The sequence below is a fragment of the Panthera tigris genome, chromosome B2 (genome assembly GCF_018350195.1).
Source record: "Panthera tigris isolate Pti1 chromosome B2, P.tigris_Pti1_mat1.1, whole genome shotgun sequence".
Lineage (NCBI taxonomy): Eukaryota > Metazoa > Chordata > Mammalia > Carnivora > Felidae > Panthera > Panthera tigris.
Window position 1 is genome coordinate 118,959,587 of NC_056664.1, and position 72,089 is coordinate 119,031,675.

Genomic DNA, 72,089 nt, shown 5'->3' on the forward strand with positions numbered 1-72,089 from the left:
GATTCTTTTCTTTTTTCCCTTCCTTTCTGTTTTACTTGGATACATAGCTTCTAAGCCAAGGAGTGGATTGGTTTCTTCCTCACCACTCTTTCGTAAAAGGTAAAGAATATGAGTGAATTATGTGAAAGGAATGCAAAGTATGTCTGACAGACAATGTTAAGCAGAAGAGAAATTCATTCTGTTTGCCATCGGTTGTAATAATTAGTTATAAAGTGAAAGGAAAGGAGGCCCACTGTGCCCCTTCAAAAGATAATCACGGAGAATAGAGTGGAAAAGTCATAGCTTTTAAAAATAAAACTGTTGGGGAGCCTGGGTGGCTCAGTTGGCTAAGGATCCAACTTCAGCTCAGGTCATGATCTCATGGTTCGTGGGTTTGCGCCCCACATTGGGCTCTGTGCTAATAGCTCAGAGCCTGGAGCCTGCTTCCGATTCTGTGTCTCCCTCTCTCTCTGCCCCTTCCCCACTTGCACTCTGTCTCTCTCTCAAAGATATATAACAAACATTAAAAAAATTCTTTTAATAAAGCTGCAATCACTGGTGAACAGAACCAGGGAGAAGCAGAAGTTACACAAGCTTAGATAAGGAATTTCTCAGCACTCCCAAACACTACAGGAAAAAGTCACCTGATTCCAAGGCACATTTAGAGAGATATCAAGACCTTTTGCCCCAAGGGAACTGGCAGCTATTCAAGGAAACAATAGTAAAATGAATGGCCTGGAGTTACAACAGTGCAGAATCTTCTGGTATGTCCTTAGCAAAATGCACAAATGTAGAAATGTACAAAATGTAGAAATACAAAAGCAGTTTCCAAGGAGGAAATGTAGAGCAGTTAAATTACCAGGGAGTTCAAGGCAAGGACTGCTTGATACCTTAAAGGAAACTAAGAATAAATAGCTGTCCTTGGCCTAGATAGAAGCCAGTCTCAATGCTTTGTTGGCTTCTTTGGATTCATTTAAGTGACTTTCCATTTCTTCTAGATGGTGACTTTGTAGTTAATACATAATGCAAAATTCGGAATAGAGATATAAAACCTTGTAACCCAGGATTTCATTTTTTGTTCTAGAACTATCCATGGCTATTTATAAGAGAAACTTTGAGGTATATAGTACTCTGACTGATGTGAGGGAGGGAATTTTTAAAAAGTAATACGGACCTGGGGCATCTGGGTGGATCAGTAGGTTAAGCATCCGACTCTTGATTTTGGCTCAGATCCTGATCTCATAGTTTGTGAGTTTGAGCCCCACGTTGGGCTGCATGCTGACAGTGCAGAGCCTGCTTGGGATCCTCTTTCTCCCTCTCTCTCTGTCCCTCTCACGCTTGCTCTCTCTCTCTCTCTCTCTCTCTTTCTCCATAAATAAATAAACATTTGAATTAAAAAAGAAAAGAAAAGAAAAAAACTACTCTAGAGGCAGAAAAAGGAGAGCTTTAAACAAAATTTAGCAAAAGCACCCAAGAAGATCAAATTAGAGCACGGAAAAAGGTTCTGAAAGCAAAAGAAATTATCTCGGGTATTTTTAAAATCCGTAAAGAAGTTATAAAAGAGAATAGTCACAACTGAAGACCAAATCACTGACCTTGTGAATCAAGTGGAAGAACATGACATACATTAAGCTAAAATACAAAGAAATAGAAATTCACACATCCTTTTTCATAAATATTGGGTAAATGCCTTCCCTCTGTCAGATACCAGGTACTGGGGTGAAAAGACATAACAAAACTTCCTGCCCTTCAGGAGCTTACATTCAGGTGTGGGTTGGGGGACACTTCATGTTCTCAATAAACATGAAATTAGATTGCAATAGTTACTAAGGAGAAAAAATAAAGCAAAGAAGAGAGAGCTGCAAGGTTTGGGGAGAGGATTGAGCTTCAGGATAAGGTAGCCATGGAAAACTTAAATAAAAAGCTGACTGAATAATATATATATATCTGAAGGAACCGAGAAGCTAACCACATGGATATGTAGGGGAAGCACAATCCAGGGAGGGGATGTAGCAGACTCCAAAGTCTTGAGATGGGAACATGCTCAGTGTGTTTGCAAAATTAGCAGATGTCAATGGGGATAGCACAAAGCCAGCAACACAGAGAAAAAATAGACGGGGAAGCCACGGAAGCTGTACAGAGCTACACTGAATAGGGCCTTTCGGGTCACAGTAAGAATTTTAGCTTTGTTTGCCCTTGAGTGAAAAAAGGAAGTCACTGGAGGGTTTTGAACCCAGCAACATGAGTTGACAGGTTCTGACAGATCCACCCTGGCTACTGTGCTGAGAACAGAGGCAGAGGGTAAGGACAAAGATGAGATGATTAGGACATTGTCACTATAACCTGGTGAGGGAAGATGATGGTTTGGACATAGCAGGGGCAGTGAGTGTGGAGAGTAGTGGTCAAGTTTGGAAATGTTCTAAAGATACAGCAGGCAGAACTTGCACATCGACTGAGTGTGGGCTGGGAGGAAGTTATCAAGGGAAATAGCAAGGCTTTTGTTTTGAGCAGCTTGAAGGTGGAGGGTCCCGTTTAAGGAGATGAAAAAGACGGTGATTGGAGAAGGGCAAGAAACAGGAAGAAATCAGGAGTTGGGTTTTGAATTTATGAGGTTGGAGCTGTGTGCTGAAGAGTGTGGCCTTTCAAGTCCAGGCAGGTCTGGCCATTCACCTATTCTGTGCCCTTGGACAGGCTACCCAAACTCTTGGGCCTATAGTTTTCTTATGCAATAAATAAATAAATTAATTAATAAATTAAAAATCTATTTCTTGAGGTTTTATGAGGCTGGAATGAGTTAACATTTGTAAAGTGTTTACTTACAATAGTATCCTGTGCATAGTTTATCAAATAAGTAAACATCCAAGAAGAATGTTATAGACATGTTAAGGGAATATATAAAAAAGCATCAGGAAGCTCTTACAAGAATACACATATATTTAAATCAACATTAAAAAGGTACATTCTAAAAGGTCACTATAGGGGCGCCTGGGTGGCTCAGTCCGTTAAGCGGCCGACTTCAGCTCAGGTCACGATCTCACGGTCCGTGAGTTCGAGTCCCGCGTCAGGGTCTGGGCTGACAGCTCAGAGCCTGGAGCCTGCTTCAGATTCTGTGTCTCCCTCTCTCTCTGCTCCTCCCCTGTTCATGCTCTGTCTCTCTCTGTCTCAAAAATAAATAAAACGTTAAAAAAAAAATTTTTAAGGTCACTATAGGCAGAGGGAAAGCAATGAGAAAAGGGGGATGAACAGGGAAAAATCAAGATGAAATGAATCAAAGAAGGGAGTATGTCATAAGGGAATGGACTGTTTTATTCATTGCTATAGCCCCAGGGCCTGGGAAATGTCTAGAACATTGAGCACAAAAATGAATAAAGGATTGAATGAATGAACAAATGAACTAAGGAGTTCATTAGTTCATTTCTGTGCCCCCTGGGGCCATTATAAAGTAGGGCACATACACTTAGCTTGGTTCTGATTTCAAAGATAAAGAAGAAAATCTTCTAGCCATCCAGTTAGAAATTCCTTCATTGTACATGTTAAATGTGTATGGTTCTTTGCATATCAATTATATCTCAACAATGCTGCTTAAACACACACACACACACACACACACACACACACACATTTGTATAGGCATGGAAAATAGGTATGGAATGGTATAATCTAAATGCTTAATATCATTAACTCAGAGGTGGTAAGATTGAAACTCAAAAAAAAAAAAATTAAACAACAGCAAATAAGAAAAATAATACCAAATTTTACCAACAAAATTTCCTGGGTGGTGAAAGAATACGAAGGTTTTACTTTCTTCTCTATGTTTTCTACATATTCCAAGTTTTCTACTATAAGAATGTTTTACTTTCATAACCAGAAAAAAGTATTTAATAAAATTAAATGTATTGTCTATGAATTGCTTCAAACAAAACTTTAACCATACTTTAAAAAAAAAAAACTTCTTGGTGAGTAATTATTAAGAAATTATACAATTTGTGCTTTTTGTGCTTATATAATTCTTTACATGAGTTATTTATCCACATTAGTCTTATATTAAAATTAAAGTTTTGCTAAATGCCCTAAAGTTTCTGAAATGCCCTCATATCCTGTTTTTGTTCTATACAGATTTAGAAATAAAACTAGAAATAAACTTGATAATAATTTTATTCTAAAAATAGGTTTGCAGCTCTCTAATTTATCCACTATTCTTTATTACAATACCAAAAGTGTTTTGTAAAACACTTATTTTATTTTTATTTTTTTCAATATATGAAGTTTATTGTCAAATTGGTTTCCATACAACACCCAGTGCTCATCCCAAAAGGTGCCCTCCTCAATACCTATCACCCACCCTCCCCTCCCTCCCACCCCCATCAACCCTCAGTTTGTTCTCAGTTTTTAAGAGTCTCTTATGCTTTGGCTCTCTTCCACTCTAACCTCTTTTTTTTTTCCTTCCCCTCCCCCATGGATTTCTGTTAAGTTTCTCAGGATCCACATAAGAGTGAAACCATATGGTATCTGTCTTTCTCTGTATGGCTTATTTCACTTAGCATCACACTCTCCAGTTCCATCCATGTTGCTACAAAGGGCCATATTTCATTCTTTCTCATTGCCACGTAGTACTCCATTGTGTATATAAACCACAATTTCTTTTTTTTTTTTTTTTTAATTTTTACTGTTTATTTGTTTTTGACAGAGAGAGGCAGAGCATGAGCGGGGGAGGGGCAGAGAGAGAGGGAGACACAGAATCCGAAACAGGCTCCATTCTTTATCCATTCGTCAGTTGATGGACATTTAGGCTCTTTCCATAATTTGGTTATTGTTGAGAGTGCTGCTATAAACATTGGGGTACAAGTGCCCCTATGCATCAGTACTCCTGTATCCCTTGGGTAAATTCCTAGCAGTGCTATTGCTGGGTCGTAGGGTAGGTCTATTTTTAATTTTTTGAGGAACCTCCACACTTTTCCAGAGTGGCTGCACCAGTTTGCATTCCCACCAACAGTGCGAGAGGGTTCCCATTTCTCCACATCCTCTCCAGCATCTATAGTCTCCTGATTTGTTCATTTTGGCCACTCTGACTGGCGTGAGGTGATACCTGAGTGTGGTTTTGATTTGTATTTCCCTGATAAGGAGCGACATTGAACATCTTTTCATGTGCCTGTTGGCCATCCGGATGTCTTCTTTAGAGAAATGTCTATTCATGTTTTCTGCCCATTTCTTCACTGGGTTATTTGCTTTTTGGGTGTGGAGTTTGGTGAGCTCTTTATAGATTTTGGATACTAGCCCTTTGTCCGATATGTCATTTGCAAAGATCTTTTCCCATTCATTGGTTGCCTTTTAGTTTTGTTGGTTGTTTCCTTTGCTGTGCAGAAGCTTTTTATCTTAAGGTCCCAGTAGTTCATTTTTGCTTTTAATTCCCTTGCCTTTGGGGATGTGTCAAGTAAGAAATTGCTACAGCTGAGGTCAGAGAGGTCTTTTCCTGCTTTCTCCTCTAGGGTAAAACACTTATTTTAAAAAAGAGAAAGAAAGAAGGGGTAGGAGAAACAACTTTTTCAAATACTTAAGTCATGAGTCTTGAGAAGGTGATATCACTGGAAGCAATCTTTTCCATCTTAAAGAAACAGGAAGCATGGCAAATTCCATTCGTTTGCTTATCCATCAACCCATTCCAATTGAAAAGAGAAAAAAGAATCTTCAGCAATATTATGAGCAGGTAAATCAACTATACTGGAAAATTTTTCTGGTATGTAGACTTGCATAAGATGATATGTATCAAATTTAGGTCATCATAACTAAAAACTTCCTAATCTAATCAATCTAATATACGGCACGTAAACAGACACACACACACACACACACACACACACACACGCTAAAGAGTGAAGTCATTTGGCAAAGGGCCAGGATTTTTCCCACTAAATAATACTTGTGCAAATAAGATTTTAGTTTTGTAATTGAGCAAATAGTAACAATAACATGCGATTTAATTTTAAAATGTATAAAAATCTCTGTGGGGATCGTTTTTATAATGCTAACACTAGCCAACATACACAGAAGGAATTTCCTTCATTTACGAGAAATGGAGATAAAAAATCATGTTTCAACTTTTCAGGTTTCCTAGGTCCTCATAGGTGAATTTTTAATAAACGTGAAACATTTTAAAAGCACAGGTAAAGCATGCTATTTAAAAATATGTCACTATTTTTTACCTTCTCTTACTAACTCAGGTTTTATGAAACTAAATTACAGAAACCTTGTTAACTTTTCTATTAAATAATTCTAAATTTTAATGTATTAGTAAGTACCAAACCATTGATAACTTTCCTGGCTGTCAGCATTTTCTCAGTGAAAGATTACCTAGGCCCTCGGGCTAGTCCCTATGAGCATTCAGACCTACCTTCTCAGGTAAGAGTGACCAGAGAGGGGACAAGCCGGCTGCAGAAACACTGCCTTTGGGGAGGAAGCCCCCTCCGCATGTGTCCCCTGGACAGCTACTGACTAGAGCCACTGCTGTGTTACCATAGGCCACAGTTCACCTAGACAGATGACGCAAATATTGAAATCTGGAAAAGATAAGCTGATAATAAATCTTTCTGAAGCAAGGTAACAGTATTATTATTGATACATATAACTGGGAAGTGCTTTTATTCTAAACCAGCATCAGGAAGCTGGCAATGAGCAAGCTAAATAGAGAAGGTAAATACTACCATTACTTTTAAAATAATCTCAAACATGGGCCACCAGTAACCACAGTCATGGGTGTTACCAGCATATATATAAAAACACGTGTCCATTAAAAAGGCCTTAATTGTTGATTGATTTGAAAGAAAAGTACTCCTGTATTAGATATCTTTACAAAGGAAAAAACGAGCACTGAAAAAACGGTTCAATTTCAAAACAGATGACACGCCTGCCCAAGGACTATTTTGAAAAATTAGAATGTACTTAAACCCAATAACATCTTACAGATAGAAAATAAGTTAGAACAACGGCTTTCCCAAGCTTTGTTTTAACCACAATAGGAAGAAACGTATTTTGTATCATGACTCAGTACACATGTAAGTATGCCTCCATAACAGAAGCAAACGTTTTCATTAAACAAAATGCTTACTTCATTCAACCCACTCTGATATTTTCTATTTTATCTCTTTGTTTAATTAGTGGGATTTATCCCCCCAATAATGTTACTAATCGCAATTACAGAAACACCGGTTTTGAGGGTAGGTGGTCACATACGTTCGGTCCATCAATTTTTTAATTCCTCTGTATAAAACTCCCAAAATGGAGCCAGATCCTTCAGTAGAGCAAAATGACTATCTTAAGTACAATTTCTCATCCATTTCTGTTTGTTACTCAGCCATAGTAAATCATAGGATTATTGTGATAGGCTACTGTTGGTCCCAGTTCTCCACTCTCCTGGCATCTACACTTGTGTCTTTTCTTCTCTGAGAATGGAAACTACTACCCTGTCCTTAGAACTTGAGCTTTGCTACTTTACTTGTTTTAGCCAAAAAAATATGGACAGAAATAAAAGTGTGCCAGTTCTAAGCCGTGTCATTAGGAGAACTCTATATTTATGAATGTCCTCCATGCTTTCCCATGAGAAGACCAAGCCCCAGTGAAGCCCATTGGTCCAATGAGTTTCAGGGTGGTTTGCTACACAGAATTTTCATGGCAATAAATCACTGTGCTAATTGTTTTTCTGAAAGAAGCCACTGAGATCTATTACCCCAATCCCCCACCTTGCAGAAACACTGACACAGAGAAACACTGATACCACATGATGGGTCACTTGTGATCTAAATAGTCACTAACAAAAACTGTGATAGCAAAAACAGAAACAGCATAAAATGAAAATTATGTTTTACATAAGTGAAGTTGACATTTTACTAGGCGATTATAACTCCTGCTTCAGAAATTTCTAGATATTAAAGGATGGTTCAAGAAATAACACCCAAGTTCACGGCTTATAACAGTGAATAGAAAATATCATCCATCTTTCCAAACATGAGTTCAGAGTTTGCCTCAATAACACATACATCTGTCATTTTGTGAGTGAGTTTTCTTTGCAAGCAAGCACAATGCCTCATGTATGGGAGTTTATGATGCTCTAGGAAATCAGAGATCTTATCTGCTTTGTTCATTACTGTCTCCCCATCACCTAAAATAGTGCCTGTAAATCATTTGCTCAATAAATATTTGTTGGTTGAATGATGTTAAATTACTAATTGACTTCATTTTTCATTTTTAAAGGTTTTTAAATCAGAATATTGCATGAATATGGGATTCTCATAATTTCACTTGTGTTAATTATAAAACTGCACTGAAAAGCCTTCTTTCCATTTTATGTATGTCACATTCTTTCTTTTAACCTGAACATTTATTTAACTGACTGACAATCACTGGTGGTAAGTGTGCAGGATAAAATATAATTACGATTCTTCTTTCCAGGAATATGTAGCCAATGGTGAGTTAGACATGCAAACAGATAAAGTACAATATAGAAAGTGCTGAAGAAAAACAGAAAGGTTGAGTTATGGGAGCACATAAGACAGATCTGGAACCCACACACGGTAGCTAGGAAAGGATTGCCTGCAGGTCGCATATAAACTGAAACAGAAAAGAAGGACTCAGAGCACTTCACAAACAGGCTAAATTTAGAATAGGGAAACATATGCAAAAACTTCATATTTAATCCTAAGAAAATAATTTCATAGCAGACAATTAAAATCTGTTAATCAGTAACAATCATGTTTTACATTTTTATTATCTTATTCCAGCACCTTTTTTTTTTATCAACAGAAGTGTTTTGACTGTGTACTATAGGCATTCAAGTTAGTTTCTAATTCCTTCTTGTTACACACACACACACACACACACACTTAAAAAATAGAAATTAGCAAATGTCTTCATTCTCACTATCAAAGCTCAATGAACTCCAAGTTAATGATTAGCTTTATCCCTCTTGTTTTATTTGCAAAGAACAAAACTAAGGTATCTTTGTTTGTATTGGGAATTACTTAGTATCATTTTTATAAATGGCATGTTTCTGTGGGTATGTTGATATTTTCAAAATATGTTTTTAAAGTTACTTCTATTATATGTAAATAAAACGCATTGAGCACTCATTATGAGTGGAATTATGCTAAGTGCTAAAGTAATATTTTCACTTAACCCTCACAGTAACCAAATGGAGTAGATCTCATTATTCCACTTTACAGGTTATGATGAGTCTGGGAGAACTTAAGTAGCTTTTCCAATGTCATATTACTAGCAAATGGCAAAGCCAGAAATCAAACTAATATTTCTTTTTTCATCAGGGAAGAATGTAGTTGGCGCAAATACTCTTTTCCAATATGATGGAAAAAGATGAGTACTAAGGCCAGCTAGCACCATAAATGAATCAAATTTTTAGAAAAGATGATAAGTCATGAAATGTATAGGCAAGGAGTAAAGTGTCTGCTTTTAGATTCATAGAGGTTTTCCTTACCATGTAGGTGAGGAATCAGCAAATTGTTTCTGTAAAAGGCTAGATAGTAAATGCTATACGCTTTGAAGGCCATAGGTACGTGGCAACTATTCAATTCTGTCATTGTAACATGAAAGTAGTCATAGATGATACATAAATGAATGGGTGTATCAGTGTCCAATAAAATTATATTTACAGGAAATAGTTTACTGACCCCTGATATGGACTATAGAAGAGATATTATGGGGGTTCATATCATCAATCAAAGCAAAATAATGGGAATTCAAATCCATTTTACTGGTAAGATCCTTTTCTCCATTCTGCTAAAAATACAGAAGATAACTAGGGTAGAGATATCACTTGCAATGGGGAAAAAATCAGTCTATGGAGGCAAAAATAAGGAAAAGGAAAGACTTTATAATTCCATTTGAGTTTTACATTTGGGGATGTTTTCTACTGACATAAAAAGAAAGCAAGGTTGTTACAGCAAGAAACTGTAATATAAGCCTCTTTACAAAGTTACCATAGGCATGATTGGTTATTACTTGGAAACTATTCCAGAATGGCCTAGACTTAAGGAGAAATCTCTGATATGCAGAGCCTTCCCCTTTCCTAAGCACCCCTAAATTTTTTACTGTAAATGTAGCAAAGATTTTTTTCTGATGGTTTCATTATTCTCAGATGCCCTCCCTCTTCTTTCCATTTTAGAACCCATCTTTCCAGTGAATGGTCATCAATGACCCCAACTTTTCAACAGCAAAACAAATATGGCTATGCCCAGAGATGCTTCCATTGAAAGAACTTAAACAAACCAGGTCTTCAATGCATAAAAGAATGTCTCAACTTATGGAATTTGGGGCAGATGGGACAAAGATCTTGGTATAAAGAATGTGGCTTCAAGCCCCTGAAATCACAGGATAGCCCTGGCATTGTCTAGGACGAAGCCTTTCCTTACATGGGACATGTATATGGTCAGGTAGGCAGTACTCCTTCTATTGTGAAAGAAAACTGACCCAGCAAACTATCATGGCCTCCTGAAAAATATTCCACATGAATATAAATGTCTTTTACTATAATTTTTAATTGATTTTTAGCAAGCAAACTTATATGTATTACAGTTGACTCTTGAACAATGCAGGTGTTACGGGTGCTGACCTCTCATACAGTTGAAAATCTGTGTATAACTTTTGAGTCTCCAGAAACTTAACTATTAATAGCCTATGTTGACTGGAAGCCTTATTGATAACACAATTAACATATATTTTGCATGTTACATGTATTACATATTGTGTTCTCAAGCTAGAGAAAAGAAAATCTTATTAAGAAAATTTTGGAGAATAGAAAATACATTTACAGTTCTGTACTGTATTTATTTTAAAAATATGAGTGTAAGTGGACCCACACACTTCAAACTTGTGTTGTTCAACGATCAACTGTATTTGGGTTTCCCAAGCAAGCTTTATATCATGAAAGATGCTGCTGTTCTGACATGAGTATCCAACTGGTTTGGTAAGACGCAGTCAATGATTTATGGAGTGCTTCCTGGATGCCAGACACGTACTGTCCTATTGCCTTTAAAAAGACTGATGCTCAAGGCAACTAAGGAATTTGGTCTCATAGCAGAAAGTGGTAAAGCCAGGAATCAAACGAAGGTCTAATTCTGAAGTTCCATTTCTCTCTGCTGTCATTTTATTTCTCCCGTTTTACAGACAACTAGACACACTCCGATTTATAAATTGTCTTTGGTGAGTTTAGTTAAAGTGGCTCAGTTTCCCAGAGGCTGATCATTTCTGGTGACACTGAGACTGAGTTTTAGAGCTTACAGTATAGAGAACAGACAGGGAAAAGAACCGTCTCCCTTCCAAAAAAGGCAACTTTGTACAATATCAATCTCTTGACTATATTTTCAGACAGTGTATAAGTACAGGATATGACCATGATACCTTGTGAAAGCATGAGGCCATCCAAGGGCATGGAATCCAGTAGCTACTGAAGCAAGTGACTCTACAGAAAATTCCATGCAAATCTCTACATTAGGGCTGAATATTCTATCTGAGGCCACTTCTATCTAAATACCTTAGTGTATCTGCATCATTTATATATTTTTTTAATGTTTATTTTTGAGTGAGAGAGAGAAAGAGAAGGAGAGGATGTGAGTGGGGGAGGGGCAGAGAGAGAAAGGGAGACACACAATAGAAAGCAGGCTCCAGACTCTGAGCTGTCAGCACAGAGCCCCACGTGTGACTCGAACTCGTGAACCACTTGTGAACTGGGAGATCATGACCTGAGCCGAAGTCCCACATTTAACCTACTGAGCCACCCAGGTGCCCCTGAAGCATTTATATCTTAAGGGCCTAGTACAGCCTCTGGGGTCTAGAAACCCAGTAAGTAATAGTTCTGGAAACTAATAATAATAGGGGGGCTAAATAGCAAGTGATGCTTCAAAAACTGTGTTCAGTTCGGAGTCCTGAGGATAGACCAAATGCTAGCAAGTCTCATAAATCTCTTAAAATCGCTTTCAGAAAATAGGTTGACAGATAAATAAAATCATCCTGATGCCATAAACCCTGAATATTTTCATGAGTTTTAGAGGATTGTCTGTGTATCTATTCTTTGGCCACTACAAAGAGAAGAATGGAATGTAAGGGGCATTCAGCTTATATATTTGAGGAAGGATATTTTCTCTTTTTGAACCTATCCTAAGACATGTCACCTTGAATGTTAGTTTCTTATTTATATATTTGAGGAAGGATATTTTCTCTTTTTGAACCTATCCTAAGACATGTCACCTTGAATGTTAGTTTCTTATTGAACTTGAATCTCTGAGCCAGATATTATATTCACTTGAACCTATAGAAGGCAGCCTTTGGGTTTTTATACCAGATCTCTACTCCTCAGGGCCCCAGAATGGAGAGACCCGGTATAAAGTAACTTCATCTCTTTCACCTTTTTTGTTTGTTTTCCCCATTGGAGGCGAGAGGAGGAATAAACCAGGGCAGCAATTTAAAATAGCGAATTCCCCCACAGTGTGCTGCTCAGAACCTTTTCTCACATTTTAGGATCTTGAAGACAGAACCTGAACATACTGCTCGTGTGGGCACAGCCAATGCTTGGTTCATGTCAATAGTAATAAAGAGAAATTATAAGGAGGATGAGAAGGGTAAAGAGCAGTGGTGAAGGAGGAAGAGAAAGAAGAGGAGGGAACATAGGAGGAGGAGGAAAAAAAGAGAAAGAGGAAGAGAAGAGAAAGGGAGGGGGAAAAACTTACTGAACTTAGACCAGTCACTGGGCAAAAGGCATTACATGAAATCTCTCTGGTTTATTCCCAATACCCTCCAAATAGCTGGATAGGGAAAACTGAGATAATTACTACCCTAATGAAAATTTCAGCTAACATCCCTCTATGGATCGGTGGGTTGGGGAATCTTATTAATTACAAGCTAAGCAAGGTGAAGTTATAACAAACTAAATAGTAGTATCAGAACATTTTCAAAATAGTATTTGTAATTGTCTTAATAACATCATTGTAATATATTTTTATCAACAGTCTCTGAAGATAATGCTCACATCTTTATTTCAGTTAAAATTAAATTATATATGTACGTAAGGAATAATTTCAGTGTTTAGATTTTATTTTATTTTTTTGCCATAGTGCTTTCATAATCTACCTCTAGAACAACTACTTTCCTATAACTAGGTACACAGTGGCAGGCAGGCTTTTCAATCAATTTTTATTCATATTGCAACAGCAAATAAACCCTCAGTAATTGTCTTTGATAGAACAAGATGAAATTTTATCATAGACAGAAAGAAAAAAATCAGCTGGTTCACAATGAATTTCAGTTAAGTCAACATTGCAATCTGTTAAAAGAGTATTTTGTTTTACTAATATTTTCACAACTCAATTCAAAGTTTATCCAATAAACATGTCTACAAAGCACATTGCCCAAACATTAACTTTTTATTAGGTAATCTACCACCATACTGACAGGTGGGCCTTATTTGCCTTGGCAGGAGTTCAAAGTTTCTAGAAGGTATTGATAGCTGAATAGCTGCTAACACTGATAAGAGCTCTTGCCATATTTCTGTGGCTAGACCACCATATGCAACTAATTTCAAAATAGAAAGATTAAAAGAGCTCACTCTACTGTTAACACGTAGTCATTGATGCTTCTAAACTTACCTCTCAAGACTGAAAAATTCCCACTCTTCATTTTGATAATCTTCTCCTAATTTTTCAAGGCAAATTTTTATTCTCCATGTCACGTCAACAAATATGACCAACTAAGTTCAATCTTTGTTCCAGGAGATATATATGCTTTAATATTAATCGTGTACTTTCACCTTAGCTCTCATCCTGCATTCTGTCAAAGTCTGAGCTATTAAAGCTATGAGACTATGTAGAATGTGGCATATCTTTCCTGTAAAGGTAAGGATGCAATTAAAATCTGGCTTTAATAATCACTAAGCAAAGGGGTGCCTGGGTGGCTTAGTTGGTTAAGCTTCCAACTCTTGATTTTGACTCAGGTCATGATCTCACAATTCGTGAATTTGAACCCACATCAGGCTCTATGCTGACAGCATGGAACCTGCTTGGGATTCTCTCTCTCCCTCTCTCCTTGTCCCTCTCCTGCTCTCTCTCTCTCTCTCTCTCTCTCTCTCTCTCTCAAAAGTAAGTAAACATTAAAAAATTTAAAAAAATATTCTTAAAAATATAATAATAATCCTAAGCAAATAATCAGTGTCCAGCTCACTAAGCAAATAATCAGTATCCAGCATTTGAATCAACAAGATTAACACTGAGTCTTTCAGAAAGCCACAGTCTAGTGTGTAAGAAACCATTAGTAACCTGTAATACTAGAAAAAGCATTGGACATAAAATTAAAAGATTCCCCTTTGAGGATCTGATACACCTAAGTAAGAAGAGCAGAAAACAACACTTTGCTCTCTAAGGTAAAAAATGGAAGAAGAAAAAAAAAGTACCTACTTTGTGAAATAATAGAAAATGTATCTGAAAATGTTTTGTAAACTATGAAACACCATATGTAAGACATTAGTGATGTCTTTGCATACTCTGGGTAAGAAGACACAGGCGAAGTTGCCTTCAGATTAATGGGAAGGGCAAGTAAAGTCTGAAGGAAGTGGTCATCTTGGTTTGCAACTTGCAGGCACATGGGGCTGTCAACAAAGTATGGGGTAGGAGGCAAGGATTATAGTCTCACTATACATTGGAAAATAAATGAGAAATAGCAGTGCTGGTGACTCATGGCAGACATTTATTGGGTGGAAATAAATGGAAGTGGAAAAAGAACGTAAGATGCATGCCTTTGAAGACTTTCATTAAATGATAGATATTACTAGTGCTAACCAATATTTATGAATCCCTTCCCTTTCCTGGACACACAGGGAAATTATGCGTTCTGTGCATTTCAATTTGGCAAGTCCATAGGACTTGCTTTGGCCAAGAAAATACGAATGGGAATGACAAGTATCACTAGATGAAAGCCTTTTTTAAAAATGTTTATTCATTTTTGAGAGAGAGAAAGAGCACACATAGCAGGGGAAGGGCAGGGTAGGGGGGACAGAAGATCTGAAGTGGACTCCACACTGACAGCACAGAGCCCAATGTGGGGCTCAAACTCACAGAGCACAAGATCATGACCTGAGCTGGGTTCAGATGCCCAACCAACTGAGCCACCCGGTAGCTCCTAGATGAAAGCATTTAAAAGACAGTGTGCAATTTCTCCATATTCTTCTGTCATGCTCCAGAAATTATGGGAGCATTGGTAATAAGGAAACAACACATAATGAAAAAGCCTGAGGTTCTGAGCTTTGACACAGAGGCTAGCTGCCCTGGAGTAGCCTTTGAGTGAGAAATGAATTTTCATCTTATTTAGCCAGGAGATTTTTGGTTTTATTTGTTACTACGCCACAAGCTAGCCTATCCTAATACACACGATAAAGAAAAAGTATAGCAGAGTGAAAGAAATTTGGTTTTGTAGTGTCTGTACTTAAAACACTAAACCTTGCGATTATGGCAGCATGCTACAGTATTACTCGTGGATATAGGTATTTTCCCCATCCAAGACTCGGTGATTACAAAAGCAAAATTAAGGTAATGCATTTGGAATACACTCAAGACATCCAGAATAGAGAATTGGAAGAATGTGGGGAATGCAAGGTTAATTTTTGATGTAAGAGCCAAGTGATAGATTTCAGTGCAGCTTTTGACATTGATAATGACTTTCTAGTTGATTGTTGCCATATTCAGAACACTTCAATTGTTATTTTCCATTTGTTTTATATTTTTATAGATTAGTAGAAAAAAATCCTTGCTGATTCAAAAAGAAAAAAAAAACAGTTAATATGTTGATGTTCTTAAGACCCTTTTTCCTAGTAGTGTCATTTCATGAATTAATGATTCTGGAACTTATGCTGTTTATTCTATGTTACTTGTTTATTAAGCTTTGTTTATTTTTGAGAGACAGAGAGAGAGACAGAGAGAGAGAGAGAGACAGAGAGAGAGAGAGAGAGAGAGAGCATGAGCGGGGGAGGAGCAGAGAGAGGGAGACAGAATCCAAAGCAGGCTCCAGGCTCTGAGCTGTCAGCACAGAGCCCAATTTGGGGCTCGAACTCATGAACCGCGTGATCATGACCTGAGCCGAAGTCAGACGCCCAACCGACTGAGCCACCCAGGCACCCCTATTCTATGTTACTTTTTAATGTGTATTCTTTTATAAAGTAGACTTCTAAGAAGTGAATGTAAAAGTCACAGGTGTGTATCAGGAGAAGATGATGTCACCACAAATGAGTTAATCCAACCAATTTAAATTTTACCAAGAGCAGAAATCATTAAATTATTTAATCTTTAGCATAGAAAATAATTGTAGAAAGTCCTTTGGCACAATACTTTTCATATGTAAATATTGGGAGTATATTTTGAAAGACATATTACATATATAGCAAAAAGAAAAGGAAACGGTCCTATGTTTTAAAATTATATAGAAATACATATAAATATAAATACATACTTATCATAATAGCCAGCATCCCAATTGATCTGCAAAGATCCTTATCTCTTGATATTCTTACCTTTGTGTGATTCTCTCCCACATTGTACCACTGTTGGTCTGTGTGACAAATAGCGTATGGCAGAAGTGACGTCACTTCCAAAATTAGGCTATAAAAGACTGAAATATCCACACCCTTCTATATATAGATATAGATATAGATGATATAGATATCAATGATATAGATAGATATAGATATAGATGTAGATATAGATATAGATACAGATAGAGATAGATATATTTGTCTATCTCATCACTCACTCTTGGAGACGCCAGTTGCTTTTTTGTGAAAAATTTCAGGTAGCCCATGCATAAGGAAAAAGGCCACAGCCAGCTTCCAGCAAGGAGCTGAGGACCATCAACAACCATGTGAGTGATCTTAACAGTGGAGTCTTCAGGCCCAGAGGAACTTAAGATGATTGTAACCCTGGGGACAGGTTTATTACAACGTTAAGGGAGACCTTAAGCCAGAAAACCCATTTAAGCCATTCCCAGATCCTGACTCCTAGAAACTGTGTCAGATAATAAATGTTTGCCGTTTTAAGCTGTTACATTACCAGTAATTTGCTGTGCTACAATGGATATGTGATATATTTGCCAAAATAGAATAGCAAAGAAGCCCTTAGGGTTTATTGAAGGCTTTAATATTTTAAACTTAACACTGTTACAACAATTTTCTTCTTTAAATTAAAATCGTATGAAGTATTGAGGCTTGCCATGATGATTGCAGTCCCTAAATACATAGGGGGTTATTTTCTAATGGGCCCTTTTTAAAAGGTAGTTAATATCACCCAAAAGTATAAGATGAATTTTACTCAAATATTATTGGATGAGATAGTATTTTTTTTAAAGTATCTACCACAAAAATGTTTATTTCAAAATGATATATTACTGGTATGGATCATGCTCTCCTTTGCAGAAGGGCATGCTTCGTATAGTGTGGGGCTGATCTCAGGGCTATGTGGATAGTCTACCGGTTGAGAGATGTTTTTGACTTAAACGATGTCCTTTGTTTCGCTAAGTTGTATCAACAGATTCTTTTGTTACTAAAAAAGAATATTTAAGGACAGATCAATTACATGATTTCATCCGTGTGACTTTCTGCTTTCCCAGCATCCAGATGGCCTGATGGTTTCAGCATCAATTCATCAGCAATGCTTCTTTGAGAGTATCTAGTTGAGTCTCACGGAACCAGGCTAGCTGGATCTTCTTAACTAGGTAACCATTCTGTTTAAGCTTTAATTTATGGTAGAAATGGAGAGGAGAGGGGATTAGAATTTGTACCGGTTTTCTAGGGCTGCCATTATAAAGTACCACGGATTAGTTTAAACAACAGAAATTTATTTTCTCAAGATTCGGGAGGCCAGAAATCCAAATCAAACTGTCAACAGGGTTGATTTCTTCTGAGGGCCTTTCTCCTTGGCTTGTAGATGGCCATCTTCCTTTGTGTCTTCACATAGTTTCACATAGTTTCCATAGTGTCTATGTCCTAATCTTCTCTTCTTATAAGAATACCAGTCATATTGGATTAGGGCCCACCCTAATGCCATCATTTTACCTCTTAAAAGACTTTATCTTCAAATGCAATCACATTCTGAGGTATGGAATTCAGACTTCAATATGTGAATTTGAGGGGGGACATAATTCAACCTATAGGAGACCTGAAATAGATTGTTTCGATAAAAAAACTAAAAGACCAAATAAGTAAAATCAATAGAACACTTAAGCAGAGCTGAATAACAGATATGTTATAACACAAGTAAGAATGAATTCATATTTATTATAAGTGACAAGGCTCAGAAGCCATATGAAAATTAATATAAGAATCAGTAACAACAAAACAATTAATCGTGGAGAATTTCTCCATGGAGCCTGGGTGGGAATCACTGGGGACCAGCTTGGAAAAAGGCTACTACAGTGAGAGAGGAAGTGGTTACATCATCATCATGAAGTTGATAACAAATGATATTTTTAAATGAGGAAGTATCAAAAATTGCTCTCTGGACCATTCAGAGGAGATCGGGTGCGTTCAGGGTGGTATGGCCATAGACAGGACCATTCAAATTGATCCAGGTATAAAGAGATTAAGGAACATATATTTGAGCATTGGTCTTTTTTGGAATTGGGTTGTTTGTATTAAAAGAGTATTACAAACGTTTTACGCAGAAGAAAAAAAAATCACAGTTAAAAAGCACATCAAAACTATTGTAAAATACGTACGTATGTGTTAAAGAAATGCAGAGCGAAAAAGTAATCAGATCTGGGTATGGATGTTGTAAATACCATTTTTAAAAAAGTAAATTCATTGCCTGTAATGTTTAATTTTAAGAAAAATCATTCTAAGACAAGCTGGTGGGTTTGCTGAAGTTAAAATACCAGATAGTGTATTCATATGAATAGTTCTTAGTTGATCTCCAGGAAAAATTTGAAAATAAAAACTAATGTGCTTTCTCCCAGGAATTTGAGAACATACCAAATCCATCAAAAGGCTTTGTGATGTGGTATCTTACAGTGAATGGACATCAACCATGTTTATAAAAATGATCTTATTTGGGGTATTAATCTACTTAGCACATTTGGCCATACGTTAATCAAGGTAATCTTTGCACATGTGTGTGTGTGATGGTATGTAATACAAAGCAAATAAAGATATTCTATTTCTCTTTTTATGAAAGACACAGGCAATTTGCCCACTGAATTTCTTTAAAGGCTTTTAATACTAACATCTGTAGTTATTTAATACTTCAGAGCAGGAGTTAACAAACTTTTTGTGGAAAGGGCCAAGCAGTAAATATTTGCAGCTTTTCTGGCCATAACTGGCCATAACTGGCCATAACAGCTTTTCTGTGTCATAACTACCCAACTTTGTCACCATAGCATATAAAAACAGTCATCAGCAGGGGCGCCTGGGTGGCTCAGTTGGTTAAGCGTCCGACTTCAGCTCAGGTCACGATCTTGCGGTCCGTGAGTTCGAGCCCCGCGTCGGGCTCTGGGCTGATGGCTCAGAGCCTGGAGCCTGCTTCCGATTCTGTGTCTCCCTCTCTCTCTGCCCCTCCCCCATTCATGCTCTGTCTCTGTCTGTCTCAAAAATAAATAAATGTTAAAAAAAAATTTTTTTTAAATTAAAAACAGTCATCAGCAATACTTAAACAAACGTGGCTGTGTTCAATAAAACTTTAGGTATTAAGACTAAAATTTGAACTTCAGATCGTTTTCATGTATCACAAAATATTCTTCTTCTTGGGATTCTTCCTCTTTTTCAACCATTTAGAAACATAAAACCCTTTCTTAGCTAACGGGCTATGCAAAAATAGATCACAGGCCAGATGTGGTAAATGTCTTAGAGCCTCCTTATTACTATACTTATAGGCTGACAAGGTAGACAAAACACTAAAGAGACGCTGAAAACCACAAAAAACATGAAGGCCTTCTAACAAGTTCCTAGGTGGAAGCCCAGCTGCCTTCTAGAATACCTCATTGCTAGGTACCAAGCCAAAACCAATTAGCTGATGTTGAATTCATTGAGAGACACGCTCTGAGAGACAGAGCATGAGTGGGGAAGGGGCAGAGAGAGAGAGGGAGACACAGAATCTGAAGCAGGCTCGAGGCTCTGAGCTGTCAGCACAGAGTGCAGTAACGGGGCTTGAACTCATGGACTTTGAGATCATGACCTGAGCTCAAGTCAGATGCTTAACCGACTAAGCCACCCAGGCACCCCGAATTCACTGATTTTCTAACTGAAATATGCAGGGTGACTGAACCATTGGAAAATGTTTGCACTTTAGACAATTAGAGTGATACAGTTTTAGCAGTCAATGTATCGTGCATGGTTTTCCTGTGACAGCCATTCACAGTTGTGATAGTTAGCACACGTGCAGTCCTTTCCATGATCCAGTAACTGGTCTAAGGACTTTAAGTGTATTTTTTTTTTCCTCACCAAAAATCCCTAAAATGTAGGTATAATTGTTATTTTCATATTATGGATTTTTACCTTTCAAAATTATGTCACTGTGTATCTGGCTTCTATTATCTGGTGTCTGTGTGTGTGTGTGTGTGTGTGTGTGTGTATGCGTCTAAAAACAGAGAAATATATGTGTATAAATAATTGTATTCACTTGTACAAAAGACCATGACCACTCTTATCAAAAGCCCACATCCATGCTTCTGTTGTCACCCATCATTTTTTAAATCATGCAAAATAAAAAGGGAAATAGAACTATTTTACCAACTGAATGAGCACACAGTCAGTGCTATAACTACGAGCATTACTCCCGGTGCTTGTGCCCTGAGGTCGGATGAAGCCTTTAATATCCAGTCCTTCTCATACAACCTCCCAAACAGAGTTACGGTCAAGACAGGTCCAGATGGCGGCTTCACGCTAAACAAGCGTCCATCACTTAACACCTAATGAAAGCACAGAGAAGTTAACCGGGTCTCCCCTGGAAGTTCTACAACCCCACCACACACTTTTAAAATTCAGTGCAACTGGATGAAGAAACAGGAAAAATAATGGCTACCTTCTGTCAGAAATTTTGAAATGGTACAGATCACGGGAAAAATTGGAGGTGTGGAATTGGCATGGATTCATTTATTATTGAATGGCTATAATCAATATCTTATAATTGACTTATTTGAGGAAGCATTCCATGAGGAAACAAGCATAAAGCAATGGGTTTGGGAAATCTAATGCTCTCAGACAAAATAGGCTCTTCCAAGTGGACAGAAGGGACTGACTGAGGGGGTTGAGCTGAGCCTCCGTCAACCCTGTCACTCGCTCACCACAGCCCCCCAACATGTTCATTGACCCAATGCCCCACGGTAGCTGTTCCTACAAGGAATACAGAGTAAGAGCAGAACCAGGGGAAGAATGTGGCTGGGCAGAGCTTATACAGTAAGGAACTATTTCCGGCCTTTAAAAAAAAAAAGTGTTTTGTTTCTTGACAATTTCAGCTACCATCAGATTCTCTCTCCTTAGCTTTTCCTTCCTTCTTTTTCCTCCTGTGATCACAGAAGGTCTTTACACAACAATGAAAGGAATTCCCTTTAATTTTGCTAGGCTATCACTGCTCTTGATGTGAAGGGGTTCCCTCTGGTGGGACTGGTCCTAAAACCCTTCTGGAGTCTTCTTCCTACTCAGGGGATCCGAAACAGCCAGCCTCCTCCCAGTAGTCTCCATAATATATACATGTATATATGCATACATAATATATATACATATATATATTATTCTCAAGGACACTAATTATTATAGTAAGAATTTCCAGACAAAAAATTCAACCTGCTCAGTGCGCTTCCTGATTCCTAAGAACAATTTTATCCTTTCCAAATGGAGATTTTTGTGATATTTGTAAACACTTGAGTCGGTTTCATACTCAAAAAGTGCTCCCTCTTACATGAAATGAATTGTCAATATTCAGCAAAGATTCTTACCTGAAATTCCCCAGGTGCAACCTGACTGTCACTCAGCAACACCTCAGGGAAGACATATTGGGTTCCAAAAGTGCCACTGAGGGAAAACATTTCAAACCTGGTGGAAGCAGATTCAACCGCATCACCACAAGTGCGTAAGTCTGGTGTTTTACACTTCAGCAGAGTACAAATCTAGGAAAGTAAATGCAAACCAGTGAGTCCTAAGAAAGCCAACTGATGCACCCTTCTGACCTACAAATATTGCCTCTGCTATGCCTAGTCTCTTTTGTTTGATAAAATAATGTTATTTTTCCATTCGATTAATTCAATTCATTGATGGATAGCTAATTCAACTAGTAATAAAAATAAACGACTTCAGACCCTAATGCTTTCTGCCATTCACGGTCAAACAGATTAAATCTCATGAAGAAACAATCAGACCCTTGGTCTATAGCGATGAACAACTATACCCTCATTGTTCTCAAGCTGGCAATGCTTTTAATCATTGACTTCCATTTTTTTTCCAAAAGGTTAAATCTAGTTTCATCTCTGCATTTTTGCCTATTTCCCGCAATAAAAGAAATTTAAAGTTGTAATGAACCCCAGAGTTGATCTAGAGGCAATCCCTGTGAATGGGAAAAGTCACACACTTTATATCTGAGCAAGAACTGAAATAGTTCTCACTGTACTACACAGTTATATTCTACTCTACTCTGCTACATAATAATGTAAATGTAATGTACATGTAAATGTAAATGTAAAATCTAAGTATAGGAATCATCTCACTATGCAGATGCAAAGTCCCCAAAAGGAAGATCCATATTCATTGAACCTGTACTGCATCTTCCAAGCCTTATTTCGAGCCACCTTACCTCCTGCCTGACTAAAACAACAGCTTTAACTGGTCTCCCTGTTTCTACTTTTGAAGTCAGAGAGTAAGAGCTTTAGAGCAAGTATGTTAAGATGGGATACAAATAGCTTTCAGATAAAGGAACAACGAATACATGCGTCTGTTTTATTCCCTATATCTTACCTAAGCCAAACTTAGTTTGTTTGTTTAAGACATGAACCCATAAGGATAGGAAAACAGGAGGCTAGAGCATGGCTTAACGCTGGAAGTTGGGACGGTTGATGCAAAAGTAGTGACTGATTTCCCAAGCCTAAGGAAAGCCAAGTCCTAATCTGGCAATAAGAGAGCCACAAATCAACCCTATCTACACGGCAGAATACTCAGAAGATTCCACCCTTGGGAGCACCAGGTACCTCAGGAACTGGTAAAGTTGTGGTGGCTAATGTAAGGAAAATTGGTAGGAATTTGTTAAGGATGCCTCAGATTCTGAGCCCCCCACCACAGATGGGCAAGTCTCTTCCTCTATTCCAGTAAAAGATGGGGCATTTATTCCCAGAGAGGGTAAAGCAGATGATTTTTAGTAGAGGTTTTGAAAAACCTGGTTGAAGGGGATTACATGAATGAAATTTTGTTGAGATCATCCCCCTCCACCATGGATGCATCCAGCAAGGTCATTGCTCCCACCTGGTTCTCTAAATGCTGTCAGCAATGAATTTGCCCTTCAGAAATAAAATTCCCAGATAAATACAGGACAGGAGCCCAATTTAAGTTTGAAGTTTAAATATACTAACAGTATCAAAAATGGTTTTTAGTGTGTAAGTATGTCTCAAATATTGAATGGGACAATCTTATGTTTTTTAAATATTTGTTGTTTATCCAAACTTTGAATTTACTAGGGCACCCTGTATTTCAATTTGCTAAATTAGATAACATTATTCAGGAAGAGAATTAGAAGAATTTTAAAGACTGAGAAACCTGACCCATCCCAAGAGGAAGTCTCCAAATATACTTACTCAGGGTTTCCCCTAACAAAACGCTTGGTTAGATCACCCTACTTTGGAGTTTAAATGGGCAAATATCACTCATGCTCAGCCTTTCACTTAGTTTTTGGTAAGGTTAAAGGGTTGCTGTATTTATGAGCAAAGCTTCTAACATGAAAGAGAGAGCAGAACAGGGAGATAAAAGAAACTTTAGGGAAAAAGAGACTATTTAAGGAGAAGAAGCTTCAAGAAAAAATTTTCTGTGGGGCACCTGGGTGACTCAGTCAGTTAAGTCTCTAAATCTTGATTTTGACTCAAGTTGTGATCTCACAGCTCTGGAGATTGAGCCCCCTTTCAAACTCTGCACTGACAGTGCAGCGTCCGCTTGGAATTCTCTCTTTCCCATCTCTCTGTGCCTCCCCCACTCATCCTTATTGTCTCTCTCTCTCTCTCTCTCTCAAAATAAATTAATAAACATTTAAAAGAAAGAAAAAAAGAAAAAAATTCCTTATTAGTCTCAGAGAGATAAAATACTGGATCCACAAAACAACATCAACAGAAAAAAATTCATAAAGCAAAAAAAAATAGTTCTTGAAAAATAAAAACATGTCAACAAAAATAAGTGACTCAATGTAAGGCTTGAAAGATCAAGAGGAGTAAATGAAAAAAGAGAGAAAGAAAAAAAGAAAGAAAGAAAGAAAGAGAAAGCAAGAAAGAAAGAAAGAAAAGAAGAAAAGAGAGAAAGAAAGAAAGAAAGAAAGAAAGAAAGAAAGAAAACAAAGAAAAGATACAAAAATATTAGAGGACAAACCCAAAAAACACATGATTCCAAAAATAAGAGTTCCAAAAGAGGAAACCATGGAGGGGAGGAAATTCTATAAGGTTTCTGAGCAAACAGTAGGAAGAGGGATACACATACAAAGCAGAAGGAATCAAAATAACTCAAGAATTCTCAGTAGCAATACAATGACCTTGAATTTTATACCTAGGGAAATCCTCCATCAAATATGAAAGGAAAGGCATTTTCAGACTTTATATATATATAAGAAATATATCTATATCTGTATCTATATATATATATATATATGAAATATATATTTGGTCTTTTTCTAGTGCCTGGCAAGAAGAGCTCTAAAATCCTTGGAATTTCCTTAGTGATGAGAGGTGAAATGTGAAAAGAGGGGCTTTTGTTACTAATAACAAGCCTCTTTCAACCACGACTGAGTTCATGTTAATGAGGAGATTTTTGGAGAGCCTTAAATAACCACAGGATGGAAACTGGTGACCAGGGAAACCAACCACCTGGTTAGAGAGTTGGAATTTTCAGCCTCGCCATCCCCACCCCTGTATCTGCGGAGGGAAGAGGAGCTGGAGGCTAAATTAAGCACCAATGGTCAATAACTTGAATCAATCATGTCCATGAAATTAAGCCTCCATGAAAATCCCTAAAGTATGGAGTTCAGAGAGAATCCAGGTCGGTGAACAAGAATGCCATATCTACATGATGGGAAGGCGGCATACCCCAAACTCCATGGGACAGAAACTCCTATGCTTGGGATACTCCCAGACCTTGCCGTGTGTGTCTCTTCATCTGGCTGTTCATTTGTATTCTGTGAAACGTCCTCTGTAATAAATTGTTACTAGTACATAAAGCACTTTCCTAGGTTCTATGAGCCATTCCAGAAAATTAGCAAACCCAAGGCAGAGATCGCGGGAGCCCCTGATTTACAGTCAGTCAGGTCAGAAGCGTGGGTGACAACCTGGACTTGTGATTGGAGTCTCAAATGGGGAGGGGACCAGTCTTGTGGGACTGAGCCCTGAGTCTGTGGACTCCGCATTAGCTCCTGGTAGATGATGTCAGACGAGTAAATTTCAGAAGAAACAGTTAAAAGATTCAAAAGTGTTTGCCTTCAGAAAGAAGGACAAGATGGATTAGGGAAGAAACCGGTGTTTCACAAGATTTTAGTGCTGTCTTCTTAGGTGTGCCCATGCATTACTTTTATTAAAATGAAGAAAGACGTGATAGAGGCAATCCAGGTGGTAGGAAGGGAGAGAACATCTGGCATATGACAAGGACTCAAGAAACAAAGGAGTTGACTCAGGAGCTGCTTGCAATGCAGCCAGTGTTCACGTGAGCAAACCTGGTCGTATAGGTCTGACAGTTAAAAGTTTATGTTACTTTTTTTAGCAGCAACAACAACAACAATAATAAAAGTTAACATTCATTAAGGACTTTTTATGTGTAGGCACGGTGCCGAATTCTTTACATTTATTTGTTAGTTTATATATTTACTTATTTTTAATGTTTATTTCTTTACTTTGATCGGGGGGGGGGGGGCAGGGAGAGAGAGAGATTGAGCACGAGCAGGGGAGAGGTAGAGAGAAAGGAAGGCAGTGCGGAGCCAGACGTGGGGCTCAAATTCACAAACTATGAAAGCATGACCTGAGCCAAAATGAAGAGTTAGATGCTTAACTGACTGAGCCACCCGGGTGTCCCTGTTTACATTTATTTATGAAATCAATGTTCCCACAAATGCCATAAATAATAATAATAGCTATTATTATTATTATTGTCATCATTCTTACTTCTCTCCTAGGATTAAGTTAGGTCCTCCAGTTGTATGGTTTAATTGTCCGTGGTACTTTCCTTTGGTAACATTTGTCCCAGCTAAAATCAACTAGTGATTTCCTTAGTTTTCTCTTCAATGCCTGTGTCCCCACCAGCATTAAGCTCTATGAAGACAGTGACAGTATCTGTCTTGCTCATCTTAATATCCTCAGGCTGTACCAAGTGCTTGCACACAGAAAGCATTACATAAATATTTGGTGAATGAAAATGAATCCACATGTTACAGATGAGGAACGAGGGATTTAAAGAGGTTGGCCCAGGGCCAGGTGGTCACTATGCAGTTAAGAAGCGATTTACCCAGAATTTCTGACTCCAGAATCTATGTTCTCACCATGTCATATCCCTAATTTCTTACCCTGTTGGGAAATAGTTTTACATTCTAGAAGAGACAGGCTGGTGATTTGGATGACTCTTACCTTGGTGGGAGGAAATGGAGAGGACAAAGGGTACAGAAAATAATCTCAAGAGGAAGATCTCCCAGGTTATATGGGGTAAAGGGAATGAACTTTTGTTTAGTTTATTCCTTCTTTATTAATTGATTTACTCAATGATTCTTTAAAATATGTAGGCTGCTTCTCCCACTCTCCTATAACCACTGCTATAAATTTTTACCCAATCTTTTACCATCCTCTACTCTAGAAAATGCTACAAGCACCTTCTTTCCCTACGTCCTTAAAATTCACTATAGAACATTTGGAAAATCTCCGTGGCAAGATGCAGAGTTATTGTACCCTTATTTCCTTTTTTTTTTTTTTTTTTTTTTTTTTTGTCTTCTCTTCTTAGTTAAGAACTAGATGTTGGTGTTATAGAGATTTTTCTGGCATTAATTATCGTCACAGACTATGAAAGATTATGAATATAATCCAATTCCCAAATCCCTCATTCTTAATTCCAAGGTCAAACTTCTCTGAAAATAAAGGCTTTTGTAGCACATTGGACATTGAAACCTAACTTGAACTAACATAAGGCTATCCTGTTTTTATTTAAGTTATTTAGGGTGCATAATCCCACGTTTTCCAGCAGACACATGAACACGTTTTATCTGGGGTGCTGCTCCAGACTCTGCTGGTGATGTCAGGTACCAGGGCTCCAGGTGAATGTCCCATAAATACTTTGAAACCAGAATATCCAAAGCTGAACTGAGCATCTCTCCACCGCCAGCCTGCTCCCCTCCTAACATCCTGAAACATACATTCACCCAGCTACTCTTGTCGGAAACCTGGCATTCTAGCCCCTTCATTCTGCTTTCCTGTTCTGTATCCAATTAGCTACTAAGTTTAGTCTTCTACATATTGCCAGGCTCCACACCCTGCTCTTACTCCTACTGACATAATCTTGATACAGGTTTTAATAGGACTATTTTTAAAATCTAACCAGTCTTTGTGCCCTCGCTCCCCCCCTCCACAGTGCTGCCACAGCGATCTAACTCAACAGCAGATCTGATCACATCATTCCCTGGCTGAACACCTTCCCACGGAAGACTGGCACCCAGAGAATAAAGCCCAAACCTTAGGAATGACGGGTAAGATCCTGCCAAACGTGATCCTGCCTCTAAGCCCATCTTCCACCAATCCTTGCTTCTTACGTTATGCCTTAGTGACACTGACCCGTATACCCTACTTCTTGACATGTCCTCACCCTTGCTCACACTCTCCACTCCACCTAGAATTTCCTCCCACTCTTTTTCATCTGGAGAATAGCATAAGCATTAGCCCATACATCATGTCTCCAGAAACCTCCCTGAATCCCCAAATCAGGCTAGGTATAGCTCCTTAGTATTTCCTACAACAAAACGTGCACTCTATGTTCTATCACATGCCGATTTGTACTGACATTACCTGGTCCTATGTCTTTCCCCCCTGCTAAATTCTTCAAGAGGAGGGGCTTGGCTTATTCGTCTTCATATCATTAGCACTGAATATATACACCTACTATGCAGTAGGCACTCAACAAGTGTCCAGGTAAAGATGCATTAAGACGGTGCTTATCACACAGCAAACAACATTTTGCACATTGGGTACAGTTCCAGCACTTATGCACAAGTATGTGCATCATTTCACATAATATGTCCTTAATAAAGCTGAGCGTAGGATGCCTGAGGTACCTAGCTCGGGTGGGGAGGTGGGCTTGGTGCTACAGGAAGTGTCAGGGCAGCCCTCGGGGTGAAGATAACACCCGAAAAGCACCATGAATGGTGAGGAGGTGGGGCCATCATAGATAAAGGAGACAACCTGTGCAAACATCCAGAGGTTCTGCAGATGCCGGCACATTGGGGATGAAGAAATGCCTCAACATGAGAGGAGCCCAGGGCACATGTGGGTAGAAGTGAGAGAAGAGAACAGAGAGTAGGAAGAGGTACATGTCAAGCATTTCTGAGTAGCTTTTTGGTGAGGAAGTTGATTTGCCAATGAGAAGACAGTGAGGCCTTTTAAGCAAGGCAGGGAAATAATCAGAAATGGCTTTTAGTAATTGGTATAATTAGAGTATGGGAAGTGGATGGGATGGAGCTGAAACTGTCAACAGGAAGCCCTGTTCAGATGTTGCACAGTGTGGGTGACATAGGATAGGAGCCAGATCAAGGAAGAGGAGAGCAGAATGAGAGGAACATGAAAGTTGCTTGTTGCAACTCACCATAGCTCTTCCTCTGATGTTGAGGGCTGCGAGATACCAAGTCTCTGCACCAGTAAACTACTCTACTGCATGTCTCAGAGGTCAACCCTAGATGTCTCCAGGACATACTTAGTGTCAAGTTCTTAAGTAAAAAAAAAAGAGGGGGGGCAGGGGGCTGGGTGGCTCAGTCAGTTGAGCGTCCGACTTCGGCTCAGGTCATGATCTCGCACTTTGTGAGTTTGAGCCCCGTGTTGGGCTCTGTGCTGACAGCCTAGAGCTTGGAGCCTGCTTCAGATTCTGTGCGTCTCTCTCTCTCTCTCTCTCTGCCCCTCCCCACTCACGCTCTGTCTCTCCTGCTCTCGAAAATAAATATTGAAAAAAATTAAAAATAAAAATAAAAAGCTTTAGCGAACATATCAAGAAAATGGGTATGTTTGTTCAGGGAAGAACTATCACAGGTTAATCATCCTTTAAAATCATCTGTAATTTGATTACTGTATCATTTTAAATGCGGGTACTGTAAATAAATCTTCTGCCTTTTTCCAGCCAGTTTAAAATTGGACATCTAGGATTGCAAGTTTTGGCAAATAAGAATTCAGGATGCCCAACTAAGTTTGAATTTCAGGTAAATAACAAAATTTTTAGCGTGCATATATCCTCAAAAGTGGGACCCATTTTTTTTTCTTGAAGTGGGACACACTTACAATGAAACAATTCATTGTTTATCTGAGAGTCAAATTCAACTGGGTGTCCTATATTTTGCCTGGTTAATGCCCCTGCCAGCAAAACAAGCATTACCTGTAGATAATAACTCCCTTCGACAATATGTAGTCCATCAAATGCCCCTAGGGCATAAACTTCATCTGGTTTCTTCTCAGACATCTTGTAGCTCAGATGGCAGCAGAGTTCTTTCTGACAAACTGTGTAATTTCCTGTGACTCTTGTGAGCTCCAAGAAGGTGAATTCATCAAAAAACACAGTACTTTTAAATTCCTGATTTTCTGTGGAGAATGCTTTTATACTACTGGCATAAGAAGCCCAATTTACCACTCCAGGGTCGTATGAAGAAGAATTCAGTCGTGAGATGAGGAGTTTTCCCTCCTTTGTCTTCATGTCATAATGAAATGCTCTTGGAGAGTCAGGTGCATAGATGCCGCTTCCTGAAAGTGATGTTGGAAATGGCATTTGAAATAGAGAAGTGAAAAGGGATTGCATGATTGCTACTGCTATTTTAAAGTCACATTAACATTTAGTCTGGCTAAGCTAACTATTTCAGTAATTTCAGTAAAATATACTGACAAGGAAACAGGTGAGAGGAAATCCAACAGGGTTTGCTACTGAGAAGCCAATAAGAGAAACTTTCGGGTCAGAAGTGGTCAATCTTGAGGGGGGAAAAAAAGTGTGCCTGTAAGTTGAATAGAACTAAATAAATCTACAAAACAATTTAGATTGAGATGGCTTCTACGGTATGTCACCAGCCAGAGGTGCAAAAAATAAGAGTTGGAAAACATTATATTAAGGAGTACACGTTAGCTAGAAGAAATCATTATTTTGCTTTTTTGGTTATGGCATAAAGTTTGTACATCTTAGAGATTACACATTACCTGTCATCCTCTTGTGGGGGTGGTGTATGTTGGCTGCAAGGAAGTTAACCCCCATGCCCACTGCCCACGCCGAGTGGAATTCAATAGCTGATAAATGTGGCAAGACGTTCATCCACGCTGTTGGGAAAACTATGGTATCCACATGGAAATCTTTCACCAGAGTAACAGCGGGATCATGGAAAAGTATATCGAAGCATGTGAAAATGCCAAATCTTCCAAAGATGGTGTCGAAAGTCACAACCTCAGGCTTCTTTGGTACATTGAATTGATTCTCACCCATGAAAAGGTTGTACTGCAATAAACAGAAGATGAAGTGGGTAAAAGTCTCTTTTCAGAAGTTGGCCTGGGTGTCAATGTGTCTGAAAAAGTGCAAGCCAACATCTCTTAGTGCCAATTTCATCCATAACCACCGTCCTCACAGGGAAAAAGTGTTAGAGAATCAGAGATTACTATGGCTGATAGGAGCCTTTGGTTCAATCTCTATCTGTAGAAGGGAATCCTTATGTATTGAGACCCTACTGAATCTTACAAGACCTAAGAGTGAAATAAGTAACTTCTATTTGCCAAGAACACCTAAATATTTTCTGTAGACAAAATTGCTCCTTTCTCTTCAAAACCAAGTCTATCTGGTAGGTAGTTTTTTTGTTCTAGTCTTGACCCATTGCCAGGGCATGTCCTTAAAAAGACAAAGTCTAAAAGGCAACATTATATTTCAGTGCAGGTACCTCCTGCTGATTCTCACATACTTCCAAAGATACATTCCTGTGCTCCTAAATGCATAGAAAACCTCTTGAGCCTCTTTATAGGAGCTTACCACGCCTAATCATCGTTTTCTATGCTTTGTCTCTACTCTGCTTCTAAAGTATGCTTCTTATAAACATTAATGTTTTTTCCCCTTTTTTCCCACTTTATTTTGTAAAACATTCAGTATCTGAACTGTGTGCAAATTAATTTTACCTTATGGTAGCGTGCCACCAGTTTTCCCTGAGAATCAAACACCACATCAGTGTTGTACTGGTAACGGCCATCGGGGGGACACTGAGGGTCACTGGCATTGCATGGCTTCTTGTCCCCAATATTTGCCACAACGTAGATAGAGTTGTGCTTGGCCAGGCAGCTGAGTCTTTCTTGCACTGGGGTGTGGCCAAACCTAATATGTGTTCATTGGAAGAGGAAAACAAAAATCAAGCTTACCTCTTAATAAAATTCAGCGTTATATTGCCTGAAGCTATTATGTGACATACACAAAACTAAATTCTAAATAACATAATAGAAGGGAAGGATTAAAACAAGAATAGACTGTAGGAAGTACACACTTGTGGGAATTTGGTTGTAGAAAACTGTTCTAGGATAAGATTCTAGGTCATGTATCTTTTTTCTTCACAGCATTTATCATCATCTATAATCAGTATTCCTTATGTGTTTATCTTATGATCCGTGTCATATCTCATAGATATTTTGGGCAAAGATATACATCTTCTGTTCATTAACCCTGGCAGAAAAGAAGCATTAAAAAAAATATTTCAATTGAAATAAGAACAACTTGGAATTAAGAGAATTTGGGGAAGATGGCTGAGTACAAAGCACCAGGAATCCATCCTTCCAAGTAAATGATATTTGTGTTGGCAGAATCTAACTGAAATTTTGGAGTCTATTCCAAGGGTTGTGAGTTCCAGGGGAAGGCTTGGAAGGTGCATAGATGCCGCTTCCTGAAAGTGATGTTGGAAATGGCATTTGAAATAGAGAAGTGAAAAGGGATTGCATGATTGCTATTGCTATTTTAAACTCACATTAACATTTAGTCTGTCTAAGCTAACTATTTCAGTAATTTCACTAAATTTCACTAAATTTCAGTTAGTTTCAGTCAATTTCAGCTCTTATCTCAGTAGTGGCTACCCATGCTCTACCCCACCCCAAGCCCCACGGCAGGCAGCCATGCAAGTGTTCCTGCAATACTGTGTAGGTAGTTTATGGGATCAGGTTAGACAATAGAAACCCTGTCCTCTAAATATCAGGAAACTATATTCTGATCACTGATAACTGCTTCTTATCCTGGAGGTGCAGACACAGGGACAGGTAGCCATTGTTGCATCTCCACCACTATAATGTTGTCAGTCCTTCCCCCACTAACTGAAGTAATTTCTAGAGGATTTAAAAAGCCAGAGTCTTCTTCTCTCCCCCTTCCTTAATTTTGCTTTTTTTTTTTCTTTCTTTTGGGAACCAGACATTGAAGGACTAGGATATACAAAAGCAATCATATATATAGGAGATTTTAAAAAGTCGCCACATATGCTCAGGGTAAAATAAAGGCTAAGACAAGGCTTCAAAAGATTTTATACCTCAAGCTTATGCCTAGCACAGAAACACCTACGGCAATCAAAACAGATAAACAAACAAAAGGCAGTAAACCCTGGGGAAGGGGGAAAATTTGATTTCCAAAATTATCACATTTTAAGATTCAAATACCAACTTGTCAACAAAAAAATCATAAGGTATACAAATAAAGAGGAAAGTGTGTCCCCATTCCAAGGAAAATAAGAATAAACCTACAGAAACTATCCTTGAGTACGACCAGATGGCAAACTTCCTGGACAAAGACAAAAACAACGGTTTTAAAAATGCTCAAAGAACTAAAAGCAAATGCAGAGGAAGTCAAGAAAATGATGTATGAACAAAAAGGAAATATCAATAAAAAAGATGGAAAACCTAAAATAAACCAAAAAGAAATTCTGGAGCTGAAAATTACAATGTTTAAAATAAGAAAATTTACTAAAGGGATTCAGAGATGGATTTGAGTTGGCAGAAGAAAGAATCAATAAACTTAAAGGTAATGCAATTGAAATGATTGAGTTGAAAGAATGAAAAGAGAAAAAGACTGATGTGAACAAGGCCTAAGGGAGCTGTAGGACACCACCAAGTGGACGAATATACACATTCTAGGAGTTCAAGAAGAGTGAGATAAAGGAACAGAGAGATTATTTGAAGAAATAATGTCCAAAAACTTTCCAAATTTGAATAAAGACATGACTATAAAGATCCAAGAAGTTAAATGATCTCCAAGAAGGATGAACTCAAAGACACCCATATCAACACACATTCTAATCAAATTATCAAAAGCCAAAGACAAAATAAGAATGTTGAAGGCCACAAGAGATAAGTGATTGATAACATACAACCAATCCTCAGTAAGATTATCACAGTTTTTAATCAGACACTTTAGAGGCCAGAAAGCAGGGGGCCAATATATTTAAAGCACTGAAAGAAAAAAACTTTCAACTAAAAATCCTATATTCAGCAACACTGTCCTTCAAATGTGAGGGGGAAATTAAGATATTCTATGCTAATATCTGACATAATTGACTTTAAATTAAAAAAAAGATTATAAGAGACAGAGAAGAGCATTGTATATTAATATTCACAATACAACAGAGAACTCTTAAAATTCAACAACAAAAACCCTGATTTAAAAATGGGCAAAAGACTGGAATAGACTTTTCTCAAAAAAAAAAAAAAAAAAGGCCATACAAATGGCCAATATTACTGGTAGGTCAGTTCTTTTTTTGATAAAAACCCTCAAGAAAGTAGGGATAGAAGGACCATACCTCAAGATCTTAAAACCATATATGAAAGACCCACAGCTAGTATCATCTTCAATGAGGAAAAATTGAGAGCTTTCCCCTTAACATCCGGAACACGACAGGGATGTCCACTCTCACTACTGTTATTCAACGTAGTGTTGGAAGTCCTGGCCTCAGCAATCAGACAACACAAAGGAATAAAAGGCATCCAAATCGGCAAAGAGGAAGTCAGACTTTTACTCTTTGCAGCTAACATGATACTCTACCTGAAAAACCCAAAAGATTCCACCAAAAAACTGCTAGAACTGATCCATGAATTCAGCAAAGTCACAGGGCATAAAATCAACGCACAGAAATCAGTTGTATTCCTATAAACCAATAATGAAGCAACAGAAAGAGAAATCAAGGATTCGATCCCATTTACAATTGCACCAAAACCATAAAATACCTAGGAATAAACCTAACCAAAGAGGTGAAAAATCTATACACTGAGAACTATAGAAACTTTATGAAAGAAATTGAAGAAGACACACACAAAAAAAGGAAAAATATTCCGTGCTCATGGATTGGAAGAACAAATATTGTTAAAGTGTTGATACTCCGCAAAGCAATGTATATATTCAGTGCAATCCCTATCAAAATAACACCAGCATTCTTCACAGAGCTAGAACAAACAATCTTAAAATTTGTATGGAACCAGAAAAGACCCCGTATAGCCAAAGCAATCCTGAAAAAGAAAACCAAAGATGGAGGCATCACAATCCTGGACTTCAAGCTGTATTCCAAAGCTGTAATCATCAAGACAGTATGGTACTGGAACAAAAACAGATACATAGATCAATGGAACATAATAGAGAACCCAGAAATGGACCCACAAACGTATGGCCATCTAATCTTTGACAAAGCAGGAAACAACAGTCAATGGAATATAGACAGTCTCTTCAGTAAATGTTACTGGGAAAACTGGATAGAGACATGCAGAAGAATGAACCTGGGCCACTTTCTTTTTTTTTTTAATTTTTTTTTAACGTTTATTTATTTTTGAGACAGAGAGAGACAGAGCATGAACGGGGGAGGGGCAGAGAGAGAGGGAGACACAGAACCAGAAGCAGGCTCCAGGCTCTGAGCCATCAGCCCAGAGCCCGATGTGGGGCTCGAACTCACGGACCGCGAGATCGTGACCTGAGCTGAAGTCGGACGCTTAACCGACTGAGCCACCCAGGCGCCCCTGGGCCACTTTCTTACACCATATACAAAAATAAACTCAAAATGGATGAAAGACCTAAACTTGAGACAGGAAGCCATCAAAATCCTAGAGGAGAAAGCAGGCAAAAACCCGACCTTGGCCGCAGCAACTTCTTACACAACATGTCTCCGGAGGCAAGAGAAACAAAAGCAAACATGAACTATTGGGACCTCATCAAGATAAAAAGTTTCTGCGCCTTGAAGGAAACAATCAACAAAACTAAAAGGCAACCAATGGAATGGGAGAAGATATTTGCAAATGACGTATCGGATAAAGCATTAGTATCCAAAATCTATAAAGAACTTATCAAACTCAACACCCAAAAACAAATAGTCCAATGAAGAAATGGGCAAAAGATGTGAATAGACACTTTTCCAAAGAAGGCATCCAGATGGCTAACAGGCACATGAAAATATGCTCAACATCACTCATCATTAGGGAAATACAAATTAAAACCTCACATCTGTCAGAATGACTAAAATTAACAACGCAGGCAACTACAATGTTGGTGAGGATGTGGAGAAAGAGGATCTCTTTTGCACTGCTGATGGTGCAGCTACTCTCAAAAACAGTGTGGAGGTTCCTCAAAAAATTAAAACTAGAACTACCCTACGATCCAGCAATTGCACTACTAGGTATTTATCCAAGGGATACAGGTGTGTGTTTCGAAGGGCCACATGCACCCCAATGTTTATAGCAACACTATCGACAATAGCTGAAGAATGGAAAGTGCCCAAATGTCCATTGACTGACGAATGGATAAAGAAGATGTGGTATATATAATGGAGTATTACTTGGCAATCAAAAAGAATGAAATCTTGCCATTTGCAACTACATGGATGGAACCAGAGGGTTTTATGCTAAGCGAAATTAGAGAAAGACAAATATCATATGAGTTCACTCAGATGTGGAGTTTAAGAAACAAAAGAGATGAACATAAGAGAAGGGAAGCAAAAATAATATAACAACAGAGAGGGAGACAAACCATAAGAGACTCTTCTATACAGAGAACAAACTGACGGTTGCTGGCAGGGTGTTGGGTAGGGGGTTAAATGGGCTAAATGGGTAAGGGACATTAAGGAAGACACTTGGGATGGGCACTGGGTGTTACACATAGAGGGTGGATCACTGGAATCTACTCCTGAAATCATTATTGCACTATATGCTAACTAACTTGGATGTAAATTAAACAATCAATCAATCAATAAAAAAATTTTTAAGGGAATAAAAAAAGGATGTTATATTTTGTCAAAAGCTTTTTTCCGCATCTATTGAGAGGATAATGTGGTTCTTATCCTTTCTTTTATTAATGTGATGTATCACATTGATTGATTTGCAGATATTGAACCAGCCCTGCATCCCATAAATAAATCCCACCAGATCGTGGTGAATAATTCTTTTAGTGTATTGTTTGATGTGGTTTGCTAGGACCTTATTGAGAATTTTTGCATACGTGTTCGTGCAAAAATGTTGGGGGGGTCTTTGTCTGGTTTTGGAATCAAGGTAATGCTGGCCTTGTAGAAACAGTTTGGAAGTTTTCCTTCTGTTTCTATTTTTTGGGACAGCTTCAAAAGAATAGGTGTTAACTCTTTAGATGTTTGATAGAATTCCCCTGGAAAGCCTTCCGGCTCTGGACTCTTGTTTCTTGGGAGATTTTTGATTACCGATTCACTTTCTTTACTGGTTATGGATCTGTTCAAATTTTCTATTTTTCCCTGTTTCAATTTGTCAGTTTATGTTTCTAGGAATTTGTACATTTCTTCCAGATTGTCCAATTTGTTGGCATATAATTGTTCATGACATTCTATTATTGTTTGCATTCCTGTGGTGTTGGTTGTGATCTCTCCTCTTTCATTCATGATTTTTAAAAAAACTTTTAATGTTTATTTACTTTTGAGAGAGAGAGACAGAGCACAAGCAGGGAAGAGGCAGAGAGAGAGGGAGACACAGAATCTGAAGCAGGCTCCAGGCTCTGGGCTGTCAGCACAGAGCCCGATGCGAGGCTTGAACTCACAAGCCCTGAGATCATGACCTGAGCTGAAGTTGGACGCTTAACTGAGTGAGACACCCAGGCACCCACATTCTTGATTTTATGAATTTGGGTCCTTTCCTTTTTCTTTTTGATCAATCTGGCTAGGGGGTTATCAATTTATTAATTCTTTCTAATAATCAGCTCCTGGTTTCATTGATCTGTTCTACTGTTGTTGCTTTTCCTCGATATCATTGATGTCTGCTCTATGCTTTACTATTTCCCTTCTACTGCTGGTTTTGGGCTTAATTTGCTCTTCTTTTTCCAAATGTTTTAGGTGTAAGGTTAGGTTGTGTATTTGAGACCTTTCTTCCTTCTTTAGAAAGGCCTCGGTTGCTATATACTTCCCTCTTATAACCATCTTTGCTGCATTCCAGAGGTTTTGGACTGTCATGTTTTCATTTTCATTGGCTTCCATGTACTTTTTAATTTCCTCTTTAATTTCTTGGTTAACTCATTCATTCTTTAGTAGGATGTTCTTTAATCTCCAAGTATTCAGGGTCTTTCCAAATTTTTTCTTGTGGTTGATTTCAAGTTTCATAGTGTTGTGGTTTGAAAATATGCAAGGTATGATCCCAGTTTTTTTATACTTGTTGAGGGCTGATTTGTGTCCCAGTAAGTGATCTATACTGGAGAATGTTCCATGTGCACTTGAGATGAATGTGTATTCTTCTGCTTTAGGATGAAATGTTCCAAATATATCTGTTAAGTCCATCTGGTTGAGTGTGTCATTCAAAGCCATTGTTTCCTTGTTGATTTTCTGTCTATATGGTCTGTCCATTGCTGTAAGTGAGGTGTTGAAGTCCCCTACCATTATGGTATTATTATCAATGAGTTTCTTTATGTTTGTGATTAACTGATTTATATATTTGGGTGGCTGCATATTGGAGGCATAAATATTTACAATCATTATATCTTATTGGTAGATAGACCCCTTAATTATAATATAATGCCCTTCTTTATCTCTTGTTACAGTCTTTATTTTAAAATCTAGTTTGTCTGATATAAGTATGGCTACCCCAGCTTTCTTTTGATGACCATTAGCATGATAGATGGTTCTCCATCCCCTTACTTCTACTCTGCAGGTGTCTTTAGGTCTATAATGAGTCTTTTGTAGGCAACATATAGATGGGTCTTGTTTTCTTATGCATTCTGATACCCTATGTCTTTTGATTGGAGAATTTAGTCCATTGACGTTTACAGCGAGTACTGCAAGATGTGAATTTAGTGCCATTGTGTTCCCTGTAGCATTGGTGTTTCTGGTAATGTTCTCTGGTCCTTTCTAGTCTTTGTTGCTTTTGGTAATTTTTGTTTTGTTTGGTCTTTTCTCCACTTACAGAGTCCCCCTTAAAATTTCTTGCAAGGCTGGTTTAGTGGTAAAAAAACTCCTTTAGTTTTTGTTTGTCTGGGAAACTCTTTATCTCTCCTATTTTGAATGACAGCCTTGCTGGATAAAGAATTCTTGGCTGCGTATATCCTGCAACACATTGAATATATCCTGTCACTCCTTTCTGGACTGCCAAGTTTCTGTGGATAGGTCTGCTGTGCACCTGATCTGTCTTCCTTTATAGGTTAAGGACGTTTTTTCCCTGGCCACTTTCATAATTCTTTCCTTGTCTATGTATTTTGTGAATTTGACTGTGATAGGTCTTGGTGATGGTTGGTTTTTGTTGAATCTAATGGGAGTTCTCTGTGCTTCTTGGATTTTGATGTCTGTGAACTTCCTCAGATTAAGGAAAGTTTTCCACTATAATTTGCTCACATAAATCTTCTGCCTCTTTTTCTCTCTATTCATCTTCTGGGACTCCTATGATTTGGATGCTATTCCTTGTTGACAAGTCACTGAGTTCTCTAATTGTATCATAATCTTTTGTCTTTGTTTCCCTCCTTTTTTTCTGCTTCATTATCCTCCATAATTTTATCTTCTCTACCATGGATTCGCTGCTCTGCTCTGCCCATCCTTGCCATCGTGGCATCATTCAAGATTGCATCTTGGTTATAGCATTTTTAATCTCATCCCAACTAGATTTTATTTCTTTTATCTCCACCGAGAGGGACTCTATGCTTTCTTCAAAAGCAGCTAATATTCCTATTATTGTGGCTATAAATCCTAGTTCAGACATCTTTCTTATATCTGAATTGACTAAGCCCCTGGCTGTCATTTCCTCCTGTTCTTTATTTTGGGGTAAATTCCTTCATTTTGTCATTTTGGAGGAAGAAAAAAATTAATAAGATTAAAAATTAAAATTAAAAAATTAAACACAAAACAAAAAATCAAATAAAGGAAGCTAGATCCTAGCTGTTTTGTGTGTTTTAGTCTGCTTGTTGAAAGAAGCTTGATATAATAGAGTAAAAAAAGGAAAGAAAAAAAAAGGTAAGAAAAAATTTTAAATAAAATATTTTATATAATAAAATAAAATGAAATAGAATAAAAAATTTTTAAACAAAAAATAATGTAAAAAAGAAATAAAAATAAATGTTTCTCTTTCTGTATCCAAGAAAGAGGATGGAAAGGAAGAAAAAAGAAAACAATTTAAGCAAAAACAGATGGAAAGAAAAGGAACAAACAAATGAATCAGCAAACAGAGTGAACTCTGGATGAAGTTACATCCAGTTTCCTCTAGAACTGAAACTATGAAGCCTTCTATAGTCCATACACTAAACAGGTGGAGTGGTTTGTGCTGGTCTTCTAGGGGATGTGCTTGGAGGGTGCAGTTGGGCAGGGCTTGGTGTAATAGTTCCATTCGTCACTAGGTGGTGCTGCTTAGCTTACTGGGGTGGATCAGTGTGGCATGCATGTGCATGTGCACTTGCATGTGTGTGGGAAAGGTGGAAATGGCTTCACCCAGCTCCCTAATCTCTAAAACAGGAACTCTGTGCTCTTACCGACTTATGATCAAGCACCACTCCTTTGTCTGAGGCCTCTGTCCACTCCCCACCTCTACCTTGTCTGTGTCCAAGCTGTCCACCTGCCAGGTGACATCTCTTTCCAGAGTTTTATCTCAGATGGGGTTGTGTTTCAAAATCCCACACTTCAGAGACCCCCGTGGGTTGGACCCATCTGACTCTCTGGGGAAGGGTCTCGCTGAGCAATGGCCAGGTGTTGGCTTGCCCCAGAAAACATTTGTGCAATCGTTCAATAGCACAGATTCAGAGATTATGGCAAATTACAACACACAGCCAGTGCCAGATTTCACTGCACTCTGGAGTCTTTGTCCCAATACCAGCAAACGTGGCCACTCTCCAGCGTCTGCTGGGACCTTTGCCTATGGGGAGAATGTATGGCCTTTACCAAATGCTTTCCAAGCAAGGGAACTGCTTCCCCTGTGTGGCACATGGACCCCTCAGACCCCACTGCCTGCTCCTGGGAATTCACACTACTTCCTCACCAGAGTACCACCAGGCATTGAGCTCAGAAACTTCACACTCTGCACTCCAGTGTTTATAGAATCCTGGTGGTAATCCTCTCCTTTCTTCCCATCAACGGTTTTGGGGAACAGATTTCTTGATCAGGCCCCTGCAAGTATTTTCACTCTTTCCCTCTCTTTCTCTCCAGCTACTTTTGGGGGAGTACTTTTCTTGCACAATCTGATGTACTGCACTCTCCCCCTTTCTCTTTCTCTGTCCTCTCTCTGCAAAAACAGCTCCCTAGCCTCTGTGGCTTTTCTCTCCCCCTGTTCACCTTTCCATGCCATGTACCTGCCGAGTTTTGTGGCTCAAGTTATGCAGATTGTTGTGTTAATCCTCAGATCAGTTTCTTAGGTGTTCAAAATGGTTTGGAGCTGATCTACCTGTGTTTCAGAAGTGAAACAAGCTCAGGGTCTCGATGCTGCTCCTGTGATTTGATTTTCTTTCTTTCTTTTTTTTTTTAAGTTTATTTATTTTTGAGACAGAGAGAGACAGAGCGTGAATGGGGGAGGGTCAGAGAGAGATGGAGACACAGAATCTGAAGCAGGCTCCAGGCTCTGAGCTGTCAGCACAGAGCCTGACGTGGGGCTCGGACTCACGGACTGTGAGATCATGACCTGAGCCAAAGTTGGATGCTTAACCGACTGAGCCACCCAGGTGCCCCTCCTGTGATTTGATTTTCATCAGAGGTGCTTGGCCAGATTATTATTTCCCTTTGTATTTCAGAGACTTGTTACAAGATGCAGAGCTTCTACTTGTTTCAAGGATGAGAACCTAGTTATGGCCAACAGGACCTGTCCTTTTATGGGCCTGCCTGGTCTTCACTGAGCTTTTTCTCTCAGGAAGTTTCTGCCCCTGGCAATACCAATTTCAAGGAGATTATCCCCCATGTTTTCTTCTAGGATTTTTATTGTTTAGGTCTTATATTTAAGTCTTTAACCCCTTTTGAGTTAATTTTTGTGAATGGTGTAAGATAAAGGTTCAATTTTACTCTTTTGCATGTGAATATACAGTTTTCCCAACACCATTTATTGAACAGACTGTCCTCTCCCCGTTGAGTATTCCTGGCTCTTTAGTCAAATGTTCATTGACCATATACACATGGTTTATTTCTGGGCTCTCGAGTCTGTTCAACTGGTCTATGTGTTTCTTTTTCTTGCCTAATTGCTCTGGCTAAGACTTCCAGTACTAATTAAATAGAGTACTGATACTGTCTTTTCTTGATCTTAGAGAGAAAATCTTCAAATTTCATCACTGAGTATGATGTTAGCTGTGGGCTTGCTATTTATGGCCTTCATTATGTTGAGGTATGTTCCTTTTATACCCATTTTGCTGAAAGTTTCTAAAATGAAAGGATGTTGAATTTTGTCAAATGATTTTTCTGTATCTATTGAAATGATATGATTTTTATATTTCATTCTATTAATGTGGTGTATCATATGCTTCGATTACATGCGTTGAAACATTCTTGCATCCCAGGGACAAATTCCACTTAACCATGGTCTATGATCCTTTTAATATGCTGTTGAATTTGGTTTGCTAGTATTTTGGTAAGAATTTTTACATCTATATTCATCAGAGATATTGGGCTGTAGTTTTATTTTATTGTGGTATCCTTACCTAACTCTGGCATTAAGGTAATGTTGGCCTCATAAAATAAGTTTGGGACTATTCTCTCCTCTTAAATTTTTTGGATGAGTTTGAGATGAACTGGAATTAATTATTCTTTAAAAGTTTGATAGAATTTATCTGTGAACCACCTGGTTCTGGGCTTTCCTTTGTTGAGAGTTTTTTGATTACTGATCCAATATCCTTACTCATTATCGGTGTGTTCAGATTTTCTATTTCTTCATGATTTGGTCTTGGTAGGTTGCCTGTTTCTAGAAATCTATGAATTTCTTCTAAGTTGTCCAATTTGTCGGCATATAATTGTTCAGAGTAGTGTCTTATGATCTGTAGTACTTCTGTGATATCATGTAAACATAATGTCTCCTCTTTCATTTCTAAAAATATGGCGTGCTTCAGGAATTTGCATGTTATCCTTGTGCAAGGGCCACAAGGTTTTGTGTTTTGCTAGATAAAAAAGAGTTCTGGAGGTGGATGAGAGTGATGGTCGAACAACAACATAAACAGACTTAATACTACTGACTGCACATTTAAAAAGGGTTAAGATGGTAAATTTTATGTTATGTGTATTTTACCCCAGTAAAGAATATTAGAAAAAAGTAACCTTTTGTAGGCTAAGAAAAGGGAAATCTTGTTCAGGGAACTAGTCAATCTGGCTGGTGCAGAGGCATCCTTAAGGAAGAAAAGGGAAGAGGAAATTTAAAAAGATGCATTTGGGGGTCATAAAAGATAGAGCTCAGCACAAGAAGCTAAAAAGCTTATTTTAAATTTAATAGATAGAAAAGTACCATTAAAGGTTTTAAAGACAGAAGTAACATGATCTCAATTATTTTTCAGATAATAGGGCATTAGGGTATAGAATGTACTAGAATGGTGAGAGACTAAACGTAGGGAATTGTTGGGAAACTGTTGGAATAGTTCAAGTTAAAAGCAACAAGGGTTGGGCTAGGGCGATGCCAGACAGTATGGAAAACTGGAAATATTGGAACATTTGTTAATGTTTGATTTCTTTATTCTTTATCATGTTACCAAGTTGTCCCAGTAAATCAACTAAAATACAATCTTCAGAAGTGAGACCTCAGAATATATAACATATAGCCATATGTACTCTACTGGCACAATCCTTAAATATTAAATGGTTAATACTAGGTTATTGAAGAATAGCTGAGAAGGGTAAAATTACTGTTGAATGAATGGGATATTGGTGCCATCTGCTGGAGCTTTCTTTGAGTATCAAATCTATACTGTTAGATCTACAAATCGGTAAAATTAACATAAGCAATTATCTACAAAACATATCCTTGAAAAAGACCAATGAGGATGATAAACCACATGTAAAAATTATTATTTTAATGCATTTATATAAAGAACAACTATTTGATAGTTGTTCTCCCTGTTTTCTTCAATTAATTCCTGAACGACATAGATGTAAACACAACACATTGAACCACTTGAAACATATTTAGCCCAAGTCTTTTCAGATCTCCACAAATGGTAGAATAGTATATTGAGATAGAAGCCTGGTGTTTGGGATTTCTTAAACAGTCCCAATTACATATTTCCCTCCTGTCTATTAATCTTGAAAGTACATCAGATATTCTAATATATTTACATTTAAACCACATTTTTCAGACTGTTTACTCTATCCAGGAAAGGCTCCAAAATGCTTTGTTAGAAAATACACCCATATTACCTACTCACTCACTTCTTCCAAGTCTCTGTTTAGATGTTACCATGGAGTTGACTGATGACCAAAAATTTAAGCCCCATGCTTTCCGCCATATTCACCGGTCCTGCTTTTGTTTTTCTCTGTAACATTTACCTTTGCTACATGGCATAGAGCAGTAGATAGATAACAGATAGCTAAATAGATATTATCTTTTTTTCATTGACTATCTCCCCACAGTAGAATATAAGCTCCAGGAAGACAGAGATTTTTAATCTATTTTGTCTACTCTACTGTCCAGAATAGTGAGTGCCTGAACATAATAAGTACACACACAAAAAAAATGTTGAATAAATGAGTGAAGGCAAGGAATGGAGATGTCATTAGTTGATGGAAAAAAAGAAGGGCAACCAGATTTCTTGAAATGAGATGTATGGAAGGGTCTGGTGGGGATTTCCAGGAAACCCTTGGAAATGTGGTTCTGGGAAAAGGTCATTCAGAAGCAAGTGACGTCAATACATAATGGAAGTGAACACAGAGTGTTGCCCTTTAACAGCCGAAAATCTGGCATGAGAGGTGGTCAAATAAAAAATAATTATGATACAATGAAATATGAAGATAGTAGACGATTAAGATAAATAATACTGAACTGTGTCAAAATCAAGGTGCCTCCATACGCAGTTACAGTGGTTAGTTTGCATGGTTTTGAGAGCATTTCCAAAACGGGAGTTCCTAATGATGTTAGCAATAGCACGTTTGGAAAGAAGTGAGTTAACAGAGATAATTCTCTTAAATCTATAAGGTATTGCTTTGCTTACGTTAAAAAAAAATAGTGCTGCTTTCATCATACATTGTATTTCTTTAGTTTACACCAGACTTAAACCACTCACACAGTTCTAGGACACCAATAATTACCTTAAGCTCTCAGGATTTCATTCACATTAACCTCATTTAGCTATCTTATTGATGTAAAAGGGAAATTTTTAATCTCAAACTAACATATGACTCTATTTTGCCATTTTCTCACAGTTTTCAGATTACAGTGCCCGCATGGGGAAAGAATTTTTTGTTCACTGGTAAGAAGTCAGAGACTAGAGTTTGATTCTGGTTCTCCCACTAACCAACTACCCCTGTAAACCATAAGCAAGTTACGCTATTGTCTTCCAGATTCATTCTCTCAATGAAAATATATTCACAATTTGGTGGTTTCTATGAGACCTTCCAACACTGATCTCTGTGATTTCACAGTCCGTATTTGCTTCCCTAATAAATGTACCCATAGGAGGTGAAAAATAATAAAATCATCTTGAGCTTCGAGTTGATAGTGAATCTTATGCACTGATCTTCTACAAAGTTCTCCCAGGTACAGTAAGTTCATGTTCATGATTGAATTGTCCACCATCTGTTTCTTTACCTGTTGGGATAATTACAAGGGATCCAGTTCACTCGAGGGTCTGGGATATCCTCCAAGTATGGATAGATAGTTTCTCTGTTAAAATTCCAGCCATAGATACCATCTTCTGGAGTCACAATAATATGTGCACCCTGTGAAAAATGTAGCTTAATTGAAATATTTCTCAATTGAGGAAACGATCCAAGAAGGGTTTATAAGAGGACCTGAGCAACTGAGTGGATGAGAAACAACGATCCAGGCTTTCTTTTTTTTTTTCCCTTTCAATCCTAATCCTTTGTTTTCACTATTTTTAGAATTTATTTTCTTGGCCCAGCCATTTTTATTGTCTAATCCCACCGTCGCCATTTCTATACAACTTTTTCATTCTTCCATAAACATCAATAGCCTTACATGTTTTCCACCCACTGCAGTTAACTGTAAACCCTGGTCTTCTCAAAATCACTTCCCTTTTCTGGACTTCAGTCAGATGTTGTGTCTGAGTGTCACCGGGTTGATTTATACTCAAAGTCTTGGTTTTACTTCCTCCTCCGTTCCAGCCTTCCCTGCTCCATATCCTGCAAAAGTGACTCTGGCTTCTCAGAAGGAGGGCACTCAGACCCTGGTTCCCTGAAGTGTGCCAAGCCCAGAGGTACACCCCATGCTAACCAGGGCACCTTCAGACAGGGGAATCACCCTGAAAGCTACTGTAGCCTTTGAGAAAATGGCTGGACTAAGGGTGAAAAAGAACCTCAGAATTCTTGTAGCCTTTAAAATGTTCGCAAGTATGTATAAGAACGTGTGCTGATGAAGTGTGAGATGTGATGTGTACATTATACGTATGTATTCACGACTCATCACACTTTACATATCCCTCCTCTACACCTGATCTACAAATGCCTTATTTAAACCATACCCATTCAGACCACGCACTTAAACTTAACCCTTCATTGAACTCAAGGACTTACTATGCATCAACATATACTTTTATCCTGTAATTAGAATGAAGTAGGAAGTACATAATGCATATTAATTTGCAACTTACTAACTTTATTTTGGTGTTATGAACTAATCTGAAAACCTGCACCCACTTAAGAGCACAAAAGTATACCAAGGCTGCTAACACTCTAAAGCACAGCACCTGGTCCTGACCCATTTATCTTCCACCCTTTATGTGCAGCAAAAGGACGGGAGCAAAGTTGTGGAATTCACAGCAAGTTCCTCAAAGGCCTGCTGAGCCTTAATGATGAGGAAGCCATTCTTTTCCTCACTTGGTCTCACTCAGGGAGGCATAATAGTGTCCTTGTTGTAATAATTTTGAGAAGGAGGTAGGACTCTGATTGTACAGCAAAAGTTGTTGGCTACCCTGACACTTACGTCATCCAAAAGTATAACTGAACTTTCCAGTGACCCTGTCTCCTAAGACCCCCAACTCTTCCTCTATATGGAATCTAGCACACTCGAGAGATGGTACCTGTTTTGCTGCTGAAGTGATCGCTCCCTCCAAAAGATCCAGATTTCGGTTCATTAACGCCAATGCCTCTTCACGGGACACTGGTATTAGGGTAGTATTAGGCAATATCACGGCGTGTTCATAAACAGCTGCAATGAAGGTATCCAGGGAGCTGACTTTTAAGATACAGGAAACTGAAATTGCCACATAAGCCAGCAACTGGGGAGTAATCATGCTGAAGTCCAATGACTGCTGATAAACAGAGCAAGTCCTGATATGTACAGAGAGAAAACACAATAAATCATGTGATTCCCAGGACTTAGTACCTTACAAGTAAATTAAAATCTACTATAAGCAAGGTGTGGGGTTTTACATCATAGAGATGCAAACAAATCTTACATAACAAAGGACTCTTATTGTAGGGATTTGTGAGGATCCGATGAGGAAAGGTATGTTTCAGTTTGCCAAGCTTGTCATAATAAAGGACCAGAAACTGGGGAGTTTAAGCAACAGAAGCTTATTTTCTCACAGCTCTGGAGGCAAGAGGTTTCAGAGGAAAACAGATCTGGTTCCTCTTGAGGGCTACAAGGGAAGGCAAGGCCTCTCTCTGTGTAGACGGCTATCTTCTCCCTGTGTCTACACATGATATTCTCCCTGTGTCTACTCATGGATTCCTCCTGTGCGCACGTCTGAATCAAAACTTCCCTTTTTGACGAGGACAGGAGCATTAGATTTAGTGCCCACCTTACTCCCTAATGACCTCATCTTATATCTGAAACAATCTTATTCCCAAATGAGGTCACATTCTAAGGTACAGGTGGTTGGAGCCAGAATTGGTATGATCACATTAACTGTCATTGACTAATTGCCAGATGCTCCGGCAAATAACCAAGGCAGGCAGTTTTCCTACTTTTTAGACAATGAGACAATAAACCTGTGAGAAACTGACAGGACAAAGAACGCTTCGGGAGCTTCAATTAGTAAGGGCTTCCAGAATCTGGGCTAGAGTTGTAAATTAAACAAAAAGTAACAAGGGCTGTTCATACAGTCTTTTTGGCTCTAAATTTCCTATCTTTGGTAATGAGGATCTCTCTACCTCCTGGTACAGAGAGGTTACCTTTCACAAGGGAGATGTATTTCTTGTTTTCTGGAGGTGAAGATGGGGGGTGCCAGAGCTGGTTTTGTTTTTTGTTTTGTTTTGTTTTGTTTTGCCTTGGTTGTTTAAGTCACTTTTGTTTAAAATAATCAACATGGGGCGCCTGGGTGGCGCAGTCGGTTAAGTGTCCGATTCAGCTCAGGTCACGATCTCGCGGTCTGTGAGTTCGAGCCCCGCGTCAGGCTCTGGGCTGATGGCTCAGAGCCTGGAGCCTGCTTCCGATTCTGTGTCTCCTTCTCTCTTTGCCCCTCCCCCCTTCATGCTCTGTCTTTCTCTGTCTCAAAAATAAATAAAAACGTCAAAAAAAAATTAAAAAAAAAAATAAATAAAATAAAATAAAATAAAATAATCAACATGCCGGGGAAAATGAGTGATGGGTGTTGAGAAGTGCACTTGTTCGGATAAGTGCTGGGTGTTGGATGTAAGCGATGAACTACAGGAATCTACCCCCAAAATCAAGAGCACACTTTACACACTGGATGTTAGCCAATTTGACGATAAATTATATTTAAAAAAAATAAATAAATAATAAAAATTGGAAAAAGATAGCAAAGAAAATAAAAATAAATAGATAAAATAATCAATATGCCAAAGTGGTCACATTTTGGGGTGGCCTGTCCTTGGTCCCGATAGTTTCCTCCTCGGAAACTTCCCTGGAAGTTTCGCACATTCAAAGTTGAGCTGGCAGATTGTTTTATGTCACTAAACAGTATTTTAGTTGTAACAATGGGTTAGTGTAAATTAAATGAACTTTAGAAGGCTGTGCTGCTTATGTATTTTCAGAGTGAAGCCGATGGTTCAAATAATCATATAGTAGATACGAGGCATTTTTATGGAAACAAATAAAAAAACACAATGGTTAAGATTAGATACATTATAAAACTGGTTTTGAGTTCTGAGAGTAGCCAGTTAAAAAGATTTCTAGTTAACTGAGCCACCCAGGCACCCCATGGATCTAGTCTCATTTATAATGAACTGTTTTAGAATCTAATATCTATAAAGATGTGTTACTGAAACATAATTTTCTTTTTATAAGCACCCTCATTTTACCAAAGGTAGTCAAATTAAGACTGATTTGTTTATAAAATAAACGTAGTTTAAAAATATTGGCCTGATTCTTTATAAAAGTTCAGCAAGAATAGCATTTGATCATACAGACTCTTTTAAATCTGCTTTGCTGGAATTTTTTATAAAGAACCTCTAGACTCAACTTTTAACAGGCTCTGAAGGCCAGAAGCCAAGTCACATCCTTGCCATCAGACTTTGCCTTTAATATTTATAGATTTAGGTTAATTCTTCTCTTCTTGAAGTCCTCAAAATATCCTGAGGTTCCTGCACCTGCCAAGAAGTGACCTTCTTTACCTGTAAGGTTGCTAGCAACCCCATAAGCAAGGTATTGGGCTGTTTTCCCAAGGAGCTTTATTGGCTCCCTGTCATTAATACTAGTTCCTTAAAGCTGTCTGGTAATATCTAAGTTTTTGCAGGTCTCCCTCAAATATAACATTCCAGTCAAAGCCTCAGTAGTACAGTCAATGTTTCCAATTATGTTCTGTTACAGGAACCGGTTCTTACTGAACTTATGCAAGTGGATACATTGCCATGAAAATATAAGAATATTCACTGAAAATTCTGAAGGGATCGGATAGAAGAAAAAGGTATATGTTTTAATTTGTTGAAAAGTTTTATTTTGTCAAATTGCTATAGGTCATAGTTAGCTTAAGAGAAAGTTAGTTAAATCTGGAAAAGCAAGACCTTAAAAGATCAGCAAAGTTTCAAACAAAAAAAGTCATAAAAAGTATAATCATCCTCAGTTCATTTAGTCTCAGGATATTAATTTGTGTTCTGCTTGAATCCAATTTCCCCACTAAACCAAGTTTAGTTTAAACGTCTTAGGGTTGTTAAAACAACCTGGTGGTGCCTGGGTGGCTCAGTCAATGAAATATCTGACTTCGGCTCAGGTTCTGATCTCATGGTCCATGAGTTTGAGCCCTGCATCGGGTTCTGGGCTGACAGCTCAGAGCCTGGAGACTGCTTAGGATTCTGTGTCTCCCTCTATTTGCCCCTCCCCCAGTCTATCTCTCTCTCAAAAAGAAACAAACATTAAAAAAATTAAACAAAAAGCTTTAAAAACAATAAACCTATACTCAGAGTTCTTTCCATGAGTCTCACCGGAGATAAAATACATGTGCAGGAAACTGTTGTAAAAGCATCTGAGAAAAAGTATAACTGTCTGTAAATGATAAAGGACCTTAAAAATCCATGATTAAAGATGTGATTAGAAATCATTACAATGTAATTGGTAAGGAAATTTGGTTATTTTTCTGGTACATAACATTTTAAGATAATAACATACCAGGACATATCAGATTTCTAGGCGTTTCATACAATTTCCAGAGTATTGACTTTAGTAACATATATCTACACAAATACAAGACAGTTTAGTATTACTTATTTGATAATACTTCCTATGTAATTTAACATACCAAGAACGCCTAAGTAGTTTAATATCTCTCTTTTATGATGAGAAATAGAATCATCGAACTATTCCAGGGGCCCTCTGGAACATTTCAATTAGCTTGTAGTCAAAACACTATTTTACAGCTCAATTTTGGCGGGTGCCTGGCTGGTTCAGTTGGAAGAGTGTGTGACTCTTGATCGCAGGGTAGTGAGTTCGAGCCCCATGTTGGGTGTAGAGATAACTTAAAAATAAAGTCTTAAAAAAAATTTGATTTTGGGAAGGTCATCAAAAAATATCAAAAGTTTCAAACATTTAATTAAAGAATGATCATAGATCATTATAAAACTACTTATCAGTTTAAACAAAGTGACAATAAAAGATTTTTAATTTTTTTTAATGTTTATTTATTCTTTGAGAGAGAAAGAGAGAGAGCATGAGAGGGGAGGGGCAGAGAGAGAGGGAGACACAGAATCCAAAACAGGCTCCAGGCTATCAGCACAGAGCCCGACTTGGGGCTGAAACTCATGAACCGCAAGACCATGACCTGAGCCAAAGTCAAATGCCTAACCAACTGAGCCACCCAGGCACCCTCTGACAACAGAAAATTTTAAAGGCACATATAGAGGATTACGTAGTTATAAACAAATCTTAGCTCTTTTAATATTAAGAAGACTCGGTTCTTGAATGATCAAAGATTTGATTAAAACAAAACACAAAATCTTTTTCTAGGCAGATTACATTAGAGGTAAAGAAATTTTTTATTACAATTTCTAATAAAAAGCAAACAAATCACCTAAGAAAGCTTTTTTCTTTTAACAGAGGAAAAAAACAAATTCTAATTTTCTTTCCATGAGTGTACTTGTGATACGAAAACTTATTCTTAAATAAATGTATTCTAATCTTAGCCATTTACAATTTTTTTTAAGTTTATTTATTTGAGAGAGAGAGAGAAAGAGAGAGTAGGGGAGGCACAGAGAAAGAGGGAAAGAGAGAATCCCAAGCAGGCTCTACACTGTCAATGCCAAGCTGGATACCTGGTTTGATCTCACAGTTCGTGAGATCATGACCTCAGCCAAAATCAGGAGTCTGACACTTAACCAACTGAGCCACCCAAGTGCCCTAATTTTTAACAGCTTTAATCACATGCATTAATCACAACTTTTAACCCTTAGAAACTAATTTCTAGTGAAAACTAAGTGGTAAAAAATGTGAATTGTCTGTTTCTCCAGCATTTTTTAGATTGGCAATTTTCTGAATATATTTCATAGCTTCTAGAAACATGTGTTTCTTCATAGTGCAATCTTTTAATAAAGCACAAAACATGGTTGCTAACAGATCCAAATTTATTTTTAGTTTCTCTATAATAAGGAAATTATAAGTAGATAAACCTATGTTTAGTATTTAATGTTTATTATTTTATCTTATTTGGAAATGACCCAGATAGTCAATGAATTCAACTTAACTTATCACTTAGCAAAACGTCAAGGTTTCAACTTGCCAAAAAGATTTGGGAACGCTACTCAAAAAAATTTTTTTAATGTTTATTATTTATTTTTGAGAGAGAGACAGAGTGTGAGTAGGGAGGGGCAGAGAGAGGGAGACGCAGAATCCAAAGTAGGCTCCAGGCTCTGAGCTGTCAGCACAGAACCCAACATAGGGCTCAAACTCATGGACCATGAGATCATGACCCCAGCCAAAGTTGGTTGCTTAAGCGACGGAGCCACCCAGGTGTCCCTGGAGAAACTACTTTAAAAGTTTACCTAAAAACCTTTTAAAAGTTATATCTCTTCAATTTACTTGTTCTTAACAGTCATGCGTAGGTTACCAATAAAAACTACATGAGACATTAAAATCTTCCCAAGCTAATTATATTTTTAAAACATTTTACAACAGAGGTAGTATCCACTTATTTGACTTGAACTAAACTGAGGCAGAATAAAAGTTTTAGTTTTAACGGTGATCATTTTAAAACATGTCTATTTTAATTAAACCAACCACCTTAAATTACCTTTAACACTGAATATTTTCCCAGATCATATGAACTTGAAAATAAGCGCTTGCCTTTAAACCAACTAAATAGGGCTCTTTTACAAATTAATTTTAGTAATACCATCCAGATGTAGGGAAAAAATCTCACACTTACAACATATGTGTTGTTAAAAGGAAAACCACAGGCCTAAAATGGAATTACTTAGGTTAAGGCTCCAAGTCTGTAAGCCACGACTAAATACCTGAACTAACTGCAATTTCAATTCCCCAGGAATGCAACCTTTAACCAGTCAACATGGAATTTCCTGGTCAGCACAAGAAGTTTATTGATAGACCTCTTCCATTTCCCTTAGGAGGGCAACCAAGCTTACAACAATGGATGCTTTGCTAGAAACTATCTTTTTCCACTCCACCTCTGCTTTCAAAAACAGTTCCTTTTCTGTAGCACTCTGGAGTTCCTTTCTAATTGTTAGATGGGACGCTCCCAATTCATGAATTGATTAATAAAGCCGATTAGATCTTTAAAATTTACTCTGTTGGATTTTCGTTGATTTAACAGTATGGACATACATACAAACATACTTACAGGTGTAAACAAAGATCTTATCGGTTTTGTTTTGTGGAGAGAACATCATGGGTCTGATTTTGACATACCTTTTCTCTCTCTCTCTGTCTTCCTTCTGATGAGAAACTTTTTTTCTTAGAGTTTGTATTTCAAAGGATGGCTTTTCGGTAGAAAATTGATATCACAAAGACATAGAGAAAGCATCCAAGTTTTCTCCAACGTGGACTTTTGGGGACATATTGTCCTCTTATCAGAGATGTTAGAGCCTGGGCACAAGAGCCATTTTAGTAGTTTGTATTTTTAAAAGACCTTTTCTCTTCTCTGCCTTTTTCCTTCAGTCTCAGGCAATTGTGGGCTGTGTTTACATTTCAAAGGTATGATAAAAATTTATAATTTTAAGGGACAGAGAAAGAATGCAAGTTTGTTTTGTTTTGTTTTGTTTTTTAAAGAAATGTGGGCTAATTGCTATTTAAAATTTATTTCTGTTCTTAGGACAATTTTGCTCCAATATCCTGATCTTTTATAATATCTATAAGCATTTTGAGAGGAATAGGAAAGATTTTGAGATTAGTAAAGATCGGTGGGTGTGACTTGCTTTTAGAGTTTTGTAGAGATGTATAAGATAAAGACATTTGTTTTTAATTCCCCTAAAGATTTGGATTGCACCCTGAATATCAAGGGATTGACCTGCCTCTTTTTTTTTTTTTTTTTTTGAGAGATTGAGCGAGAGAGAGACAGCACAAATGAGTGAGGGGCAGAGAGAGAGAGAGAGAGAGAGAGAGAGAGGGAGAATCCCATGATGGGCAGAGAAAGAAGGAGAGGGGGGGGTGGAGAGAAAGAAGCAGGACTCAAACTCATGAACTGTGAGATCACACCCTGAGCTGAAGTTAGATGCTTAACCAACTGAGCCACCCAGACGCCCATCCTGCCTTTTTAGCTAAACATTATATATTTATACCAGGGAGATGATTAATTAAAATAGGAATCAAAACTTTTATGCCTGTGTAAACTCTATATAAAGCACTCTAATAAAAGCCTTTTTTTTCCCCCTAAGTACAAAATTTAACCTTGAGCTTTTATTATATTAAGCCTTGAGAATCAGCCTTCCACTGATTAATTAAAGGAGGGCCTAGGAGAAATTTTGGTCTTCTGCTTCCTCTGTGAAGGGGGGCAGAGTTCCAGGGGGCCTTCTGTCATGCCTAATAACCATATATATAATCATGAGCTGAAAGAAACTTCCCTTAGCAACCAGTCAAGTTCTCTGTGAGTGAAGCTGTGACTAGCCATTAAGCCAATTCCTCTAAATTTGGTAGGATCTTTTCTTTGAAATATTAGTAGGTTTCATGCCCAGGGTGGAGCCCCATGCAGGGTTTGAACTCATGACCATGAGATCAAGACCTGAGCTGAGATCAAGAGTTGGATGCTTAGCCGACTTAATCCAAGCTGGTAGGGTCTTTTGAAAGTGGAGGAAAAGGGGCATTATAACTTAAAAGATCTGCTGCTGTTCAAAGTACATGAATTCTCTATGGTTGTTGGAGGTAAGGTCATTGCATAGAAATGCCTAAAGGTGGCAGAGCCTGATTAGAGCAAAGCAAGCCCTACTGCCTGTCCCAGGTGCTTCTGCTAAATTTACTTTTTGGCTTTCAGCATTTATGAGTAATTTGTATACTTTGAACTTGAGATTAAGCTGGAATGCTGTCTACAAATCTTGTACGGAGTGGAAAGTTTAATTTCTGTTCTTTGTCTTGTTAAGTGAGTCCCTAAGGCTAGCCTTATACTAATAAGACAATTCAGAGCTCTCTATAAAGATTTTTTTTTAATATAGCTAATTTAAAAGATTCATCTTCTGGTCATTGATGAGTAAGATCTTACTATTAATAGTGACTCAAACCAGTAAGTCTTTTCATGGCTTAACCAAAGATACAAAAGGCATCCCTAGAGAGGGCATAGTTGATGAAGTTCCCATGATCCAAAAGTCTACTCTCAAGAATAGCTTAAGAAAGCAAAGGCCTTGGGGGACAGTAGGGAAGAATGACGTGGTATATCCTGTGTCTCCAGCCTCCCACAAAAGGTGCAAAGCTTCCTGACCCACTAATTTGTGTCAGCAGGCAGGTGCTGCCAGAATGGGATTTTTCTAGCACTTAACAAGCAATGAAAGTTGAGAGGACAAAGGTCCTTATGGTCTAGACATAAGACATTTTCTTATGACAAATTCCCCTGAGAGCTGGCACAGCTGGAGAAAGAGAGGGCTCCTCGTCCGTGGGTGTCTCAGATCCCCACTGTATTCAACTGGCCACTGAAGTGCACCCCAGTAAATGCACCCTCCGAATGCCAGAGAGAATGTTCTCACTGATCACAAAGCCAAGCTCTTACCACATAGAACAACATGAAAGGAAAACCCTCATCCGGTTATGACACAGGGGATTCACAGCAAAGTACGTCCGAACTGACACTGTCTGATGAGAAACTGTGAACTCATCACTCAGTGGGATCAGCTTGCACAGCAGGCTGGTAGGGTCTATGCTTGAGTTCTTCTCTACAATAATCCCTTTTAAGGAAAAATAACACAAAAGACACAGACCAAGGGGGAAAAAAAAAGACCACCTCTGGGAGGAAAGGGATCACTAACCAAACAGTACTCTACCAAATTTTTACCGAGAGTCACTAAGCCAAAGAAACTAGTTCCAGAAATATTTTCTCTTACTAATCCAATCTGAGAGAGAGAAAGAGAGAGAGACAGAGAGAGAGAGAAACGCTGTCATCACTCTCACTCCACCAGACCTCACAGATTCCAGGAGGCTGGCATGGTAAGAAATCTTACCTTCTGCCGGCTGTACGTCAGATCTCCCAAGACCTCAAAGCTGCAGAATCTTCGGAGCAAATATCCAGCGGAAGTTGATCCAGCTGGCCACGCCAACCATAGGGGAGGAACAACTTCCTCTGCTTTCAAAGATTTCCAGCTGGTCTAAGAATTAAATGAACATGAGACAGATTAACGGGGAGGGGTGGAGGGGGGGGAGCCAAAGCTTTAATATGTGCACACAGAGTCCCAATAATGAAATTGAGTCCTAAAGAAATTACCAAGGCAGACAGTTTCTCAACTTTTTAGACAAAGGGGAAGTAAATCTGTGGTGAGGAATTGACAGGACAAAGAAACATAACTTTGGAAACTTCAATGAGTCAGGAATTCTAAACAGAATTTAGGGACTACGGTAGTAAATTAAATAAAAAGTAATAGCCTTTTTGGTTCTAAATGTCCTATCTCTGGTGATAAGAATCTATTTACCTCCAGGCACAGAGAGACTACCTTTTTACACAAGAGATTTGCCCTCTTGTTTTCTCACGACAAGGAGGAGTCAGACTGTTCTTTTTGCATTGGCTGTTTCTTAAGTAATTTTTATTTAAAATAATATGCCAAAGTGGCACACTTTGGAGTGGCCTGCCCTTGGTCTGAACAAAACTTATTTTTTTAAGTTTATTTATTTAAAAAAATTTTTTTTAATTTTTATCTACTTTTGAGAGAGACAGAGACAGAATGTGAGTGGGTTAGGGGCAGAGAGAGAGGGAGACACAGATCTGAAGCAGGATCCAGGCTCTGAGCTGTCAGCACAGAGCCCGATGCGGGGCTCAAACTTACAGGCTGTGAGATCATGACTTGAGCTGAAGTCGGCCGCTCAACTGACTGAGCCACCCAGGCGCCCCTAAGTTTATTTATTTATTTTGAGAGAGAGAGAGAGAGAGAGGAGAGAATGAGCATGAGCAGGGGAGGGACAGAGAATCCTGAGCAGACTCCATAGGGACCAGGGGCTTGAACTCACAAATCGTTAGATCATGACTTGAGTCCACATCAAGAGTTGGACGCTTAACTGACTGAGCCACCCAGGCACCACTTTCCTCCCCAACCCCAACAAATCTTTTAGGTAGAGAGAAATCTTAATTAACACCACCAGACATCCAACCAAACCTGCAAGGATAGAGATGATTACCCGCTGAGAGGGAATATGTAACATCCCACTGCCTGGTGTTGGAATAAGACCTCCAGCATCTGGGGTTTCCCTGACAGCAACCCAGGTAGCAAACCCCAAAAGGAACTCAGCAGCACATCTTGCCCAGCCCAAGTGGAAAGAACCAGAAACAGGAGAAAGGAGAGGAGAACAAAGACCGAATGGGGTGGGTACTGCCTGTTGCATTTCTCTATGTACCCAATACCCAGCACAATACCTGGTACACAAAAGACCTAACAAATGTGCCATTTAAGGGATCACCCCAGGACTGCCACCAGCTTTCGATAGAACTTTGGATAATTTACTTCCCTCATTGGTTATCTGTTCAGTTGTTGCAGCTAATCCAGTTGTTCCGGATGATCTAAGGGAGGTCAATGCAAGAGAACCATGATTTAATCATGAGTGCCTATGTAATGAAGGGGTTTGGAGAGCTTTGGGGTTGACGAACACATGGAAGTATGGGGAGAGCAGCACGCTTGGAGAGGGCATGGAAACTCTGTGCCCCTTCCCCATACCTTGCCCTGTGCATCCTTTCCATGTATCCTTTTTAATGAAACTAATATTAAAAAGAAAGCCACAGGCCCCAAAATGGCATCACTTAGGGCCCCAAGTCAGTAAACCAAGACTTAATACCTAACCTGTATATAATTGCAACACCCCAAGGATGTGACCATTCACCAGCCAACACGGAATTTCCTGGTCAATTCTAGAAAATTTACTGATAGGCCCCTACCACTACCCTTAGGAAGACAACCTTGCCTAAACAATGCATTCCTTGGTAATAAATTCCTTTTTTCTTTCTTTTTTTTTTATGCTTTCTCTCTCCCTTCAAAAACTGTTACCTGCAAGACCCCCAAGACCTGACCCTCACTCCCCACCTGCTTGTACTCACCAACCTTTGTCCCACATCTTTCCGTAAGCTCTTCTTTCCAGCTTATCTCCTAACTCAGACAAATAAAAACTAAAAGCACTCCTCAGGCCATAGTGACTGCCCTGACAAGACCTCCAGCCAGCCCAGACCAACAAGACCAGTTTGAGCTTAACTTCTGACTTGCACCTGCACAGGAGGACCATAGAGTGACCTCCAGAATGACCAAAAACTACCTTTACCTCATTATAATACTAAAATCTCTGCCCAAGGAAGAGCACAGACCTCATTGACATAACACACAATACACGTATAGGCATGTTTCTCTAAGGCATGTGCATGACCTTATGACTACCTCTACATACAAAGGGGAGGCTTCCTAATCTAAATATTCACCCTGAATCTAAGTAAAGAGAATCCATTCACCCTTGCTTGGAGAGTCACTGCATTGGAAGCCATTCCCTGTAATGTCCTTATTTGCTGCAAATAAATCTTTCTTTGTGTGCCAACTCAACCCAGTTCAATTTCTGACTCACCAAGGAGCAAACTTAACATTGGTTCAGTTACAAAACCTGCCTCTTGTTTAGCTCAAGGGAGCTCCCGTCTATTTGCTAGATGGAATGCTGCCTGATTCATGAATCATTTAATAAAGCTAGTTAGATCTTCAAATATACTCAGCTGAATTGTTTTGTTTTGTTTTGTTTTGTTTTGTTTTGTTTTAACAGATTTGGGGGCACTGTCAGGATCTGAAGCACAATTCTGACTGTATTTGGGAGCAATGAGAAACACAGGTATAATGCTCTGTGAACACTTCTGAGTTCACTGTCTTGCTTCTTCTGAGGGCCATTGGTAAGTCCCTCTCAGTTAAGCTCTGCTGTTTTTGCATTCGAGCTCCTGACCTAATTGGCTTTCCAGTCCATGGTCAACAGGTTGGTCTAGACAGATAGGAAGCTTTAGTGGAGTGCCAGTCCTAAGCCCTTTGATCAGTCTGCAATTCCACATTGGGATTCCTTCTTAACTTCCACACTGAAGTCCCCATTTACTGGGGTTTCCCGGTTTAGTCCTTTCCCCAGTTCCAGTCTGCAGTCTCCATAATGAATTCTGCTGGTTTAGTCCACAGTGGGAATTGCCAGTGGTGGGCACAGCCTTCCCTTGGCCAGTCCACAGTGACAACTTTTGTTTACTGCTGGTGCATTAAGGTGCCCATGTTTGTTTGTCTTGTGTCCTGTGAACAAACACTTAGCTAACGGGATTCTTAAAATCAGAAGAGTCAAGCATGTCACCTTCTGGAACACCCGCTTATTTTATGTCTAAAAACTATGGTGCTGGGGGCTGTGATTATCTACAGAAATGGTAAAACTTTAATCAAAACAACATAGAATTATGATGGCCATGATGCAGAACGTTTCAATTAGGTAAGGCCATCTAAGGAGTACACTTGAAAGTAAAGGTTCCCAAAGTAAACAGAATGGGATACCTGTTTCAATTGGCAAGCAGACGCCTGCAAAAAGTTTCAAAATTTCAAAATAGTTTCATTGGAAGATCCACTGCAAAAGGATAATGAAAAATTAAATTTAGATGAGCTACCTGCCGGGGCCAAGGGCAGGCTGCCCCAAGATGGGCCACTTTGGCATGAACATTATCTTGAGTTAAAAACAAAAGAACCCAACAGATTCAGGAAAACTCTTTACCTCCTCCTCCACTGCCTGCATCAGGAAAACAGGTATTAACAGAGATTTCTCTCTACCTAATAAATCTATCAGCACAATAGGCAAGCATTGTTTTCCAAACATGTCCTCAGCTTCCTGCTGATGATCTTTCTTCCCTTTGTATCTTTAGGAATTTCATGCCTGTGTGGATTCCCTGTATATATGAAATTAAATTTGATTTTTTCTTGTCATTCGTCTCATATCCATTTGATTCTTAGTCCAGCTAGAAGGACCTTGAATAGCAGAGGAAATTCTTCCTCCTCAACACATCTTTGTAAGTACAGTAAAGTCTTGGTTTCTGAGCATAATTCATTCAGGGAATACGCTTGTAATCCAAAGCGTGAGTATATCAAAGCGAATTTCCCCATAAGAAGTAATGGAAACTCAGATGATTTTTTCCACAACCCAAAAATATTCATATAAAAATAATTACAATTCTGTAATATAATACAAAATAATAAAATACAAAATATAAAGAAAAATAAACACATTAACCTGCACTTACCTTTGAAAACCCTAGTGACTGGTGTGAGGGAGACAAGAGAGAGGAGGGTTATTGTATAGGATGATTTTCACTTTCACTGGATGTTGACTACAGTACAGTGTCATATACTGTATTTAATGTAACTGGCAATAAGGCAGCAGAGGAAAGGGTCTATATCTGCAAGCAGCCTGACCTAGAATGAAGCAAAGCGTTCCTAAGCTTACTCTTGTATGGAAAAGTAGAGGACTGTCCATAGTTGCTATGAAGTGATAAAAAACACACTAGTGCCAGTTATGGGCACTTTCTAATGTTCTGAAAAACCACTGATTTCTGCCAAACACCGTGGCCTGAGACTGAGCATCCAAGCATGGGAGACCATCACCCACAATCGCACAGTGAGAGAGAGAGAGCGAGAGAGAGAGAGAGAAGAATCATTGGCTCACTTATGATCATGTGGCATTCAGCATCATGTGCTAGTCATATTGTAAGACATTGCTCTTTTATCAAGTTAAAATGTATTAGAAATATTTGCTTATCTTGCGGAGCACTCACGAGCAAGTTACTCGCAACACGAGGTTTTACTGTATTGGATTTTAATACTGCTTCTTATAAACTGGACCAGATTCTGATTTCTTCTAGTGTTCCCCAATGCCTGGTTATGACTCTCCAAACTAACATTTTTTTTCTCTCACCTTTCTGACTTGAAATCGTTTAAAAACTAAAACTGCCTTTATTTCTGAAGCTCTACAAACAATATAAACAACTTGGTATAAATTTTAGAGAAATCACCACCATAGCTCATGTATAAACAATCTTCAGGCCTCTTGCTCTGTGGACCGCTCAAAAAGATAGCCTGACGGGCGCCTGGGTGGCTCAGTTGGTTAAGCATCTGACTTCGACTCAGGTCACGATCACGCTCACACGCTGTCTCTGCCTCTCTCAAAAATAAGTAAACATTAAAAAAAATTTAAAAAAAAAAGATAGCCTGACAGATAGAAATCTTTTTGATTGGCTACCCTCAAAACTCAGAAATTGGTCTATAATTTGATACAAACCTTAACCATTGTTTTCTTTTGTTTCCATAAAAATGTCTCTTATTTAATATCTGGTTGTTTATACCAAAGGCCAAACTTTGAGAATATACCTTTATCATGACCTCCTGAAATGAGTTTAACTAAATTGACCTGTTGTCAGGACTAAGAGACTGGTTTGAAAATATGAAATCATCTACCAACTCAATTTATTAATGTATGAAACTTCAGGGAAGTTTCAGACAAAGGGACTGTAGGGCAAAAGGGAGGCTGTCCCAAGAAGGGCCATTTTGGCATGAAGGTTACTTTGAGCTAAAGACACATCCAAATTGAAAGTGAGATGATACAGCACCACCTATCATGCTAATGGACATCAACAGAAAGCTGGAGTAGCCATACCATACTTATATCAGACAAACTATATTTTAAACAGAACTGTAGCAAGAGATAAAGTCACTATATCATAATAAATGGGTCTATCCAACAAGATCTAACAATTGTAAATATATGTGCCCCCCATGTGGTGACACCCAAATATATAAATCACCTAATCACAAACATAAAGAAATTCATTGATAACGATACAATAATAGTAAGAGACTTTAACACCCCACTTACAACAAAGGACAGATCATCTTAAAAGAAAATCAACAAGGGAACAATGGCTTTGAATGCCACATTGAATCAGATGGACTTATAATTATATTCAAAACATTTCACCCTAAAGCAGCAGAATACACATCCTTTTTGAGTGAACACGAAGCATTCTCCAGAATAGATCACATACAGACTCACAAATCAGGCCTCAGCAAGTACAAAAAGATTGAAATCATACCATGCATATTTTCAGACCACAATGCTATGAAACATGAAATCAAACACAAGAAAAAATTTGGAAAGACCACAAATACATGGAGGTTAAAGAACATCTTACTAAATAATGAATGGGTTAACCAGAAAATTAAAGAAAAAATAAAAAAAAAATACATAGAAGCAAATGAAAATGAAAATATGACAGTTCAGAACCTTTCAGATGCAGCAAAGGAGGTCACAAAAGAGAAGTATATAGCAATCCAGGCTTACCTCATAAAGCCTAAAGCCAGCAAAAGAAGGGACATAATAAAACATAGAGCAGAAATAAATTATATAGAAACAAACAAAAAAATCAGTAGAAAAGATCAATGGAACAAAGAGCTGGTTCTTTGAAAGAATTAATAAAACTGATGAACCCCTGGCCAGACTTAATCAGAAAGAAAAGAGGAAAAACCAAGAAAACAAAATCACAAACTAAAGAGGAGAGATCACAACCAACACCACAGAAATACAAACAAGTACAAGAAAATATTATGAACAGTTATATGCCAACAAATTGGGAAATCTGGAAGAAATGGGTAAATTCCAGGAAACATACAAACTACCAAAGCTGAAACAGGAAGAAATAGAAAATTTGAACAGATCCATTACCAGCAAAGAAAGTGAGTCAGTAATCACAAATCTCGCAATAAACAAAAGTCCAGGGCCAGATGGCTTACCAGGAGAATTCTACCAGATATTTAAGAAGAGTTCATATCTACTCTTCTCAAACTGTTTCAAAAGAATAGAAATGGAAGGAAAACTTCCAAACTCAATCTACAAGGCCAAAATTACCTTTATTCCAAAACCAAAAACCCCACTAAAAAGGAGAATTATGGGCAGCAAAAATTCTCATCAAGATACTAGCAAATCAAATCCAGCAGTACACTAAAAGAATTATTATTCACCACGATCAGGTAGGATTGGTTTCTGGGCAGCAGGCGTGGTTCAATATTCACAAATTGATCAACGTGATACACCCCATTAATAAAAGAAAGGATAAGTACCATAGGATCCCCTCAATAGATGCAGTAAGAGTGTTTGACAAAATACAGCATCCATTCTTGATAAAGACCCTCAACAACATAGGGATAGACGGAACACACTTCAACATCATAAAGGCCATATATGAAAGACCCACAGCTAATACCATCCTCAATGAGGAAAAACTGAGAGGTTTTCCTTTGTAGTCAGGAACAAGACAGGGATGCCCACTCTTACCATATTTAACAAAGTATTGGAAGTCTTAGCCTCAGCAATCAGACAACAAAAAGAAATAAAAGGCATTCGAATCAGCAAGGAAGAAATCAAACTTTCACTATTTGCAAATGACATGGTATTCTATGTAGAAAGATCAAAGACTCCGCCAAAAAATTGTTAGAACTAATACATTAATTCAGCAAAGTCTCAGAACATACAATCAATGCACAGAAATCTGTTGCATTCAACGTGGATGGAACTGGAGGGTATTATGCTAAGTGAAATAAATCAGTCAGAGAAAGACAGATATCATATGATTTCACTCATATATCAAATTTGAAAAGCTTATTAGAAGACCATAGGGGAAGGGAAGGGAAGGAAAAATAAGATACAGAGGGAGGCGAACCATAAAAGACTCTTAAATACAGAGAACAAACTGAGGGTTGATGGGGTTGGGAGTTGGGAGTGGGGAAAATGGGTGATGGGCATTGAGGAGGGGACTTGTTGGGATGAGCACTGAGTGTTGCATGTAAGTGATGAATCATGGGAATCTACTCCTGAACCCAACGCCACACTGTATGTTAGCTAACTTGACAATAAAACAAAAAAAGAAAGAAAAAAGTCTGTTGCATTGCTACAGACCAATAATGAAGGAGCAGAAAAAGAAATCAAGGAATCGATCCCATTTACAATTACACCAAAAACCGTAAGATACCTAGGAAAAACTTAACCAACGTGGTGAAAGATCTGTACTCTGAAAACTATAGAACACTTATGAAAGAAATTGAAGAGGTCACAAGAAATGGAAAAACTTCCCATGCTTATGGATTAGAAGAACAAACATTGTTAAAATGTTTATACTAGCCAAAGCAATCTACATATTTAATGTAATGCCTATGAAAATACCACCAGATTTTTTTACGGGCTGGAAAATAAACCCTAAGATTTGTATGAACCACAAAAGACCCCAAAGAGCAAAAGCAATTTTGAAAAAGCAAAGCAAAGCAGAAGGCATCATAATTCTGGACTTCAAGCTGTATGACAAAGCTGTAATCATCAAGACAGTATGCACAAAAACAGACACATAGATCAATGGAACAGAATACAAAGCCCAGAAATATTGTTGACCCACAACTGTATGGTCAATTAATCCTTGACAAAGCAGGAAGAATATCCAATGGAAGAAAGGCAGTCTCTTCAACAAGTGGTATTAAAACTAGACAGCAATTTGCAGAAGAATGAACCTGGACCACTTTCTTACCATACACAAAAAATAAATTCAAAATGGATGAAAGACCTAAATGTGAGACAGGAAACCATCAAAATCCTAGAGGAGAACATAGGCAGCAACTTCTTCAACCTTGGCCATAGCAACTTCTTACTAGACACGTCTCCAGAGGCAAAGGGAAACAAAAGCAGACATGAACTACTGGGACTTCATCAAGATAAAAAGCCTCTGCAGAGTGAAGGAGACAACAAAACTAAAAGGCAGCCTTTGGAATGGGAGAAGATATTTGCAAATGACATATCTTATAAAGGGTTAATATCTAAAATCTATAAAAGACTTATCAAACTCAACAGCCAAAAACCAAATAATCCAATTAAGAAATGGGAAGAAGACATGAATAGACACTTTTCCAAAGAAGACATCCAGATGGCTAACAGACACAAGGAAAGATGTGGATAAATCTTCAGCCACAGAATGGCTAAAATTAACACCACAAGAAACAACAGGTGTTGGCGTGGATGTGGATAAAGGGAACCCTCTTACACTGTTGGTGGGAATGCAAACCGGTGCAGTATGGAGAACAGTACGGAGGTTCCTCAAGAAACTAAAAATAGATCTACCCTACAATCCAGCAATTGTACTATTAGATATATATCCAAAGGATACAAAAACACAGATTCAAAGGGGTACATGACCCTGATATTTATAAAAGCATTATCAAGAATAACCAAACTATGGAAAGATCCCAATTGTCCATTGACTGATGAATGGATAAAGAAGATGTGGTATATAGGTACAATGGAATATTACTCAGCCATCAAAAAGAATGAAATCTTGCCATTTGCAGTGACATAGATGGAGCTAGACTGTATTATGCTAAGTGGAATAAGTCAGCCAGAGAAAGACAAATACCATAGGATTTCACTCATATGTAGAATTTAAGAAACAAGACAGATAAACATAGGGAAAAGAGGAAAAAAAGAGAAAGGGGGAGGCAAACCATAGAGACTCTTAACTATAGAGAAGAAACTAAGGGTTGCTGGAAGGGAGGTGTTCCGTGGGATGGGCTAGATGGGGGATGGGTATTAAGGAGGACACTTGCTGGGATGAGCACTGGATGTTGTATGCAAGCGATAAATCACTCAGTTCTACTCCTGAAGCCAACATTACGCTATATGTTAGCTAACTAGAATTTAATAAAAATTTGATGAAAAGAAAGTAATCAAAATCCAGCAAATTCAGGAAAAGCTCTTTACCTCCTCCACAACTGCCTGAAAAGAATTTAGATAGAGGATCTGCTCCAGGACGTGAGCTATCACCTTAGATAACTATGTTTTGACATGAACTAGGTGTGGCAGACAGGAAGAAACCTAGCAAGACTTGTTTCATCAAAGTCCTGTTTGTCTCACATTTCCTGAGAGGCCTAGCAAACATTTGTTTACCAACCATTTACTCTTTCTTATCTCCCTGTGAATTTCATTCCTTCCCTCTGAAGTCCCAGGCCCCACCCTCTTCTCCTTACTTCACAGTGACAGATATACTTCATTTTGCCTGATATCTTTGGAATTTCCATGTGCATGTGGATTCCCAGTACATACGAAATCAAATTCAATTTTCTCCTGTTAATTTGTCTCATGTCAGTTTGATTCCTAATCTGGCTAGATGGGCCTTGAGAGGAAAAGGAAATTCATGCTCCCTGATATACCTACAGCAAAAGACAATTAGACTGTTGTAACTCTCATGGCTCATCTCTATCCTCTTCTGAGTACTCCATTCTACTAATCCTCTGTCTAAATTGTTCTCCCGCTCTGGAAAGACTACATAATTAAAAGCAAAAGTCTGCCAATTTAATGCTTTTACAGACACTCCTGTAACTACCTTCAGAGAAGGGCCCCCATGGGGCCCCCTCCCAGAGTTGAAGAAACTGAGGAATTTTCTGGTAAACTGCTATATTCTTCCCTTAAACAGCTAAGAGGGAACTGGTGGATATCAGAGCCTGCAGACAGGATTCTGGAAAAACTGTCAAAGGCCAGTGAAAGATGAAAATTCTTACCAGAATCAGTTCTTCTGAATCTCTGTCTGTGATGCCCAGTCCAGAGAGGAAAATGAAATCTCACTGTTGTCCCTTCATTTCCAAATGCAAACCCATTGTGTATTGTTCTTTTCTCTCCAAGGGATAGGAATTGCCTTCTTACTTGTCTCCTTTTGCATGAATAGGCTAGGCTTTCTGCCTGCCTGGTACATGCAAGTTGTTTCTTTCTTTTGGCTGTCTGTGGGAGTGACTCTGGATTTGAGAAAGATAGGATCTTTTGCACCCTCTTTGGGGGCCTGCTGGACACCCATGAGATGTTATGCAATACTGCCAGAAATATTTAAAATTAAAACTATGTACCCATGCAGCATTACTTACAATAGCCAAATTATGGAAGCAATCCAAGTGTCCATCGATTGATGAATAGATAAGGAAGTGAGATACACACACACACACACACACACACACACACAATAAACGTAACTCAGCCATAAGAAAAGAATGACATTTGCAGCAAAATGGATGAATCTACAGGGTATAATGCTAACTGAAATAAGTCAGTCAGAGGAAGACAAATAGTATGTCATTTCATCATGTGGAATTTAAGAAACAAAACAAACCAACAAAGAAAAAAAAAGAGACAAAAAAAAAAAAAAGACTCATAAATACGGAGAACAAACTTATGGTTACCAGAGGGGAGATCTGTGGGGAGATGGGTGAAATAGATAAAGGGGATTGAGAGTACACTTATCACGATGAGCACTGAGTAATGTATATACAATTGTTGAATCACTATACTCTACACATGGAACAAATATAACACTGTATGCTAATTATACTGGGATTAAAAAAACAACAAAGCTATGTATCCAGAGGGAAAGAAAAAAAAAAAAAAAGAGGATAATGTAGTAGGATAGATGGATTAACCTATAAAGTCATTTAATTTATAACCCAGTTCTTTGAGGAATTAAAAACAACATTCTTATAAATCTTTTACAAAACAAAAGTCAGTCTACAGGCTATTCAAATTCACCTATTCTTTTACCAATCCCAAAACTTCTCTTCTTTACCTGAAAAACCCTGTAAATCATTGGCCTTAGAAAACCAAAGTCCTTCTTGGGAGAACTCCCTTTTTTTCTCTTTCCCTTAAAGTTACACATCTTAACATGTCTTTGCAATGTAAATATAGCCCCAAACTACCTGAGACTGAAGGGGAAAAAAAGAAAGAAAAAGAGTCTTTTTTAAAATAAACTGCCAGGGCCCCTGGGTGGCTCAGTTGGTTAAGCGTCCGACTCTTGATTTCGACTCAGGTCATGACCTCACGGTTTGTGAATTGGAGCCCCATGTCAGAATACGACATGTGTATGTCTCACAGAATGTGGGAATGTGTGGCCTGCTTGGGATTCTTTCTCTCTCCCTCTCAAAAAATAAATAAATAAATAAATAAAAGTAACTGCTAAAAGGGCTCTTGTGCCCAGACCCCAGCACAACTTTCTTAAGATCAATTTAGGAACAAATACAAATGTTAAAAATCTCCACAAATATTTGTAGCAAAATTAATTTTCAAAAGAGCTCTATTTAGTTGGTTTGAAGACCAGTGCTAATAAGGACTGACCATTCTAAACCTCCAAAAAAGAAACTAACCCAAGTGTTTTTTTTCAAGTTCATGTGATCCAGGAAAATAATTGATATGAAAGCTGGTTTAAGGTTGTTGGTTTGATTAAAATAAACATGTCTTCAGAGCTATCAGCAATAAAATTAAAACTTTTATTCTGCCTGGGTTTACTTAAAGTCCTATAAATCAGTATTATCTCTGTTACAGAATATTAAAAAAAAAAATAGCTTGGAGGAGCGCCTGGGTGGCTCAGTTGGGTGGGCATCAGACTCTTGGTTTCAGCTTAGGTCATGATCCCAGGGTCATGGAATCAAGCCCCGTGTCAGGTTCCATGTTGAGGATGCAGCCTACTTAAGATTATCTCTCTCACTCTCCCTCCGCCCTTCTCCCCGATTGTGCTCTCTCTCTCTCTCAAAGAATAAAAAATAAAATAAAATAATTCACAAAAAAGAAAAATAACTTGGAAGACAGACTTTGATGTATCACAAAGTTTTTATGAGTAACCTAAGCATAAATTGTTGAGAACAAGTAAATTGAATAAGCATAACTAAAATAAAAAAAATAAATAAACTAAACTTTTAAATAATTTTCCTAAATCTTACTGGTCACCTAGAACCTTAAAAAGTTGCTGAGTTAGGTTAAACGATGAGTTCAGTTAAATTTGTTAAATATCGGGGCACTCGGGTAGCTCAGTCCAAAAAGTGTCTGACTCTTGATCTCACCTCAGGTCTTGATCTCGGGGTCACGAGTTCAAGCTCCGCACTGAGCTCCATGCTGGGTATGGAGAATACATACATACATATATACATACATACATAAATTCATTAAATATCTAGATCACTTCCAAATAAAACAAGATACTAAAACATTAATTACTAAACGTAGGTTTATGTATTTTTGACTTCTAGTTACAGAGAAACTAAAAGATGTCCTGATCTGTTCCTGCTCCACTGGAAAATTTAAAAAGGTATATGCTTCTAAAAATTATGAAATATATTCATAAATGTGCAAATCTGAAGAATTGTGCTAAGACAAACAGTTCACAATCACTACTTAATGTTCACTAGAAATGAAGGTTTCTAAGACTTCAAAATTCTAATGAATGTAATGTATTAGACCACCGGAAATAATAAGGGAAAAAGCTTTGTATGTAAAGAAAATAAGATGGATGTTTTCAGTGAAAAAAAATTGTGAGATACAGAGATGCATTCTTGTTGAGGGAAAATAAAGTAATTTTGTCCTAAAGTGAGGCTGGTTATTTAAAGAGGGAAACCTAGGACAAATCTGAGTTAAAGAAAGAAAATTATAGAAGGTTTATAGAAAAAAAAAGGAATTTGGAAAGAACTTTCAATATGTGATCAAGTTGGCTTCCGTGACAAGCCTGCAGCAACAGAATCTATAATGATTATAGCACAGCTGGATGAGGTCCATTCTGCTTCTGCAAAAATGGTTTCTCATTGCCAGGCTGTTGTCATCCTGATATCCGTATAACATGGCAACAGTCTGCCCCTGAATCAGAGAAATTGAGGTGGGTAGACAATGGCTGTAAATTAAATGGCTGTAAATAGTTGGGGCCATCGGAAACCCAAGATGGTTGCTTCGTTTTTGCCAGGTCCTTGACAAACCCCTTTTTTTTGATTTTTGTGTTCCTTCAACCACTGTAGTGCATTTAAGATGACTCAAATTATACATAGACATTAGTGGGAAAGCCTCTCTAAAATTGCAAAAACAGTCTACCAAAATGTCTAACGTGTCAGACCCATAATCCTGAAAAAAACTGATTTTTGTCTACAGTGTCCTCAGACCATCTCCTTGTAGACTCTTTGAACCCCTACCTACAGCTAGACTTCATTCAATGGCCACTTAGTAGGGGTTACCAATATGTCCTTGTTATTGTACGCATGTTTCCCAGATGAGTCGAAGCTCTCATGGGATGGGGGTGGGATGCTGCTGAAAACTGTGTTTCCCACTTTGAGTATACTTTCTTTAATCTCCAGTGATCAAGGCACCCGCTTCACTGGGTGAAGCATCTGAGCCTTAATGAAAACCTTGCAAACTTCTTGAATTCTATCAATATATAACCTTTTGCTGATTCCTTGCTGTCTCATGTTATTATGGCCACTACTACTGTAAGTCTCTAATGCCTTATGCTCAAGCCTGTCATCAACAGGGTAAAGAAGCCTTCCTGGGTCCCAATTCAAAGGATCCCGTTGGTCCCAGTTTAGAGCCCCGTGATTGGGTATTCTGAATATGTCATCAGAGCAAGACCTCCGGCCCCGTTAGAAAGAAGCTTACCAGGTGTTCCTGGCCACTGACACGGCTACAAAACTAGAAGGTGTAGAGCCTTGGGTACATATTGCACAGGTGAAGAAGACTCAATCTGACCCCTGGTCCTGGAGACACTGGAGAGCTCTGAATCAAAGTGACAGGGAAGAGAAGTAGCTGAGGGAGACTGTTTCCACCCAAGATGCCAGATCGACTTCCTCCTTTAATTGAACATGAAACCCCTTGTCCTTCTTCACTCTTCTTCACTTCTTCCTCTTCCTTCCCTCTGGAATTGGCTGGGAAAAATAACCCCCTCATCTTTATCTCCCAGGCCATTTCTGAGATGGGTGACCTCTGGAATTGAGAACAACAACCTTTTATTTCAGGCTAGGAAGCTGAAATCTAAATGACCCCCTACATCTCGTTGGTGGACTCCCCTGAATTTATATCATCAAGTTAGAAAAGGCCTACCAGGAGGCTCTCGTGATTCGGGACTCACTCCTTTGGCAGGTTCTGACTTCTCTGGCAAGGGATAAATATAAATGAGGCTGTGATCAGGAGCTCCTCTTTAATTCTTGAAATTGTTGCAGAATCCACTGCGAAAGCAATAGCTTCCCAACAAAGATCCTTAGACTGTCTGGCTAAAGTTGTTCTTGATAACAGGATAGCCCTTGATCATCTGTTGGCTGAGCAAGGAGGTGTCTGCTGTAACCAATTTCTCCTGCTATACCTGGATTAACACTTCTGCGGAAGTTAAAACTCCGTTACATAAGGTCACAAAGCGATCCATTTGGATTAAAAAGGTGACTCCTTCCGTGAGGTCTTTTTATTTGGTTTTGATTAGATTGGGCCTAGGGGACTGATGAGGAACAGAAAGGCAAGAGAAATGTGGATAAAGTTAAATTTCCTTACAACCTGCAGCCCACTGATAAATACTTGAGACCTGCAGAGTGTGACATTCCTTAAGGAACTCACAAACTGCCTTAATGTTAATGCTTTGCTAGAGACGGAAAGCAACCTTAGCTTGACAATAGCCAGATCTCCAGGATCCTAGAAGGTTTCTTTAACATCCAGAAATACTTTTAGAGACTTCCATTATCTCTACCACCCCAACTCCAAAATATATAATGTCATGCCTCACAACCCCAGTGCAGCTCTTTCAATACCCACAGTTCCCGTCCCTGCGCTTTAACGAAAGCACCTTTTTACGCCAGATATTTATCCAGATATTTGATGGCCTCTCTTCATTCCTATTCTTATACAAAGCTGTCTTTCTTGGGCACAGGACAGTCACCTAAGTCACTAAGATGGTTGCCAATCTTAAGACTCCAATATCAGTTTTCCTCCTCATTGGTCACTGCAATCCCCTCCACATCTCTAGTCTAGTCACTTCTGGCCAAAAGACCTCTGCTTAGAGCCAGCTGAAACCAGTACGCAACTGAATTTAAAACCGTTGCAACCAGGGAGTGTTACGTGGGGAAGTCAGTTTTAAAGACTACGTGTGTCGGAATGTCGCTTAGACCGTGATGGATTTCCACTTTATTATTCCTCATCAATGTCCCCTACTGAGTACTTAAGTTGTAATATCAGGTACTTCTGCTCTTGCAAATTCTTAGCATCTCCATGGGTTAAAATGGCAGTCTGTC

The 72,089-nt window shown here is 38.4% G+C and overlaps 1 protein-coding gene across 1 annotated transcript; it reads right to left on the bottom strand.

Annotated features, from left to right (window-relative positions):
* Positions 1 to 17,231: 17,231 nt before the first annotated feature.
* Positions 17,232 to 56,065, bottom strand: LOC102971182 (pantetheinase). Its single transcript, XM_015535968.2, has 9 exons — positions 55,977 to 56,065; positions 47,009 to 47,258; positions 45,559 to 45,689; positions 31,549 to 31,741; positions 30,592 to 30,883; positions 29,786 to 30,147; positions 21,940 to 22,110; positions 20,735 to 20,913; positions 17,232 to 18,170 (listed from the first exon to the last, which is right to left on the bottom strand). Exons 2-9 carry the CDS (start codon positions 47,219 to 47,221, stop codon positions 18,155 to 18,157), a joined length of 1,557 nt encoding a protein of 518 aa, XP_015391454.1. The 5' UTR covers positions 47,222 to 47,258; positions 55,977 to 56,065; the 3' UTR covers positions 17,232 to 18,154.
* Between the last annotated feature and the right edge of the window lie 16,024 nt (positions 56,066 to 72,089).

Bases quoted from the DNA above. Each gene is read 5' to 3' on its own strand.
- LOC102971182 (XM_015535968.2), bottom strand. From the start codon at position 47,221: ATGATTACTCCCCAGTTGCTGGCTTATGTGGCAATTTCAGTTTCCTGT. The intron at 45,690-47,008 runs GTACCATCTCTC...CATTTTTCACAG, and splicing joins TCACTTCAGCAGCAAAACAG to GGTGCACATATTATTGTGAC. The intron at 22,111-29,785 runs GTAATGCTTGTT...TTACTTTCCTAG, and splicing joins AAGGGAGTTATTATCTACAG to ATTTGTACTCTGCTGAAGTG.